The 72,089-nt window shown below is 42.3% G+C and overlaps 2 protein-coding genes across 2 annotated transcripts in view; both read left to right on the top strand.

Annotated features, from left to right (window-relative positions):
• Positions 1-20,427: 20,427 nt before the first annotated feature.
• Positions 20,428-37,036, top strand: ube2v1 (ubiquitin-conjugating enzyme E2 variant 1). Its single transcript, XM_034037085.3, has 4 exons — positions 20,428-20,552; positions 22,568-22,716; positions 27,184-27,309; positions 36,592-37,036. Exons 1-4 carry the CDS (start codon positions 20,531-20,533, stop codon positions 36,736-36,738), a joined length of 444 nt encoding a protein of 147 aa, XP_033892976.1. The 5' UTR covers positions 20,428-20,530; the 3' UTR covers positions 36,739-37,036.
• Positions 37,037-59,228: 22,192 nt separating this feature from the next.
• LOC117422231 (solute carrier family 52, riboflavin transporter, member 3-A) overlaps positions 59,229-72,089 on the top strand; it is a 20,570-nt gene continuing 7,709 nt past the window's right edge. The window contains 3 exon segments of the mRNA XM_058991225.1: positions 59,229-59,685; positions 59,687-59,863; positions 63,697-63,820. Coding sequence (XP_058847208.1) covers positions 59,330-59,685; positions 59,687-59,863; positions 63,697-63,820 — 657 coding nt within the window. The 5' untranslated portion in view covers positions 59,229-59,329.

Below are 72,089 nucleotides of genomic sequence, written 5' to 3'. Positions count from 1 at the left end.
CAACCAAATTAGTTCTGCCAGGCAAGTCAGAAAAAACATCGCTGAATTCCTCAATAAGCTTACGCAGCTCCCGTTGCTGGCCTGGAACCAATTGTTCCCCCATCTGAATGATTTTTGTGCTAGGAGTCTCTGGACAGGGGCCTAAATCATCCTCTATGTTGCCTGGGGCTATAAACAAGACCTCCCTTGCCTGCTAGGGCTTTAATAAATTGACATGATAAATTTCACGTTCATTACGGCGACCGGGCTGTCTAATCTTGACTGATCATGGAACCAATTTTCTGTCTAACACGTTACAGCAGGTATATAAAATATTAAAAATACGTCCCATCAGGACATCTGTTTATCATCCACAGACGGATGGTTTGGTGGAACGTTTTAATCAGACCTTGAAGCCGATGCTGAGACGGTTTGTAACGCAAGAGCAAAAACATTGGGCAACGCACCTTCCCTACCTCCTTTTTGCAGTGACAGAGGTGCCGCAGAGTTCGACAGGGTTCTCCCCCTTCGAGCTCTTGTACGGCCGACAGCCTCGCGGCATTCTCGATCTGTTGAGAGAGGGGTGGGAAGAGCACAAAGGCTCGTCCAAAAATGTAGTGAAGCATGTGCTCCTACTAAGAGATCATCTAGATTTGGTCGGTCGTTTGGCCCAGGACAACCTCAGATCGGCTCAGCACCGACAACAGCAGCATTACAACAAAAATGCACTAATTCGAACCTTTCGACCAGGAGACAAGGTAATGCTGCTGCTTCCCTCCTCAGAATCCAAGTTATGTGCTAAATGGCAGGGGCCATATGAAGTGATTCGGGCTATAGGAAAGGTGAATTATGAAATTAAGAACATAAGAACATAAGAAAGTTTACAAACGAGAGGAGGCCATTCAGCCCATCTTGCTCGTTTGGTTGTTAGTAGCTTATTGATCCCAGAATCTCATCAAGCAGCTTCTTGAAGGATCCCAGGGTGTCAGCTTCAACAACATTACTGGGGAGTTGGTTCCAGACCCTCACAATTCTCTGTGTAAAAAAGTGCCTCCTATTTTCTGTTCTGAATGCCCCTTTATCTAATCTCCATTTATGACCCCTGGTCCTTTTTTCTTTTTTCAAGTCAAAGAAGTCCCCCGGATTGACATTGTCAATACCTTTTAGGATTTTGAATGTTTGAATCAGATCACCGCGTAGTCTTCTTTGTTCAAGACTGAATAGATTCAATTCTTTTAGCCTGTCTGCATATGACATGCCTTTTAAACCTGGGATAATTCTGGTTGCTCTTCTTTGCACTCTTTCTAGAGCAGCAATATCCTTTTTGTAACGAGGTGACCAGAACTGAACACAATATTCTAGGTGAGGTCTTACTAATGCATTGCAGAGTTTTAACATTACTTCCCTTGATTTAAATTCAACACTTCTCACAATATATCCGAGCATCTTGTTGGCCTTTTTTATAGCTTCCCCACATTGTCTAGATGAAGACATTTCTGAGTCAACATAAACTCCTAGGTCTTTTTCATAGTTCCCTTCTTCAATTTCACTATCTCCCATATGATGTCGTGGCGGCCACAAGGTCAGGTGGCCATCTCCTGTATCCATGGAGACACGGCGGCATACCCCACACTAAAAGTATATTTATCGGTAGGACAGATAAAACGTCACCTGGTAGTAGGAGTGGCGGAAAGGTTGCCACATCCAGTTATTCTGGGCCGAGACTGGCCAAAATTTAAAGAATTAATGCAAATAATGGCAGTCTCAGCCGCACACGTAAACGTGGCAGGGCAGCAATGTGGAGTAGTGGTTAGGGCTCTGGACTCTTGACCGGAGGGTTGTGGGTTCAATCCCCAGTGGGGGACACTGCTGTTGTACCCTTGAGCAAGGTACTTTACCTAGATTGCTCCCGTAAAAACCCAACTGTATAAATGGGTAATTGTATGTAAAATAATGTGATATCTGTATAATGTGAAATAATGTATAATGTGATATCTTGTAATAATTGTAAGTCGCCCTGGATAAGGGCGTCTGCTACGAAATAAAAAATTCATAATCTGTACTAACTCGGTGGCTATTGCAGCAGCACTAGTGGACCCCAATGGAACTGCCTCTGGATATCGTGTTGCATAATCTACCACTACTAATATATGCGTATACCCAGAGTCAGAAGGTAGCAGAGGGCCCACTATGTCCATTGCCATGCTTTCAAAAGGAATGGAAATAATCGGCAGTGGAACCAAAGGGGCGGGGCGCACTCGACCCGGCGCTACTCGCTGGCAGTCTGGACATGTGGCTACATATTTCGACACATCAGTATGAAGACCTACCCAATAGAATCGAGCCAATATCTGCTCCCTTGTCTTGTCAGCTCCGAGCTGCCCTGCAAAAGGGATATCATGCGCCAGCCTCATGACCTCGGTCCGACAAGACGGGGGAACCAATAATTGTGTTACAGGCTGTCCTGTGCCCGCGGCTAGATTTACCCTATATAGTAATCACCCCTTGATACTGAAGTGTGGATATACTAGTGCCCCAGCGCCATCAACATCCTTACCTTCAATGGACCGGACCTGCCCCCAAGCGTGCACTAGTGACGGGTCATTATGTTGGCCCCATACTATGTCTGCGCTTGAGTACCACATGTCCGGTATATTGAGAGGGGCCGGAGTTGCATCTGCTCTGGATGGCCCAGTAACCTCGCCCTCTCGGTCACACTGCGTTCCGACTCCCTTTGACTGGCGTTTGTTACCATTCAAGCACTCTCCCACCAGACCCCAGCCTTGTCTCAGTGATGCTCCCTCCCATTTTGCGGTCCTTCTCTCTTTATTAGTTTTTCTAGGACGGAATATGGGAGAAAACATTTCGGCTTGAAAAGGAAACACATCACCAATTTGTTCCTTTTTCTTTTTCCCTGCCACGTTTACGTGTGCGGCTGAGACTGCCATTATTTGCATTAATTCTTTAAATTTTGGCCAGTCTCGGCCCAGAATAACTGGATGTGGCAACCTTTCCACCACCCCTTCTACCAGGTGACGTTAAATATACTTTTAGTGTGGGGTATGCCGCCGTGTCTCCATGGATACAGGAGATGGCCACCTGACCTTGTGGCCGCCACGACACACCACCCAAGAGAGCTGTTCTAATTAAGGTTTGCTCACATCCTGTGTCCACTAATGCGTGGTGTGATGGGGTGCTAGCTCGCCCCTATAAATATGTGTTTGTTATTGTTGTTAGTTTTACTGTTTTCATTATGTTTTTTTTGTGATTCTTGTTTTGGTTTGGATCAGCAGGGAGGGGGTTAAGTTCCTCCCTGTGAAAATACATGTGAGAATGTGGCTGGAGCCTGAAGTGCTTAATTGTTAATTATTAGTTAATTGGGCTCCAGCCACAGGGGATAAAAGCCAGGGGAGAGGCCCTGCCTAGAAGGAGAGTTCTAGAAGAAGAAGCGTTTTTTCTGTGTGTGCTGTTCTGTTAGTTTTGAAACCAGTGAAGGCAATGCCCAGCCTGGGAGCTGTATTTATTTTGTAACTTTTGTTTTGTGTCTATTTTGTGTTTTGAAACCTTTGTTTGGCCCTTGTGCCTATTTATTTGATTATTTTTGTTTATTAAAAAGCTTTATTTTGAACTTCAAACTGTCTCTGAGCCTCAACCTCTGCCAATCCTGTCACAGTTGGTGTCAGAGTGGGATAGCGCCACCTAGAGGCTCAGAGCAGTATTTTTTTTTAATTTTGAATTTTTTTTTAATTTTGAATTTTTTTTTAATTTTTGGATTTTTGGAGGTTTTTTTTTTTTTTTTTTTTTGGCGGAGCGCGGAATGGGAAAAAAACAAAGGCAGCGAAGAAAGCAGCAGCAGCGGCCGCCACCACCAACCCAAACCCTGTGGGAGTACCCAGCGAGCTTGTTCCTATGGTGCTCCTGGTCCGGGAAGGAGGACCACCGGTGGAGGTTCTGTCCGGATGGGCCACCAGCTGACTGGTGTGGGTGCTGTGAGCTGGATGGCCACAGCTGGGCAGGGTGCCCCCACAACCCGGACCAGGAGCAGCTACCAACCCCGTCCTCGGCAGCCACCCCACCAACACCGCCTTCACCACCATCACAGGAGATCTGGGAGTGGTTGGTGCACCCCGAAGCGGACCTCTTCCACGACCTCCCCACAGCCATCAACGCGCTGTGGCATCGAGATGGGGAGAGGTGGGAGGAGTGGGAGAGAGAGCACCACCCGTGGTCCCTCCAGGAGATAGCCGTCATGGTCCTGGCATACCTGGCGATAGACATGGGGGAGATCCCCCTCCTTGAAGAAAAGGGGGTGGAGCCGCTGCCGTCGCCCAGAGAGGGGGAGCCGCTGCCGTCGCCCAGAGAGGGGGAGCCGCTGCCGTCGCCCAGAGAGGGGGAGCCGCTGCCGTCGCCCAGAGAGGGGGAGCCGCTGCCGTCGCCCAGAGAGGGGGAGCCGCTGCCGTCGCCCAAAGAAGGGGAGCCGCTGCCGTCGCCCGAGAGGGAGCCCGAACGTCCACAGCCCGAGAGGGAGGAGCCCGAACGTCCACAGCCCGAGGGGGAGGAGCCCGAGCGGGAGGAGTCGGTGCGTCCACGGCCCGAGCGGGAGGAGTCGGTGCGTCCACGGCCCGAGCGGGAGGAGTCGGTGCGTCCACGGCCCGAGCGGGAGGAGTCGGTGCGTCCACGGCCTGAGCGGGAACAGTGGGCGCTGTCTCTCCCTCCACCGCCAGCAGAGGGGGAACAGCGGGCGCTGTCTCTCCCTCCACCGCCAGCAGAGGGGGAACAGCGGGCGCTGTCTCTCCCTCCACCGCCAGCAGAGGGGGAACAGCGGGCGCTGTCTCTCCCTCCACCGCCAGCAGAAGATGCTGGAGGTCCCTCCCAGCCTCTGTACCGGCTGCTGAAGGGAGCGCGGGGACAAGCTGCCCGGCGGCTAAGAGGCACAGCACCGCCCAAGGATGCCGGCCTGTCCGCATCGCCTGGGGTTGCCTGCCTGCCCGCATCGTCTAGAGAAACTCTCAGTGTGCTTTCTCCTAGGGAGGCTGGTCCGCCGTCGCCTGGGTTGGAGCTACTGTCCCGAGCGCCAGAGGGTCCAGAGGGTCCCACGCCGCCAGGGGGTCCAGATTCACCAGAGGGGCCAGGGGGTCCCGCGTCGCCAGGGGGTCCAGAGGGTCCAGCGTCGCCGGAAGGACCAGCGTCGCCGTTCCCGCCTCCCCCACCAGAGGGAGACGAGCTGCTGTTCTCGCCTCCGCCACCAGAGGGAGACGATCTGCTGTTCCCGCCTCCGCCATCAGAGGGAGACGAGCTGCTGTTCCCGCGTCCGCCACCAGAGGAGCTGGAGCGGGCTCTACCTCCTGCTGCCAACAGGGAAGAGGAACTCTTGTTTATTAAAAAGCTTTATTTTGAACTTCAAACTGTCTCTGAGCCTCAGCCTCTGCCAATCCTGTCACACGTGGGTTTTCACATTGCCTAAAACCACATCAATCATACAAGGCCCCTCCCGACCATTTTCCCCGCGCTTACCTATCTCAGATGCCCAATTACACGAGACCACGTCACACTCCATGGCCGCGGGGCATGACCTGGCCAGATGTCCCTGTTGGTTGCACCTAAAACAAGTTGGGGGGACAGAGGGAACAATGGTTAAATCTTTGTCCCGTTGCTGGTATGACAACGGGGCAGGGGCAACATTTCTACCCCAGCTGGGGGCCAACCTTGATCTCCATGAAGAGGGGGCAAGGTTGCCCATAGGGGCCGGAGATCTAGGAGGTCTCGGTCCTGGTGCTGTAGATGGAGGAGAGAGAGGAGGTGGTGTGCAGCTGCTCCGGTGGACGGGAGCTGTGGCCAGGTTGGGGTGGGCTGAGACCAGGGAGTCCTCAAAATCCAGCTTTATTGCTGCCTCCAGGGTGGCGGGGTTGTGGCGCCGTATCCATACATGGGTTTCGGCGCCGACCACATGGCAGAATTGCTCCATTGCTATAGCTTTGCCCATTTGCAAACTTAGCCAGTGCACCATGTGGTCATACAACTGCTGCGCAACCACCCTGGGGCGTGTATCTGGGGATCTTCGGTACTCCCGGAATCGTACCCTGTGCGTTTCCCCCGTGATGTTGAGCCAGCGTAGGATGACTCGCTTTACCAGGTCGTAGTCGGCGGCTTCAGTGTCCGTCATGGTCTGATACGCTGCCTGAGCCTCCCCGATCAGGCAGGATCCCAGCTGGCTTGCCCAGTACATCCTGGGCCATGACGCGGTGGTAGCCAGCCGCTCGAAAGCGACCAGGTAAGCCTCAGTGTCGTCCTCCGCCGTCATTTTCAGTGCCCTTGCCATCGGGGCCATCATCACGGGTGCCGTTGGTACTGTGGTCTGGATCGCCAGACTGATTTTCTCCACCAACGCTGTGTACCGCTCCTCTCTCTGTAGCCTCGCGTCTGCTGTCCAGTGCTTCCAGCAGTGCTGTAAGTGCTGCGTGATCCATAATCCCGTGTTCTGACACCACGTGTGGCAAAGTGGCTGCTGATTAAGACCAGATGCAGAGGTGATGCAGTGCAGAAACAATCACACGTGAAAACTGTAATCCAATTTGGAAAATGTTCTTTTTATTTTAACAGAAATCCTGGTCTGACGACCAAACAATAATCCTCCGGCAATACACCCCTGGAAAATAATAACGATTTGTAAACACAAACAAATAATAACACGTTATCCGATTATGTGAGTATGCATGACCCCTGGTACCTCGTTTACCTTCCAGGTCAATACATTCTCGCACTGGAGTCTCGTCTTTTTCCAGGCTGATTGACTTCCCGACCCAGGGAATGAACTGTCAGGACAACCTGTCCAAAGCCTTTCCCTTTCGCTACTTTGTATCCTCACAGGTCGAGAGGGAGATTTACAACCAGAACTCATGATATTTCCGTCACAGGGGCACACCACTAGATTTATTTTTTCACCTTTCCCCTTTTATGATGTTTGAAATTATCTTGAGTTGTTCTAGGTCATGTTATCATTTTTCTCAATATTTTGTCTTTTCTTGTCTGTGGGCTTGTCTGGAGAATCTTAACTGCCGAGGACTGAAAGACAAAATGCCCTTTGAGCTTGGTGGGTCCCACCTGCTCCCCTTTCTGTATGTAGAGTAAGGAAGCAGAGCCCTTTGAGCTGGGTGGGTCCCACCTGCTCCCCCTTTCTGTATGTAGAGTAGAGAAGCAGAGCCCTATGAGCTTGGTGGGTCCCACCTGCTCACCCTTTCTGTATGATAGTAGGGAAGCAGAGCCCTTTGAGCTGGGTGAATCCCACCTGCTCCCCCTTTCTGTATGTAGAGTAGAGAAGCAGAGCCCTATGAGCTTGGTGGGTCCCACCTGCTCCTCCTTTCTGTATGATAGTAGGGAAGCAGAGCCCTTTTAGCTTGGTGGGTCCCACCTGCTCCCCTTTTGGTATGATAGTAGGGAAGCAGAGTGCAAAGGGCGCATTGTCACCTGGCTTGAATGCAATGAGGAAGCCTGCTTAGTGATACCCTTATAAAAGTGTCCCATAGGGAAAGCATGGTAAAGCATAGGACGCATTGTAATTTATAGCGAGGTATGGTAAAGCATGTTAATAAACATGGCACACTAGGGTAAACTGTGGTAAATGCATAGTGTAATGAGCAAAAGCACAGGAAACTGCAAAAATACCATGGTGAACTTTTCTAGGGGTTGGCAGCTAGGATTCTTCAGACAAGCTCAGAGAAAGTTCAAAGCCAGGCAAAGCTAGAGAAGAATGAGAACAATATTGGAGCAACAGAACCCAAAACCAAAACCCATTGAAACACCATCCAACAATGAACAGTGAAATCCATGACATCCATTGTGAATGATTGAAACACCATCCAGCAATGAAAGGTGAAATCCATGACAGCCATTGTGAATGATTGAAACACCATCCAACAATGAAAGGTGAAATCCATCTATTTTCTTATTAATAACATGCTTCTATTCGGGTGATGTGGGAATATACTTGTCTAGTTTGTGTTGTAATTGTGAATATTGGAATTGGATGAGGAAGATACAGAGGGTGAGTAGGAGATGGTTCTGTCATGCTTTGTATTATTCTATCCATGCTTTGTTTTTTTCTATCCATGCTTTCCTGATACAGCCTGTTTGCAGAAGCACATGATCAATGGAGATCCCTTTCCTTGCACTGGAGATGTGCACATTCTTTTCTGTGTCTGTCACGCATCACTTCCTGTGCTGTGGATCAGATTTACCCCAGTGGTCTGACTGAAATCTGGTCATGTGACCTACAGCACAGCATGTGATTAAGTATCAGGAATTTCAAATCTACATATCCTTAGACACAACAAACAGTATCATCTTTTAATATTTATCACATCTAATACTGAACAAACCGTATCATCTTTTAATATTGATCACGTCTCCTAACACTGAAGAACACTCTGAAGCTGTTTAAAGATGGCTCTGACAAACAAAATGGATGCAGGAAAAATGTCCATGTGCACAAGGGTCCCAACAGGCTTCGATGCACACAGGGTCACCATGAGAACGAGGCGACAGACAAGCCCTGCAGATATAGCCTGTGGGAGTTAAACAACTTCCAGAGGAAATGTTTAATTTCAGGCCTCACTTGCAGCACATTTCCCATATTCTAGACCACTTGTGACCAATACTACACACTGGGAGAGGACTGCAATGCCTCACCTATATCACAATCTGTGTTTTAGTGCAGGTAACTCGAGAATACTATTGAGATGGGCAGAGTATGTCAATAGCTTTTCAAACAGCCTTCATTAATCACCTCAGTGCTCTTCAACATGAGCAGAAACACAACAATGTGTCAACAAACCAGAGGCCTTTCTATATCACTCAATCATTTCTATTGGGTTTGTTGAAACATGCGAGTGTGGTTTGTACAAAAGGATTCAAATGTTACAAAAGCGTTTGGAATTCCTACCTTAGAAACTGTTTCCCAAAATAAAAAAAGCATTGCCAGTCGTTTTTTAAAAGGTGGGGTCTCTTCATGATGGTTGGATTTCTGTACATATCAATAACTTCTTAAATATGTTTTCTTTTAATCTGGAAAAAATGTGTGACGTGTACATATTGTATTCCTCTGTAAAAATAAAGCTCTGTATACTGTTGGCTATGTGTTCTTGTGTTGTTTTTATTTTGCATTCCTCTGAAGGGTTAAGATGAACCCTACCTGGCCGCTCTGACCTTGAGTGGGTGGCAATCTGCTTGCACCTCACACAGAACCCTATACGATATTCTGTATAATATACACTGGAGCTTATATCGATGTGATAGTGCCATCTGCAATGTCTTTAAATGATTTCCATTACACGAGAGTAGATGTTAAAACTTCATGCTGATTTGAACTCGGCTCTCGCCAAGATAAGCACCAACTAAGACGTAGCTTTACAGTAAACTAATGTGATCCATATGCGTCTCCATCCATTTGCGTTTCCTTCCATATGATGATGTAGATATCCTTCTGTCTGGTGTTAATGGCTGAAGTGTAATGCTGGCTCCAGGGATCAGCTTATTTTGCCTCCCTGGCGCATCAGCACACACAACGGCTGCGATGCTGGCTCCGGGGATCAACCAAAGTGCGGCCTCCCCAGCGCATCAGCATGACAACCGTCTGGATTGAGCTAAGTAGGGTACATCTCTGGGGTTTTCAAGTGGGCACCTTCCATCCTCAGTGTTTCGTCGACTAGCCCACGACACCTCAAGAGGGCTCGACGGTGATTCTGGCGTCCCAGCATCACCCCCCTCCGTCCCCCACTCAACTCAGCCCAGCTTACTTACCTGTCCCCAGCCAGAATCTTTCCGTCTCAACCACAGCCAGTTGCTGCTCCTCTCTGCTGCTTCAGATAAGTTCTTCACTGTGCGACGCAACTCTTGGCCACTGAATCCGACGTCTCTGAGAAACCGGGTTGTAGAGTGTGCCACAAATCCTCGACAACCCACTTCCACTGGGTAAACCCGAACTCTCCATCCTCGCTGTTCCGCTTCAGTGGCTAGTTGAGCATACCGCAGTTTCTTCCTCTCATGCGCCTCATCTACAGCGTCCTCCCATGGCACTGTTAACTCTACCAGGTGAACAAGGCGTGCTGATCCAGACCACAAGACAATATCTGGTCGAAGGTTAGTGGTGGCAATCTCAGGTGGAAAAATAAGCCGTTGACCAACATCTGCTAGCATATTCCAGTCTCTAGCAGCTTCCAGTTGTCCTGGGCGAGGATTGGTTTTAACACCTTTTCTTGGTGGTTGCTCTCCTGGGCGGAGGAATGTTGTCTTTTGTGTGTAATGTTTTGATGGAACAGGTGGCAACTTATTGGTCATGTTACGCTTGTCTTCCAATGCTAAGGCCAAACATCGCAGCACCTGGTCATGGCGCCAAGTAAACCGTCCTTGGCTAAGAGCCACCTTACATCCTGTCAAAATGTGCCTTAATGTTGCAGGTGATGAACACAAAGGACATGAGGGATCCTCTCCTACCCAGAGGTTTAGGTTCTGTGGTGATGGGAGAACATCATATGTTGACCTGATGAGGAAACTGATCCTGCTCTGTTCCATTGACCATAGGTCTTGCCAGCCAATCTTGCGTTGTTCCACACTCTCCCATCTCATCCATTCTCCCTGTTTGGCCTGGGAAATGGCCTTTATACACCTCATCCTCTCCTCCTGCTTTTGCACCTCGTTGACTACCAGCTTCCTTCTTTGAGCTGGGGCCGCCTTGTGCCATGTAGGAGGAGTTGAACTGAAACCAAGACCCCCTCTTCCATGCTGAACTTGCCCCATGATATCACCAATTCGAAGGGCAGCCTTTGCATCTTCCACAGCTTTCTTTGCCGCCCACTTTCTTCCAGTTTTCAACACAGGTGCTGCCTCCCTTACGCATTTATCGCGTGACTCTACTAATGTCATTTCCAGTCTGACCTTGGCGCACTTAAACTCCTCGGTTAGAGCAGAGACTGGTAGCTGCAGTATTCCTTTACCATAAAGTCCCACTCTGCTGAGGCAGCGTGGAACTCCCAACCATTTCCTGATGTATGAACTGATTAAAGCTTCCAGCTTCTCTACTGTTGTCAAAGAAACCTCGTACACAGTCAGTGGCCACAGCAACCTCGGCAGTAGACCAAACTGAAAGCACCAGAGTTTTAGTTTACCTGGTAGAGCGCAGCTGTCTATGCTCTTCAACCCTTCCACTGCTTGTTGTCTAACTTCTCCCACACGAACTGTGTCCTTTAGATCCCTGTCGTACCATCTCCCAAGACTCTTCACTGGCTTCTCAGACACTGTTGGTATTGCCTCACCATTAATGAAGAATGTTTTATCTACTACTTTGCCTTTAATTATAGAGATGCTCCTTGATTTAGTGGGCTTGAATTGCATTCGTGCCCATTCAATGTTATTGGTTAATTTGCCCAATAATCGATTAGTGCAGGCTACTGTTGTAGTCATGGTTGTCATGTCATCCATGTATGCTCGAATTGGTGGTAGTCGCATTCCAGAAGCCAAGCGCTCTCCTCCTACTACCCATTTTGATGCCCTAATGATTACTTCCATTGCCATGGTAAAAGCCAGTGGAGAAATGGTGCATCCTGCCATTATTCCAACCTCTAGGCATTGCCATGTAGTGCTGAATTCTGAAGTTGAAAAACTGAATTGCAAATCTCCAAAATAGGCTTTCACTAAATTTGTTATTGTCATCGGTACACTGAAAAAATCAAATGCTGCCCAAAGTAGTTCATGTGGCACTGAACCATATGCATTAGCCAAATCCAGGAATGTCACATGGAGCTCCTTCCTCTCCTTTTTAGCTGATTGAATTTGTTGCCAGATCACATTGATGTGTTCTAAGCAACCTGGGAAACCTGGAATGCCCGCTTTTTGTATTGAAGTGTCAATGAAGCAGTTCTTTAATAGGTAAGCTGACAATCTCTGAGCAATAATGCTGAAGAAAATCTTGCCTTCTACGTTTAATAGGGAAATGGGACGAAACTGACTGATGCTTGTAGAATCTTTTTCTTTAGGTATAAAGACTCCACCTGCTCGGCGCCATGCTCTTGGTACAACCTGTTTTTCCCATGCCACTTTCATCAATTTCCACAGAATTCGTAGAACTCCTGAAGCACTCTTGTACACTCTGTACGGAACTCCATTAGGCCCTGGAGATGATGAAGCCCTTGCTTTTTTCACAGCTTGCTCTATTTCTTTCCACTTAGGTGCACAGTCCTCCATTTGGTATTCTGGTGGATTGATAGGTGGGATGTCTGACGGAATTGACATGGGCTCCTGCCTTTTTGAATCTGTATGTGTTTCCTCCAAATATCTCTCCAGCTCAACCTTAGATGCTTTTAGTGTGCCATTCTTCTCACTGGTGAATAACTTCTTTACAAATTTGAATGGGTCTTTATAAAAGTTCGCTCTCGCACGCTCCTTCTTTTTGTAGCGTTTCCGTAGGCGCTCAGCTCTGCGCAATGTTGCAAGCTTATCTTTTATGACCCTTTGTAAGAGATTGAGTCCCTCCTTCTGACTTTGTTCTGCTCTTCTCCATTGGTTCCTCAGCTGTCTCCTTTCTCTAACTAAGCGTTCAATCTCCTGCTGCCGTCTAGACTTTCCAGGAATAGTTTGTACTTTTTCCTTCCTTTTTTCAACTCCAAACCTCTCACTTCCATATGCGTAGATGATGTCCCCAAATTTATCCAGCTTCTTTTCAATTGTTCCACTTAATCTTTCCAATGCAACGCAGAGATCTGTGTTTACTGTGTCCCATGCAGTTTTCTCACAAGCTCTTGGCCATTTAACTCCAGGCTTGTGCCCGTTGAGGTTCTTTTCTCTCTTATGCTGGTTTGTCTGACCGGGTTCACAAGGATCATTAGGTTCATCACTAACTGTGTCCATGCAAGTCCTCCTCACATCTATGACAGGGGTGCTGATATCCTGCGAACTGTGGTTTGCTTCCTGTCGCTGGATTTCATTCGACTGACTTGACTGACTTCGTAAGAAGTACTGATCAATGCGAGGCCCTTGTCCCTTCTCCCTCAAGCATTTCATTCTCCCTTGATGAATCTTCAAACCCCTGACCGTTGTCGCCTTGCTCCAGCCGCAGACACAAACCTGGAGTTCCATGTCTTTGTTAACTGCAGATCTTGAACTAGTCTTTTGTGAAGTACTCTCCATACTCATATCCGTTTCCGTTCCTAAGTCGTTAACCGTGTTGTCCAACGTTGAGTCATCTTCCGCCCCCGCTCTCGCAGACTCTAGGGGTATTTTTCTCTTTAATTTCTTAGAAGCCTTGGGCGGGTGTCTCCAGCATCCTGTAAACACAGAGCTGGATACTGCCGACAAGGGTAGCTAACCCTTACCAGCCCCAATGGGGTCTCTTTCCTCCTGTCAGCTGTCTCTCCAGGCTGTCACAAGGTCTTTCCCTTGTTGCCAGCTGCACTATTCACAGCAGTCACTGGACGTATCCAGATCTTCATGATTTCCATTACACGAGAGTAGATGTTAAAACTTCATGCTGATTTGAACTCGGCTCTCGCCAAGATAAGCACCAACTAAGACGTAGCTTTACAGTAAACTAATGTGATCCATATGCGTCTCCATCCATTTGCGTTTCCTTCCATATGATGATGTAGATATCCTTCTGTCTGGTGTTAATGGCTGAAGTGTAATGCTGGCTCCAGGGATCAGCTTATTTTGCCTCCCTGGCGCATCAGCACACACAACGGCTGCGATGCTGGCTCCGGGGATCAACCAAAGTGCGGCCTCCCCAGCGCATCAGCATGACAACCGTCTGGATTGAGCTAAGTAGGGTACATCTCTGGGGTTTTCAAGTGGGCACCTTCCATCCTCAGTGTTTCGTCGACTAGCCCACGACACCTCAAGAGGGCTCGACGGTGATTCTGGCGTCCCAGCATCACCCCCCTCCGTCCCCCACTCAACTCAGCCCAGCTTACTTACCTGTCCCCAGCCAGAATCTTTCCGTCTCAACCACAGCCAGTTGCTGCTCCTCTCTGCTGCTTCAGATAAGTTCTTCACTGTGCGACGCAACTCTTGGCCACTGAATCCGACGTCTCTGAGAAACCGGGTTGTAGAGTGTGCCACAAATCCTCGACAACCCACTTCCACTGGGTAAACCCGAACTCTCCATCCTCGCTGTTCCGCTTCAGTGGCTAGTTGAGCATACCGCAGTTTCTTCCTCTCATGCGCCTCATCTACAGCGTCCTCCCATGGCACTGTTAACTCTACCAGGTGAACAAGGCGTGCTGATCCAGACCACAAGACAATATCTGGTCGAAGGTTAGTGGTGGCAATCTCAGGTGGAAAAATAAGCCGTTGACCAACATCTGCTAGCATATTCCAGTCTCTAGCAGCTTCCAGTTGTCCTGGGCGAGGATTGGTTTTAACACCTTTTCTTGGTGGTTGCTCTCCTGGGCGGAGGAATGTTGTCTTTTGTGTGTAATGTTTTGATGGAACAGGTGGCAACTTATTGGTCATGTTACGCTTGTCTTCCAATGCTAAGGCCAAACATCGCAGCACCTGGTCATGGCGCCAAGTAAACCGTCCTTGGCTAAGAGCCACCTTACATCCTGTCAAAATGTGCCTTAATGTTGCAGGTGATGAACACAAAGGACATGAGGGATCCTCTCCTACCCAGAGGTTTAGGTTCTGTGGTGATGGGAGAACATCATATGTTGACCTGATGAGGAAACTGATCCTGCTCTGTTCCATTGACCATAGGTCTTGCCAGCCAATCTTGCGTTGTTCCACACTCTCCCATCTCATCCATTCTCCCTGTTTGGCCTGGGAAATGGCCTTTATACACCTCATCCTGCTTTTGCACCTCGTTGACTACCAGCTTCCTTCTTTGAGCTGGGGCCGCCTTGTGCCATGTAGGAGGAGTTGAACTGAAACCAAGACCCCCTCTTCCATGCTGAACTTGCCCCATGATATCACCAATTCGAAGGGCAGCCTTTGCATCTTCCACAGCTTTCTTTGCCGCCCACTTTCTTCCAGTTTTCAACACAGGTGCTGCCTCCCTTACGCATTTATTATAGCATAACTGAAAAAGAAAAAAACAACCTAAAAGATTTATACCATGGTCAGCTGAGGACCGAATAAATCTACACAACGAAAATACAAACACTGTGATACATGAACAACGAAAATACAAACACTGAGATACATGAACAACGAAAATACAAACACTGCGATCGAACAACGAAAACACAAACACTGCGACACATGAACAATGAAAATACAAACACTGCCACACATGAACAACGAAAATACAAATACTGCGATACGTGAGCAACGAAAATACAAACACTGCGATAGAACAACGAAAATACAAACACTGCGATACATGAACAACGAAAATACAAACACTGCGACACGTGAACAACGAAAATACAAACACTGCGACACGTGAACAACGAAAATACAAATACTGCGACACGTGAACAACGAAAATACAAACACTGCGACACGTGAACAACGAAAATACAAACACTGCGACACGTGAACAACGAAAATACAAACACTGGACACATGAACAAGGAAAATACAAACACTGCGATACGTGAACAACGAAAATACAAACACTGCGACACGTGAACAACGAAAATACAAACACTGCGATACGTGAACAACGAAAATACAAACACTGCGACACATGAACAATGAAAATACAAACACTGCGACACGTGAACAACGAAAATACAAACACTGCGACACATGAACAAGGAAAATACAAACACTGCGACACATGAACAAGGAAAATACAAACACTGCGACACATGAACAAGGAAAATACAAACACTGCGATCGAACAACGAAAATACAAACACTGGGACACATGAACAATGAAAATACAAACACTGCGATACATGAACAACGAAAATACAAACACTGCGATACATGAACAACGAAAACACAAACACTGCGACACATGAACAATGAAAATACAAACACTGCGACACATGAACAAGGAAAATACAAACACTGCGATCGAACAACGAAAATACAAACACTGGGACACATGAACAATGAAAATACAAACACTGCGATACATGAACAACGAAAATACAAACACTGCGACACATGAACAATGAAAATACAAACACTGCGACACGTGAACAACGAAAATACAAACACTGCGACACGTGAACAACAAAAATACAAACACTGCGATACTTGAACAACGAAAACACAAACACTGCGACACATGAACAATGAAAATACAAACACTGCGACACATGAACAACGAAAATACAAACACTGCGATCGAACAACGAAAATACAAACACTGGGACACATGAACAATGAAAATACAAACACTGCGATACATGAACAACAAAAATAAAAACACTGCGATACATGAACAAGGAAAATACAAACACTGCGACACATGAACAACGAAAATACAAACACTGCGACACATGAACAATGAAAGTACAAACACTGCGACACACGAACAAGGACAATACAAACACTGCGACACATGAACAACGAAAATACAAACACTGCGATCGAACAACGAAAATACAAACACTGGGACACATGAACAACAAAAATACAAACACTGCGATCGAACAACGAAAACACAAACACTGCGACACATGAACAATGAAAATACAAACACTGCCACACATGAACAACGAAAATACAAATACTGCGATACGTGAGCAACGAAAATACAAACACTGCGATAGAACAACGAAAATACAAACACTGCGATACATGAACAACGAAAATACAAACACTGCGACACGTGAACAACGAAAATACAAACACTGCGACACGTGAACAACGAAAATACAAATACTGCGACACGTGAACAACGAAAATACAAACACTGCGACACGTGAACAACGAAAATACAAACACTGCGACACGTGAACAACGAAAATACAAACACTGGACACATGAACAAGGAAAATACAAACACTGCGATACGTGAACAACGAAAATACAAACACTGCGACACGTGAACAACGAAAATACAAACACTGCGATCGAACAACGAAAATACAAACACTGCGATCGAACAACGAAAATACAAACACTGCGATACGTGAACAACGAAAATACAAACACTGCGACACATGAACAATGAAAATACAAACACTGCGACACGTGAACAACGAAAATACAAACACTGCGATACGTGAACAAGGAAAATACAAACACTGCGATCGAACAACGAAAACACAAACACTGCGACACATGAACAAGGAAAATACAAACACTGCGATACATGAACAACGAAAATACAAACACTGCGACACGTGAACAACGAAAATACAAACACTGCGATCGAACAACGAAAATACAAACACTGCGATACATGAACAACGAAAACACAAACACTGCGACACATGAACAATGAAAATACAAACACTGCGACACGTGAACAACAAAAATACAAACACTGCGATACATGAACAACGAAAACACAAACACTGCGACACATGAACAATGAAAATACAAACACTGCGACACGTGAACAACGAAAATAAAAACACTGCGATACATGAACAACGAAAACACAAACACTGCGACACATGAACAACGAAAATACAAACACTGCGACACATGAACAATGAAAGTACAAACACTGCGACACACGAACAAGGACAATACAAACACTGCGACACGTGAACAACAAAAATACAAACACTGGGATACCTGAACAAGGAAAATACAAACACTGCGTGGAAAACCTGTCCCTGCCCCTCCTTGATCTCCACAGTCCAGCACACTCCTCTTCTGTCCCTGACCCCCACACAGTCCAGCACACTCCTCTTCTGTCCCTGACCCCCACAGTCCAGCACACTCCTCTTCTGTCCCTGACCCCCACAGTCCAGCACACTCCTCTTCTGTCCCTGACCCCCACAGTCCAGCACACTCCTCTTCTGTCCCTGACCCCCACACAGTCCAGCACACTCCTCTTCTGTCCCTGACCCCCACACAGTCCAGCACACTCCTCTTCTGTCCCTGACCCCCACACAGTCCAGCACACTCCTCTTCTGTCCCTGACCCCCACACAGTCCAGCACACTCCTCTTCAGTCCCTGACCCCCACAGTCCAGCACACTCCTCTTCTGTCCCTGACCCCCACACAGTCCAGCACACTCCTCTTCAGTCCCTGACCCCCACAGTCCAGCACACTCCTCTTCTGTCCCTAACCCCCACAGTCCAGCACACTCCTCTTCTGTCCCTGACCCCCACAGTCCAGCACACTCCTCTTCTGTCCCTGACCCCCACAGTCCAGCACACTCCTCTTCTGTCCCTAACCCCCACAGTCCAGCACACTCCTCTTCTGTCCCTGACTCCCACACAGTCCAGAACACTCCAGCACACTCCTCTTCTGTCCCTAACCCCCACAGTCCAGCACACTCCTCTTCTGTCCCTGACCCCCACACAGTCCAGCACACTCCAGCACACTCCTCTTCTGTCCCTGACCCCCACAGTCCAGCACACTCCTCTTCTGTCCCTGACCCCCACAGTTCAGCACACTCCTCTTCTGTCCCTGACCCCCACAGTCCAGCACACTCCTCTTCTGTCCCTGACCCCCACACAGTCCAGCACACTCCTCTTCTGTCCCTGACCCCCACAGTACAGCACACTCCTCTTCTGTCCCTGCCCCTCCTCTGAGGAGCAGCAATCTGCCCCATCTCCCTGCAGGGGTGTTGCAGCAGCACTCGCATCCAGTCCTGCAGCGCAGAAGCGTGTGGCCAGCACTGCACTCCTCTCCTCGGCGCTCCTGTTCATGGTCCCAGCCTGGCTCCTCTATAGAGCTACTTTGTTACAAAGCACTGGAATTGAAAATTCATTGATTGTGTGACTAGTAGCCATGAAAACTCGGTTTAATTCTTGAGCTGTGTTAAATAATATAATTTGTATATTACCGGTGTTATTTTTTGTTGCTGCTGCATGTAACACATGCTGTGCTTCATTAGGACTGCAGGGTGGTGGGAGAGCGGATTGGGGAGCCGAATACCAGCAGACACACTCCAAAGTGTAGAGTAGTGGTTAGGGCTCTGTACTCTTGAGCAGAAGGTCCTGGGTTCAATCCCTGGTTGGGGACACTGCTGCTGTACTCTTGAGCAAGGTACTTTACCTAGATTGCTCCAGTAAAAACCCAACTGTATAAATGGGTAATTGTATGTAAAAAATAATGTGATATCTTGTAACAATTGTAAGTCACACTGGATAAGGGCGTCTGCTAAGAAATAAATAATAATAATAAAGTGAACAAAGAACAGCCTTTACAAAGTGAAGAACAGCCTTTATAAGTGAAGACAATGAAAAGTATGCAATGATGAACGGAGCAGTAAAACAGTATCAACGCTAATCTGGAATAGGATTTATATTGATCACATGACCGGGGCGTTGACTTTATACTGATCACATGACCGAGGTGTTGACTTTATACTAATCACATGACCTGTGCTTTGGTCTTTGGTTTTAAAGTGCCACTTCCACTCTGTTTTTAAAGTATGTTCTGAAATGCATTAGTAAGACCTCACCTAGAATATTGTGTTCAGTTCTGGTCACCTCGTTACAAAAAGGATATTGCTGCTCTAGAAAGAGTGCAAAGAAGAGCAACCAGAATTATCCCAGGTTTAAAAGGCATGTCGTATGCAGACAGGCTAAAAGAATTGAATCTATTCAGTCTTGAACAAAGAAGACTACGCGGTGATCTGATTCAAGCATTCAAAATCCTAAAAGGTATAGACAATGTCGACCCAGGGGACTTTTTTGACCTGAAAAAAGAAACAAGGACCAGGAGTCACAAATGGAGATTAGATAAAGGGGCATTCAGAACAGAAAATAGAAGGCACTTTTTTACACAGAGAATTGTGAGGGTATGGAACCAACTCCCCAGTAATGTTGTTGAAGCTGACACCCTGGGATCCTTCAAGAAGCTGCTTGATGAGATTCTGGGATCAATAAGCTACGAACGCCAAACGAGCAAGATGGGCTGAATGCCCTCCTTTTGTTTGTAAACTTTCTTATGTTCTTATGTTCTTAAATAGCCAATAATACAGCACCCTAGATTTGCCAAGGAGACACAGTAGTTGTTATTCATTCAGCATGTATCCCAACATTCAGTCTGGATTGGCATCGCCTCGTTCCTCACAAACTCATTTCCATCTTTGCAGTATTGCTTTGCTATATACCACTCATATTCTCTCATATGAAAGTAGACTGTTTTGTCTGGCCAGTTTGTTTATATTTTCAAAAATAAGTTTAATTGCCAGGGCACATGAGTATAATTCTATACAGATAAAGGGTAGGGTAAGAATGTCATTTTCCTAAAAACAAACGTATTGGACACCACTACCTTTAAACGCTATTTAGAACTGACCACATCGGTGCCCGTACTTTCAAGTCGCGCTCCGCCTTCTCTGCTGCGTTTCACGGGCGCGCTCTGTGCAAGCCTGTGCCGAGCGTATGCGCGTGCCTGAGTCGGGGCGCTGCGAACTTTTATAAAGCACAGCAAGGGGCGCATTGCTGCGTGCGCGTACCCGCGAAGCAACGAGAAGATGGCGGGCGCCGCCGGATCTGGTGAGGCAATCCGCAAATCGGATATTAAATTAAAAATAAAAAAGGAACTTAAAAAAAACACCCGGCTTATTATGGGGTGCATTGGCTCATGTCGGGCGAGTTCTCGTCTGTTTATATTTCTAAAAATAAATGTTTAATGCTGTGTACTTAGCGTTGCAGTTACCGGTGTTGAACTGCTTAAGTAGCTGAGAAATGGTGCACGATAAACCAACAGAATCGTGTAAATAAATAGCCGGGTGTCCGGGCTCACTGCGTATCAAGTAATAACAAAAAGGGGGATTGGTCTTAAAAGAAAAAATACGGGACAGCTTAGCCAAACTTACGAGTTGAAAAATGTTTTTCAGACTGCAGTATGTCGTTCGAGCTGCATCAGCTCTTAACATTTTAACTTTAAATTGAGCGATTAACATATTGCTAAACCAAACACCTACATTACATAATTCTGTACTGCGTTGTATTATTATAATGTGCCTTTTCATTCATTTGTCGTGTGTGTGTATCTGTACATATATATATATATATATATCTATCTATATCTCCACACTTGTGTGTGTGCATTACATATACAGGTCCACATCCTGTTTAATTTTATAAAGAAATGTAATTGCGTTATTTCGATTCTCGACACGCTAGTTCATTTGTAGCTGTTAGAAAAACAGACTTGACTGACACTTCAATTGGTTTATATTCCTTACATGCAGTTTTTTGTAGGGGCACATACAACCTCCTTTGAGTGCTAGTGCAAACTGGTAGGAGGAATCCTCCAGCAATTGTACGCAGCAGTTTTGTCAATCCCAGTGAAGGCCAGGAAGTAAAACATAAATTTAAAAAGGGGAAATATTTTTAGCCTTATTTATTAAATTAAACAGGAAGAACCATTATAGCTTATAGTTTCGGTATGGACTTCTAAAAACAACCATCTTAGACATATGAAAACTAGATTGAGCAGTAAACCTGTATGTATAAGTCTGGGCCTTAATCATATTGCTGAAAACCTGCCAGACCTATCATTTAAACCCCGCCCATAAATGTGTTGTATATGCAACCAGCAACATAACCTTATGATCTGAACACAATGATCTGTGCTTCTTACTAAGCTGTTTAACAGCAGAAAGTATGCAGGTTAGAATGTGATTTCCACCTTCTGTCTGCTAAAGAGACACTTCTAAGGGTAATGTAATGATAGTTTGAAGTAAGCTCAGTTTGCCTTATTCTTGAAACAAAAATGCACTTTATAAAGGTTATCTGCCTAAAAATATTAAACTACAAATGGCCAATCATTTAAAAAACTTAAAGTAGGGATGCGCTGTAGTAATTGTCTCTTCTGATATAGGTAAAGGTGTGACATGTATCTGTATCAGATCTATAGGTTGTTTATAAAGGCACACAGCATACCCTTTATACATGCTGCCCCCCCCCCCCCCCCCCCCCCCCCGCAGTGTTACAGGACACACGGTACTGTGCCTTTGCTGTGTCCTGTGTAATCCATTACAGACCCCCCCCTGCAGCGTTACAGGACACACGGTACTGTGCCTTTGCTGTGTCCCATGAATCTATATCACAGCAATACATTTTTCAACATACTCCTGATTGTGAGTATTAGAGAAGCACTTATTTTAAATCTTTACCTGGGAATGTTCGCCAGGAGAAATCGACAGTGATGTATATTTTCCTTTACAGCTGCATGAACAACTCTTATTAGTAAACCTTCAGGTTTGATATGTGGGATCAGTTCAGAGCAGATTTAACAGAGACCATATTGTTCAAACTCTTTTGAAGAGGTGAATTTTAATAATAAACCAGAACAAGGCATGTTATGAGATCTAGGACTAGGTGCAGGGCTAGAGCCAGTTCCAAGTCCTGATCACATGATGCCAGTAAACTAGTCTTTTGATATGAGAGAAGTAGCTGAGTTGGAGGCATTAGTAGCCCCTGTGGTCTCGCTTGGCTAGGACTGCAGAGTGTGTGTATACAGTTGATCCTGTTCCTGCAGTAACCTGTGTGTGTGTGCGCAGGCGTGAAGGTTCCGCGGAATTTCCGACTGCTTGAAGAGCTTGAGGAGGGTCAGAAGGGTGTTGGGGATGGGACGGTGAGCTGGGGACTGGAGGATGATGAAGACATGACCCTCACCCACTGGAGAGGCATGATCATCGGACCTCCCAGGGTGAGTACTGGCCTGCTGCTGTACTGTCACAGGGACAGGGAGCTTGTTTTTACCTGCAGAATAGGAGGAGGAGGAGGTAGAGAGGGATGGGGGGGGGGGTCTGTGTATTTAAATAATGAGATAGCAGTCTGAGAGGGGTTAACAGCTATGGAGTAGAGGAGGCTAGGAATCTGATGCCATTGTGGCTCCAACAGTCTGCATAGTGAACTGAAATAGCAGGGCCAGAGCCAACATAGGCAGCAGTGTGGAGTAGTGGTTAGGGCTGTGGACTCTTGACCGGAGGGTCGTGGGTTGAATCCCAGCTGGGGGACACTGCTGCTGTACCCTTGAGCAAGGTACTTTACCTAGATTGCTCCAGTAAAAACCCAACTGTATGTAAAAATAATGTGATATCTTGTAACAATTGTAAGTCACCCTGGATAAGGGCGTCTGTGCTAAGAAATAAATAATAATAATAACATGGCCAACACAGGGACTGAGTTTCACTTTTAACCCTTTGAATGCGAGACACATACTTGTTAATTCAGTAGGTAATGTTTGTAACATTTAAATGAATGTATTTGAGTGACTTTGCAATAGGCAGGCCTGTTCACCAGTATGGTATTGCATACCCGTTAAATTTGCAGACGACACAAAAATAGGAGGCGTGGCAAACACTGTTGCAGCAGCAAAGGTCATTCAAAATGATCTAGACAGCATTTAGAACTGGGCAGCCACATGGCAAATTAAGTTTAATAGAGAAAAGTGTAAAGTATTGCATGCAGGCAATAAAAATGTGCATTATAAATATCATATGGGAGATACTGAAATTGAAGAAGGGAACTATGAAAAAGACCTAGGAGTTTATGTTGACTCAGAAATGTCTTCCTCTAGACAATGTGGGGAAGCTATAAAAAAGGCCAACAAGATGCTCGGATATATTGTGAGGAGTGTTGAATTTAAATCAAGGGAAGTAATGTTAAAACTTTACAATACATTAGTAAGACCTCACCTAGAATATTGTGTTCATTTCTGGTCACCTCGTTACAAAAAGGATATTGCTGCTTTAGAAAGAGTGTAAAGAAGAGCAACCAGAATTATCCTGGGTTTAAAAGGTATGTCGTATGCAGACAGGCTAAAAGAATTGAATCTGTTCAGTCTTGAACAAAGAAGACTACGCGGCGATCTGATTCAAACATTAAAAATCCTAAAGGTATAGACAATGTCGAGCCAGGGGACTTCTTTGACCTGAAAAAAGAAACAAGGACCAGGGGTCACAAATGGAGATTAGATAAAGGGGCATTCAGAACAGAAAATAGGAGGCAGTTTTTTACATAGAGAATTGTGAGGGTCTGGAACCAACTCCCCAGTAATGTTGTTGAAGCTGACACCCTGGGATCCTTCAAGAAGCTGCTTGATGAGATTCTGGGATCAATAAGCTACTAACAACCAAACGAGCAAGATGGGCTGAATGGCCTCCTCTCGTTTGTGAACTTTCTTATGTTCTTAGTATGATAGTACACGTACAGTGGCACGTGTTACTGAAACTTTCAGTTGTGTGTTTGATTGCTGAATTGTACACTTTTCCTTTAATAAAATATCAATTTTGAAGGTAAGAGTATATATTTTTTACATATATGCCAGTGGGTTTGTACTCTATTTAATTGTGAAGATTAATAGAATATTATTGTGGTACATTACTCCTGATTGCACTAGGAGAGCTCTTATTCTGCAGAGCATGGCTCACATTACACTCCAGTTGTTCAAAAACAGAAATATCAGGTTGACCATATGCTCCCATAAAACAGTGCTTTGACATGTTTCTTATCCCATGCATATATCTAGAGAAACACTGACCCAATTCTTTAGCATAAATTATTGAGTGGATCATATTCTGGGGATACAAGGAGACGACCTGTCTTCATGTACATTTTTACACTTACATTTGTACATATATCTTTAGCACTATCCCATTGTGAAACTTGATAAGGACATTCTTAGCAAAAATGATTGAATATCAAAATCAAGGAATATACAGTGCCTTGCGAAAGTATTCGGCCCCCTTGAACTTTGCGACCTTTTGCCACATTTCAGGCTTCAAACATAAAGATATGAAACTGTAATTTTTTGTGAAGAATCAACAACAAGTGGGACACAATCATGAAGTGGAACGAAATTTATTGGATATTTCAAACTTTTTTAACAAATAAAAAACTGAAAAATTGGGCGTGCAAAATTATTCAGCCCCCTTAAGTTAATACTTTGTAGCGCCACCTTTTGCTGCGATTACAGCTGTAAGTCGCTTGGGGTATGTCTCTATCAGTTTTGCACATCGAGAGACTGAAATCTTTGCCCATTCCTCCTTGCAAAACAGCTCGAGCTCAGTGAGGTTGGATGGAGAGCATTTGTGAACAGCAGTTTTCAGTTCTTTCCACAGATTCTCGATTGGATTCAGGTCTGGACTTTGACTTGGCCATTCTAACACCTGGATATGTTTATTTGTGAACCATTCCATTGTAGATTTTGCTTTATGTTTTGGATCATTGTCTTGTTGGAAGACAAATCTCCGTCCCAGTCTCAGGTCTTTTGCAGACTCCATCAGGTTTTCTTCCAGAATGGTCCTGTATTTGGCTCCATCCATCTTCCCATCAATTTTAACCATCTTCCCTGTCCCTGCTGAAGAAAAGCAGGCCCAAACCATGATGCTGCCACCACCATGTTTGACAGTGGGGATGGTGTGTTCAGGGTGATGAGCTGTGTTGCTTTTACGCCAAACATAACGTTTTGCATTGTTGCCAAAAAGTTCGATTTTGGTTTCATCTGACCAGAGCACCTTCTTCCACATGTTTGGTGTGTCTCCCAGGTGGCTTGTGGCAAACTGTAAACGACACTTTTTATGGATATCTTTAAGAAATGGCTTTCTTCTTGCCACTCTTCCATAAAGGCCAGATTTGTGCAGTATACGACTGATTGTTGTCCTATGGACAGAGTCTCCCACCTCAGCTGTAGATCTCTGCAGTTCTTCCAGAGTGATCATGGGCCTCTTGGCTGCATCTCTGATCAGTCTTCTCCTTGTATGAGCTGAAAGTGTAGAGGGACGGCCAGGTCTTGGTAGATTTGCAGTGGTCTGATACTCCTTCCATTTCAATATTATCGCTTGCACAGTGCTCCTTGGGATGTTTAAAGCTTGGGAAATCTTTTTGTATCCAAATCCGGCTTTAAACTTCTCCACAACAGTATCTCGGACCTGCCTGGTGTGTTCCTTGTTCTTCATGATGCTCTCTGCGCTTTAAACGGACCTCTGAGACTATCACAGTGCAGGTGCATTTATACGGAGACTTGATTACACACAGGTGGATTCTATTTATCATCATTAGTCATTTAGGTCAACATTGGATCATTCAGAGATCCTCACTGAACTTCTGGAGAGAGTTTGCTGCACTGAAAGTAAAGGGGCTGAATAATTTTGCACGCCCAATTTTTCAGTTTTTTATTTGTTAAAAAAGTTTGAAATATCCAATAAATTTCGTTCCACTTCATGATTGTGTCCCACTTGTTGATTCTTCACAAAAAATTACAGTTTCATATCTTTGTTTGAAGCCTGAAATGTGGCAAAAGGTCGCAAAGTTCAAGGGGGCCGAATACTTTCGCAAGGCACTGTATGGAGAAACATGTACAGACTCCAATATATTCTATTGTAGGATGTAAATGCCTTACCAGTTACCTTTAGATTTGTGTAGTCCTTCATGTACAAGCATCCAAAATAATCTGTATTGAATGTGATGTAAACATAACTCTTATGAAGAAGATAAGACTAGCTTTTAACCCTCCATGGTATAATTTATATTTAGACATTCATTCAACAGACCTGAGGATGACAGGTTTATTTTATACACAGTGAATTACTTCTGCTGTGAAACAGTCTGCAAAGCAATGTAGCTTGACTTATGGAAGCAGGGCAGCATGATTTTAGCTAGTGTGTGCTGCACCCCTGCTCATTGACTTTTAAAAAGCACATGGAGATGGTCAAAACGGTGTCTGCACTTCACTGACTTGGAGCTAGTCCATTATAGGGCTGATTTGAAAACGCCACTATTGAACTGAAAGGTTTTATTATGGCTGTGATTCTTTCACCTTACTTACCCTGGTATCGTCCTACACTAGCTGCAGTCAGACCATGTGACTAAGGATATTACATTGTGTTTAATTTCCTAAGCGTTTAAACTTGAACATACTGGGAATCTTTGCAAGAATCATTCCCATGTTATGTTATTTAAACTCCCAAGATAACTATGCATGAACCTGCATGTGTACAGCACCTGTGTACATGAAAAAATACAAATGAATATTTGACATGCATATCTTTGACAATGGTTCTACGTTTAGGAGAAATGAAATGGTTAACACTTGGAAAATGTTCTTATTTAAGCTATGTACAACCCTCCATGCCATACTCCCTCTGTCTCTCTTGCTTTCTTCTTTTTTCAGACAATCTATGAGAACAGGATTTACAGCCTTAAGGTGGAGTGTGGGCCCAAATACCCTGAGATGCCTCCCTGTGTCAGATTTGTTACGAAGATCAATTTGAATGGCGTGCACAACTCAAATGGGGTGGTGAGTAACACAGCCAGCAGCGTGTAGAGCTGCGGAAAGACCTAGAGGGCTGCGTGGGGCTTGCAGTTACAACCAAAAAATGTTGTATAAAACAAAAACAAAAAAAAATAAGAATGTACACTTTCGTTTTTGCTTCTCATCCCATATCTAGTCAGGATCGACAAGCTTTCATTTTATGTACAGTTTTGGAAGATGTAAAAATGTTTTTAAAAGAGCAAGAAAATAAAAATACAAGAAAAACACTTACTCGCATAAACCTCACAAAGTTGTACTTGCGTTCAGTGGGAGAAACGAGAGAATTTCACCAGATACCTGAAAAAGACCTGGACAGACACCTTTTGAATTTCACCTTGTCGTAAAATGGGGATGATTGAACCAAGTTCTCTCCGAAGCATTCTCAGCAGCGTCGCGCGGACAGAACTATGAATACAGCATTTTCTACAGTAGCACGTTGCAGTTTACACAAACAAAATGAAACTATCACTAACAGACAAAACAGGACACGGCACTTTAAGCCAAAATAAATAGACAGAAAAAACGAACTAACACTTAACAAACGGTGCACGGAGACAAACACGGTGAGAACAAACACTTTACGTTTTTATTTCGCTTTTCTTTCTCCTCTCTCTCTCCCGTTCTCCACTCTCGAACACCCAACCCCGACTGCAAGAAATGTGCGTCTATATATACTATTGTGCTGGGATTCAATTACTAATTAATTATTCACTTGAATCCCAGCACGTGAATTAATTACGTGCAACCCCGTGCTCACATAATACATTTAACCAGCACGTGAAGTGATTTGTGCTCTCCTCGTGCCTAAATACAAATCTACACTTTTTAAATACACGTGAAACACAGACCCGTTTATATCCCGTGTACCAATGACTATACACCAACATTAACACACGCACGCAACAACACATAACACACAAATGCACACAGGGGCGGGGCGCATTGCCACAGTCTGTCATTTGTGTTTAAGGTTTTTCTTCAACATTGTATCAATGTGCGACATAAGTAGGCAGTAAAAGTGATACGACAGAGACGGTTCAAAAGGCGACAAGTTTTCAATATAGGAGAAAAAATATGTTCAGTCAATGCCTTACAACAACGTTTCCCCTGCACAGTGAAATGTCAAGGTTTGCAAACTACCTGCAACCACATCTTTAACAAAGCATTCTTCAGACGTATTCTCCCCTAACTAAAACATGTAATCAAATATAGATTGGAAACTAGTGTTTCTGCTAGTTCTCTATCAAGAAATTGTCCGGTTTTGTTATGTTACATTGTCTGAGGATTTTTCTTCTTTGCAATGCTTTTGTATAATTGCAACACACAGCAATACAATGTAGCAATTATGCAAAAATACCGTAGTTGAAAATTGCAGCTTTGTATATAACTGTGTACCAAACCAGACTTGAACAAACAGCATATACATGCATCCATTTTACAATCTGCTTGGACTGCTTTAAAATCTGTATGCTTAAAAACCCAATTCAAAATAATAATACAAAATGTGAAATGAAGGACTGGGTCTACTATTAGCATCAAACTTGTTACCAAATGACTCTGTAGAACAGATCTGATTTCAGAGCTAGCAGAAACTTCACAGTGTATGAAGACTATAGTGTTTAGATAAATATGATCATACCTGCTGTGTGAGCCCTGGGCTGGTGTGATTACAAACGATCCGCCCCCAGACAGGTTAGCATTCACACAGGGCAACAGCATTAGATCATTAGATCTGCACCAGGGTCGATTGCCCCAACGAGCCGAGAGCACCTGTTACAAAGAGCACTTACTTCATACTGCACCCTTGTAACCCTTGTACATTGTGTTAATGATTATTATTAACAGGCATTTAATCTGCAGCAGATTCCGCCATCCTAATACTGGAGTTTTGCGAGACATATCAAAGCATTGACTCTATACGTGCCCACACAAAGTGGAGTGTAGCCCCGCTCCCTCACCGGGGAGAGCCTGGCGCCGCCACTGTTAATAGCTTCACATCAGTCACAAAATGTATTAATCATAGGCAGCAATTGGATTTTTAAATTAATGTTATCAAGTACAAAAGTACGAAATGTTTCTATACATGTCAAAACCCAGCCCACAGTACAAATGCATTCCTTACAACTCATAAGAGAAAACATCCTTCTATGAACAAACTTTAACAAAGTAATATCCCAAAAGCATGTCTATTTTTTTAATACTGAATTTTGACCATCCGTTAGTAATATTTAGAGTCGATGGAATTTTGAGAAGCAGGAAGACTCCGACACTTTCCGCTTGTTCGATGTGGAACATAAACAGATTTTAGCCTTTTGGCTGACAGCAATTTGGGGATGCTGTTTGTGCATTGACAAAAAGTTCCAAGCAGTAGTTACATCATATGTAGGGGTCTACCTAAATCGCGATTTCGTGAAAATTGAGAGGTCACCGCGAAATTCACCTCTTAGGGGCCAATGCTTACAAACAAGTACAGAGAGGAAAAAAAAACCTTGTTTAAATCAACTACTGCACAACGCAAGCGATGCAAACTACATATCTTCCTTGTTTAGATAGCCCTTTTTGATTCCTTCGCTGTCCTGTGTGCATTGCACTTAAGCAAAAAACAAACAAAAAACGTCCACAAATAACATTTACAAAATTCTCCAAAGCGCTTAACGTTCTTGTTTACTATTCAAATGACAAAGTTTTAATCAGCCTATCAGTGCGTCTGTACTGCGTTTCTGTGACCTGTACTGTGCAGTAGGGGATGGGACAAAGTTGGTGCTGCATTGTTTTGATTTAGGTTGCTAAAATCTAGTTTTCAGCATTGGAGGTAAAATAGTAGAAATGGACGACAAAGAAAGCAAAGTATATTTCGGCTGATGATCGTTTCAAGATATTTCCCAAATAAACTACATGCAGACTGAGGTAATTGTTTTCCATATCTTAATGTGTCTTTGGAGAAAATACGATCGATCGCTATTTAGCTTCAGAATCACACATTAAACAAAAGGCTACTACAGAGGCTGCTGAACAGAACGTAAAATAAACAGCTTTCAGAAACCAAACTGGAAAATCAGCCCAGACAAAAAGTATTCCTGTCTGCAAGTTAAATCAGTACTGAAACGATCCAGCACAGCCACCTCGCTTCAACCTGCTGCTTACTTTTTTGCAGTTGGAATTTTAGACCCGAATAGCCACGTTCTCTGTGGGACAAATAATATGACAACGAACGTGCTGCATACATTGCCTTTATTAAAGTATGCCAGATGCCCTTGTGTAACCGAGTTTTTGGGCTGTTTCTAATCGATTTCCAAATCTTTTAACTTGGCAAAGCTTCCAACCAATTCAGTGGATGCAGAACGTGCAGTCTCAATAGTATGGGCAGGTCAACTGCTGGGGGATGCTGCATGCTTGCCTTTAACAAATGACAGCACTCTGTTTTAGTAAGGAAGCAAGTACCACTATTTTTAGGCTTATAGTGTTCTGAAATACTATCTACTTAGGTTTATTTAATGTTTAAACAGGTCTGCGGAATGTCCGTGAAATCCTAATTTTATTCCGCAAATACCCGTGAAAAATACGTAAATTTACCGCGATTTAAGTAGACCCCTAATCATATGTAATATAACATTAATGTTATGGGTCAAATATATAAACACATCTCGCTGTACAGTACAGACCATCGTAAATCGAGGCTGTGTTTATTGTGTTTTGCCAGTATTGCATGTACAGTTGTAATGTATCTCTTAGAATACAGTGAATTAATCAGCAGTACAGCTATGGCCAAAAGTTTTGCATTTCCCTATATAATTAAATAATTTTTCTTCACGGAGTCGAATGAAGCCTGTGTAATAATGTTACATTAACATACCACATTACATACCGCTTTGTAGTTTTCCATACTTAATGAAAAACTGTGACAAATATAAATGTGACATTTTGAAATCCAGCATGCCTTAAATACTACTGCACATCTATTGTGGCTTCCGGTAGACCTTTGCGATAGGGTTAGACGATAATGACATTTTCAGCTATCAGTTGTCATCTGTAAATTATTATGAAAATTGTGATTAGCAGCGGAATAAATAAAATATTTAAAAAAATGTTATCAAATTTATATAAAAATACACCTATTGTAATTTGTATATTAATAAATGATGTAGTTTTCCTATAAAGTAATACATATATTTCTAATTTAAACATTTATGTTAACTTGAGAACGTTTACTTTCATAAAAAAAGTGCCACCAAATGTATTAATATAGCGAAAAAAATTGCTAACGTTACCCGGAAGCATTTGTTTTCGTTACTTGTGTGGTGAATCTTCCATTTAAGAGAATGGAACTAGGTTTGTGTGTGTGTGTGTGTGTGTGTGCGCGCGCGTGTCTCTGTATATAGAGTTGTATATACTATTAGGAACGTACTGAGTTTTGCACATGGCTGCTTGTATGCAGACAGTTTAATAAAATAAACTGCCTATCCTTCCATTAAAAGTTAACTCTCTTCTATTTATGCAACTACACTTTTGTACAATAGCAACGCCATGGGAACAGATATATATATACACTAGGGTGCTGAGCGCCTGCTTATTTTTGCCCATGCGGTGCATAGGCTGCAGTATAGTACTCATGTCTTTACTGTAGTTTAAAGAAGCAACACGTTGTTCAGGATATATTAAGTGTTTTTTGTTTTTGTTTTGCAATTACATTCAATTTACGTTAAGAAGAAAAACATCCTGTGTCAAAATGTTGAATAGTCAAAACTTTAACTTTTCTGCAGTAATTTTACAGTGAGCTAGCGTTTTTGGTTTTATTTTAAATTTTTTATGTCAAAAAACCAGTCCTGCTTTGCAGGATTACAACTTATTATTAAAATGAAACCATGATGTAAGTTAAAAGCCTAAGCCTAAGTGTTATCATTCTGTAGTTTCTTTGATTACATGATGTTAAATAAAACATCAAAATTATGTTGTGGCCATAGCTGTACCATCTCTCGGCAAAAAAATATGTAAAAACGTAGGCCTAATAGTTGATAGTTTTCAAGTGAGGACGTTTAAGTTTACTATAACCATTAAAATATTTAATATATAAAATGTAATAAACTGTAGCATTTTAAATGTTCGCACTCATGAACAAAAAACAATAAATTGTGTAAGTATAAAGGTATAATTAATATGATAAAAAAAGTTTTCGGCAGTTTTCGATGCACTGATCTTTGGCGTGCTAGGTGAACACGCTAACCTCTACAGATTGAAGCTTCATGCCAGACCCTTATTATTAGCCAAGGACCTGGCGGCTGTTAATGGTTGTTATTTCGGTTTTCACTGGAAACAAACCAGTATCCAATTTTCCAGTAGAGTGAGAGCAGAGGAACAGAATGATGGGTCTCTTGTATTTCTAATTCGAACAGAGGCTGAGATATCAGCAATTCAAATGTAAGGGAGGTACCTCGCACTGCTGCCCCGGGAAGTGCTCTCTGTCTCGGGCAAACCTCTCCCGAGGACTCAGCAGTGGCTGTCCACAATCTTTTTTCGCCAAAATACATCTTTTTTTGTGAGAACAAAAGAACCTCACGAAAGAACACCCCCCTCACGACAAAAGAAATGACATTCTAAAGGGCTATTCACACTATAGCGTTTATTCGTTGCGTTTTTTAGGTTAAAAAATTGAACCTATGGAATTGAATACTACCTTTCACACTTGAGCGTGATTGCTGTGAGAAAAAATGCGAAATTTGCTGCAGAAATTTTTTTTAAAAAGATTCAATTTTCGGATGAAAAATGCCACGATCACCATCTATCTGACTAATGTAATGTTAACAGCAGCAGTTAACTCTTAAGTGGTGATTGTATTATTGCTGATAAAGTGCCCCAGTCTCTGCAGAAGCACATTGGATTGGATTGATCTTCAAGAGGGTGTTGAACTTGTCCTGTAATAGTTACTTTCTTGTTACAATAAGAGTGGGATAAATACACAAACTACAAAACAGTAGGCAAGCCTATAGTAAAGATGCATCCGTCGTGTGCCAGCATCTGCCACCACGCAAATGCAGTTATAATTGCTTAAAACTTTTTTTTATTCTCGATAATTAAAAGGCAATGACAACGTATGCCTATAATTAACTAAAAAATACATTAAAAAAAAAAAAAAAACACTCTGGCAAGTCATTGCACACAGCCTGCTTGATGACTTGCTGTACTCCTGTAGGAAGTGCATCTTTACCTCAAGAATAACTGAGCATGGAACGTGCATATTTTAAACTGCCCTGACTTGCAGTACTAGACAGTTCAAGCCTCTGTTATATTTTATATTCCGTTACCAAACAACTGCTGCTAAACTTACCCAATCCCAACAAACAATGGGTAGCTGTTCTTCTCTAATTTAAAGGTGTGAACACACACAGTGTAAGCAATACAAATGACTTAATTTCTTACAAACTATGGATTTCTGGTTGCTGCTTCATTTTTCTAACCTTGCTATTTTTAAAAGATTTGATGCATGAATGATTCTGTAAGCACTTCCATTCCAAGAAGAAAGAATGGCTTGAGCAGAGCAAGAACAACTATGAGCAAGAACAACTATGTGAATGTGCTGACGTTTTAAAAGCGTGTGCCCTCTGGAGTCTTATTGGCTGACTCCCAGTGTGTGAATGTGCTGACGTTTTAAAAGTGTGCGCTCTCTGGAGTCTTATTGGCTGACTCCCAGTGTGTGTGTGTGAATGTGCTGATGTTTTAAAAGCGTGTGCTCTCTGGAGTCTTATTGGCTGACTCCCAGTGTGTGTGTGTGAATGTGCTGACGTTTTAAAAGTGTGCGCTCTCTGGAGTCTTATTGGCTGACTCCCGGTGTGTGTGTGTGAATGTGCTGACGTTTTAAAAGCGTGTGCCCTCTGGAGTCTTACTGGCTGACTCCCGGTGTGTGTGTGTGAATGTGCTGATGTTTTAAAAGCGTGCACTCTCTGGAGTCTTATTGGCTGACTCCCAGCATCAATGTGTTTGTCTGAGGTCCAATATCATCTGTGTGAATGGAAATGAAAAAGCAGGGCCAGGGACATTGTTATACCTGTTGTTTGTATGTATTTTTTTTTTTTTTTTAATGTGTGCCTTCATTTTTTAAATTGGCTGCACATGTGCAAAACTTAGCAACAAGAGCCCAACTGCAGCTTCATAAGCATTACTGCATTAAATGATAGCTTCAAAACACTATCATTACTCTTAATATATAGTAAAACCTGATATTGATGTGATGCAGCTGTCTGAAATGTTTGTATCAAATGACATCACATTAAGTTTACCTATACTGTTAAATTATTCCCATGTAACTATAATGTACAGTAGACCTTGGTATTGATTTGAAACAGCCATCTGCAATGTCTTTGAATCTGGTGAAAATGATGTCACAATAAAACCAGCTAGTCTAAGGAAATTCTATGAATGCATGTATTATAAAAGACATAGCGAGTGTAGGGTGCTGTGAGATAAAAGTTGATTTTCAAAGCAGCCAGTAAGCCTGCTTGTGGTTAGCCACTAGTGGATATCAGCTTGTATCATAGAGCACCCTATGTGATATTCTGTGTAGATTATTTTAACCCACAAGGATGGTCATGATGTTCTGCATTGCTAGAATCCATATTTTTCACGGGTATTTGCGGAATAAAATTAGGATTTCACGGACATGTTTAAACATTAAATAAACCTAAGTAGACAGTATTTCAAAACACTATAAAGCCTAAAAATAGTGGTACTTGCTTCCTTACTAAAACAGAGTGCTGGCATTTGTTAGAGGCGAGTATGCAGCATCCCCCTGCAGTTGACTTGCCCATACATTGAGACTGCACGTCTGCATCCACTGAATTGGTTGGAAGTTAAGGCAAAGCTTTGCCAAGTTATACAGATGTGGAAATCGATTAGAAACAGCCCAAAAACTCGGTTACACAAGGGCGGGCATCTAGCATACTTTAATAAAGGCAATGTATGCAGCACGTTCGTTGTCATGTTATTTGTACCATCCAATAATTTATTTTATTAGTACCGAGTCAAAACAAAGAAGACTTGGCTATTCGGGTCTAAAATTCCAACTGTAACTGCAGGTTGAAGCAAGGTGGCTGTGCTGGATCGTTTTAGTACTGATTTAACTTGCAGACAGGAATACTTTTTGTCTGGGCTGACTTTCCAGTTTGTTTTCTGAAAGCTGTTTATTTTATGTTCTGTTCAGCAGCCTCTGTAGTAGCCTTTTGTTTAATGTGTGATTCTGAAGCTAAATAGTGATCGATCGTATTTTCTCCAAAGACACATTAAGATATACAAAACAATTACCTCAGTCTGCATGTAGTTTATTTGGGAAATATCTTGAAACGATCATCAGCCGAAATATACTTTGCTTTCTTTGTCGTCCATTTCTACTATTTTACCTCCAATGTTGAAAACTAGATTTTAGCAACCTAAATCAAAACAATGCAGCACCAACTTTGTCCCGCCCCCTCCTGCACAGTACAGGTCACATAAAAGCAGGAAAGACGCACTGATAGGCTGATTAAAACTTTGTCATTTGAATAGTAAACAAGAACGTTAACTGCTTTGGAGAATTTATTTTGTAAATGTTACTTGTGGACATTTTTTGTTTGTTTGTTTTTTGCTTAAGTGCAATGCACACAGGACGGCGAAGGAATCAAAAAGGGCTATCTACAGAAGGAAGATACGTAGTTTGCGTCACTTGGGTTGTGCAGTAGTTCATTTAAACACGTTTTTTTTTTTTTCCTCTCCGTACTTGTTTGTATGCATTGGCCCCTAAGAGGTGAATTTCGCGGTGACCCCTCAATTTCACGATTTCCGCGAAATCGCGATTTAGGTAGGTCCCTATCTATCAGGGATAGGTAAATGTTTAGTAAACGGAAGCTCTAAAAGGACTTCATGTCATTGAATGTCAACTGTGTTTTTTAGGGTAGGATTAAGTACAAATGCCCCAGCCCAATTCTGCATTTATTCATCTGTCCCAATACTTGTTGTATAAGGTACATTTTGATTACTGTCCATCAGGAATACCACAGTTACACTTACATATACAGTATCTAGACATCCACTTGCTTATAGAGAATATCAGAATCGGGATATGAGGAGGTGTCTGCCAGCCTGTCTTTACTATACATTGCACCATATATAGCTATAGAAGAGCTGATCTAATAATGATTGTAAAAAAACTGTTGCATCTTGAATGTGCTTGCAGTGTTTGAATGCTGCGCAGATAGAGAGCCGTGGTGTGGGTGGAAGTCACTAACACGCTTGTCTTCTCAGGTGGACACTCGAGCAGTGTCGGCCCTGGCCAAGTGGCAGAACTCCTTCAGCATCAGGGTGGTTCTGCACGAGTTACGACGGCTCATGATGTGTAAGGAAAACATGAAACTCCCCCAGCCCCCTGAAGGACAGAGCTACAGCAACTGATCCCAGACTTCTCCTCTACCTTCCCTTTACCGTTCTGTTCATCCTTCCTTCAACCCATCCACTGGCAAATAGCAGCCCTTTTCCAGCCTTCTGTGAGGCTTCGACTGCCCTTCCTCCCTGAAGACACCCCACTGGACAGAGAGAGAGAGAGAGGGATCTGAGGCTCTGCAGTATAGACCACACCATTAAAATACTGTACATGCTACTAATCTTTTTTTTTTTTTTAATTATTATTATTATTATTTGTTATGAATACAAGTTGTACAATAACATAAATCTTGTTGTTATTGAGTGTAAACGGTGTGTGAACTCCATTTCTATTGTCCTCTGGGAACGGGGGCTGGGGCGGGTGAATCAGTTTTTCTTGAGGACGCAGCAGAGTTGTGCAGAATCTGTTTGAGATGATGTAACTAGTTGTGTGACTACAAACTGTGGAGGCATTGTCACTCAATCTGAAGAATTGTGTTTGATAATGAGAAAAGCCTTGCAAGTGCTTCATTTAGTGCCTCTTCTTTCTGAAACAAATTGCAATGCTTTTTAAATGACAGGAGGTTTTGGTATGTGAGAACAAATCATTTAAAGAGTGTTAGCCTAGGATTTCAACCCATTCCTCTCCTGAATTACCTTTAGCAGCAGCATCGGCAGCCTCCCATTCTTCTGTTAAAGATCTTTTCGTTCTTTGCTTGTATTTTACATTTGAATTTGAACATGCAGCTGTTTCATAGACAATGCTATAGAAGTGTCCTGGCTTGAAATCACTTTTTTTCTGAAGCTTTGTTTCAGTCCAGTGGACTAACTACATTCAGATCTACTGCACAATTGGAAAATCAAACAAGCAAAGAACAAAATTCCTGAATCCATTTTTACAACCCAGTTTTCAGTTCTTAGTCAAGCAGCATATTGTTTCAGTTGCATAGATGACTGTCCAGCTGTAACACTGAAATGTGTTTGGTTGTATCAAATGGAAAATAAATCACATTAAGATTACCTATACTGTTAAGTTATATTAGAGCCTGGTATTGATTTGAAACGGCCATTTGAAATGTCTTTGAATCAGGTGCAAATGATGTCACAATAAAAACGTCCAGCTACAACGCCCTTGGAGTGTATACAGTGCACTCAGATCTGTCCACTAAAGGTGATAGGAACTTGTAGTGTATGCAAATTTCATACAAACTAAAAGCATTTTTAAACAACTTTATATAGCTCCAAGTTCATCTACTAAATCACTTCTCAACCTAATCAAAAAAAAAAAAAAAAGTTTTAGAACTAAGGATTTAGTATCTTCACAGTGTTAATACACATGAGGCAATATAACATGTTTATGGGACAAAAAACAAACAAACAAAAAACAAAAACTACACACTAGAGATGGGGGTTATGAAGTTGTGTTCTGTATGATGTATACCACTGTGGAAGCATCAGCTTTCACTGTCCTATAGGTTACCATTGTTTTATGTGCAACCCAAGCCCACTTTCTCACTATAAAAGTTTGCAAAGATAACAAAACCATTGAGCACTGATCTACTTTGCCAATGTGGCTAACCCACAAGCTATTGGCAGACACCTCTGCATGTAAGCTGATCTATGTTCCACAGTATCGTCTCAAGCTTGGTCTACACTGAACTGATTCGACCCAACTTTTTTGGTGAAATATGTTGGGAGCAGAAGACTGATAACTATGCCCACACAACCAAAATATTGCCCACCATGTGTTAGTTTTCAGTTTTTTTTTTTTTTTTTTGAAGAACACAAGAAAGTTACAAATGAGAGGAGGCCATTCGGCTCATCTAAGATCCTTCATTTCCTAGTATCTGATTGATCTCAAAACTTTGTCAAGTTGGGTCGTAAGGATCCCAATGATTCAGCATCAACATGGTAACCCATTCCATCCCCTCATCACTCTGAAAAAGTGTCTCCTACTCTACTTATTTTCCGACTGTCACCTTTGGTCCTGGTTTCTGTGCTTAAAGTATTGATTGGCGTTAACTTCGTCAACTCCTTTTAAGATTTTAAAGACTTAAATCAAGTCCCTGTTCAGACACCACAATTCTTTTTTCTAGGCCAAAAAGATTCAGGCCCTTCAACTTCTCTTCATAGCTCATTCCTTTAAGACCTGGTGTTACTCTGGTTGCTCTTCATTGCACTCCTGGTGTTACTCTGGTCTTCGTTGCACTCCTGGTGTTACTCTGGTCTTCGTTGCACTCCTGGTGTTACTCTGGTCTTCGTTGCACTCCTGGTGTTACTCTGGTTGCGCTTCATTGCACCCCTGGTGTTACTCTGGTTGCTCTTCTTTGCACTCCTGGTGTTACTCTGGTCTTCGTTGCACTCCTGGTGTTACTCTGGTTGCTCTTCATTGCACTCCTGGTGTTACTCTGGTTGCTCTTTGCACTCCTGGTGTTACCCTGGTCTTCGTTGCACTCCTGGTGTTACTCTGGTCTTCGTTGCACTCCTGGTGTTACTCTGGTTGCGCTTCATTGCACTCCTGGTGTTACTCTGGTTGCTCTTCGTTGCACTCCTGGTGTTACTCTGGTCTTCGTTGCACTCCTGGTGTTACTCTGGTCTTCGTTGCACTCCTGGTGTTACTCTGGTTGCGCTTCATTGCACTCCTGGTGTTACTGTGGTTGCTCTTCTTTGCACTCCTGGTGTTACTCTGGTCTTCGTTGCACTCTTGGTGTTACTCTGGTCTTCGTTGCACTCCTGGTGTTACTCTGGTTGTTCTTCGTTGCACTCCTGGTGTTACTCTGGTCTTCGTTGCACGCCTGGTGTTACTCTGGTTGCTCTTCGTTGCACTCCTGGTGTTACTCTGGTCTTCGTTGCACTCCTGGTGTTACTCTGGTTGTTCTTCGTTGCACTCCTGGTGTTACTCTGGTCTTCGTTGCACTCCTAGTGTTACTCTGGTTGCTCTTCGTTGCACTCCTGGTGTTACTCTGGTCTTCGTTGCACTCCTGGTGTTACTCTGGTCTTCGTTGCACTCCTGGTGTTACTCTTCGTTGGACTCTCCAGGGTCACCATAATCATCTTCATCTTCCTTCTATCGAACTGTCATGAAAGATATACTGTGGCTCTCAAAAGTATTCACCCCCCTTAGACTTTTCCACATTTTATTGTGTTACAACATGGAATCAAAATGGATTTAATTAGGAGTTTTTGCCACTGATCAACACAAAAAGTCCATAATGTCAAAGTGAAAAATAAAATCTACAAATTGTTCTAAATTAATTACAAATATAAAACAGAAAATAATTGATTGCATAAGTATTCACCCTTTTTGCTATGACTCACCTAAATAAGCTCTGGTGCAACCAATTGTCTTTAGAAGTCACATAATTAGTTGAATGGAGTCCATCTGTGTGCAATTAAGGTGTTTCACATGATTTCAGGTTAAATACACCTGTCTCTGGGAGGTCCCACAGTTGGTTAGTACATTTCCTAACAACAAAGCAAATCCGGAATAAGGTTCTTCAAAAACACCAATCGGGTAGGATACAAGAACATTTCCAAGGCATTGAATATCCCCCGGAGCACAGTAAAGTCCATTATTAAGAAATGGAGAGAATATGGCACAACGGTGAATCTGTCTAGAACAAGCCGTCCTCAAAAACTGAGTATCTGGGCGAGAAGGGCACTAGTCAGGGAGGCCACCAAGAGGCCTATGGCAACTCTAAAGGAGTTACAGTGTTCCACGGCTGAGCTGGGAGACACTGTGCATATGGCAACAATAGTCCGGGTGCTTCACAAAACTGGCCTTTATGGGAGAGTGGCAAAAAGAAAGCCGTTGTTGAAAAAAACTCACATCAAATCTCGGCTAGAGTTTGCCAGAAGGCATGTGGGAGACCGAGACCAAGTGGAAGAAGAGTCTATGGTCTGATGAGACCAAAATAGAGCTTTTTGGCCTCAATGCTTACCGCTATGTTTGGCACAAGCCTAACACCGCACATCATCCTGAGAACACCATCCCTACTGTGAAGCATGGTGGTGGCAGCATCATGCTATGGGGATGCTTCTCTGCGTCAGGGCCTGGAAAGCTTGTGAAGATAGAGGGCAAAATGGATGCAGCAAAGTACATAGAAATCCTGGAGGAAAACCTACTGAAGTCTGCAAGAGACCTGGGACTTGGGAGAAGATTCATCTTCCAGCAGGACAATGACCCCAAACATACAGCCAAAGCCACACTGGAGTGAGTGGTTTAAAAACAAAAAGGTCAATGTCCTGGAGTGGCCCAGTCAAAGCCCGGACCTCAATCCAATTGAGAATATGTGGAAAGAGTTGAAAATTGCTGTTCTCCAAAGGTCCCCATCCAACTTGACAGAGCTTGAGCAATTTTGCAAAGAAGAATGGGCAAAAATTGCAGTGTCCAGATGTGCAAAGCTGGTAGAGACTTATCCAAATAGACTCATGGCTGTAATTGCTGCCAAAGGTGCCTCTACCAAATATTGACTCAAGGGGGTGAATACTTATGCAATCAATTATTTTCTGTTTTGTATTTGTAATTAATTTAGAACAATTTGTAGATTTTATTTTTCACTTTGACATTATGGACTTTTTTGTGTTGATCAGTGACAAAAACTCCTAATTAAATCCATTTTGATTCCATGTTGTAACACAATAAAATGTGGAAAAGTCCAAGGGGGGTGAATACTTTTGAGAACCACTGTATTATTATTATTATTTGTTTATTTAGCAGACGCCTTTATCCAAGGCGACTTACAGAGACTAGGGTGTGTGAACTCTGCATCAGCTGCAGAGTCACTTACAATTACATCTCACCCGAAAGACGGAGCACAAGGAGGTTAAGGGACTTGCTCAGGGTCACACAATGAGTCAGTGGCTGAGGTGGGATTTGAACCGGGGACCTCCTGGTTACAAGCCCTTTTCTTTAACCACTGGACCACACAGCCTCCTTAGTATATAATGTTCTGATAGAAAAGACTGAAAGCATGGTTTGCAAACAGATTTCTGCCTACATGCAGTGAGTACCAGATATCAGGTTTTAAAATATATAAAATAGATTGTCATTGAATTTCTGAAGTGTCTTTCAGCATTGCTAAATTCAGCACTATGGAGTGTTTCATGGTAATGGGGGCCAGGTATTTTATTCTACAGTGTAGCTGTGCTGTATCACTGTGTAAAGTGTTATTGAGTTTTATTCTACAGTGCAGCTGTGCTGTATCACTGTGTAAAGTGTTATTGGGTTTTATTCTACAGTGTAGCTGTGCTGTATCACTGTGTAAAGTGTTATTGAGTTTTATTCTACAGTGTAGCTGTGCTGTATCACTGTGTAAAGTGTTATTGAGTTTTATTCTACAGTGTAGCTGTGCTGTATCACTGTGTAAAGTGTTATTGAGTTTTATTCTACAGTGTAGTTGTGCTGTATCACTGTGTAAAGTGTTATTGAGTTTTATTCTACAGTGTAGTTGTGCTGTATCACTGTGTAAAGTGTTACTGAGTTTTATTCTACAGTGTAGCTGTGCTGTATCACTGTGTAAAGTGTTATTGAGTTTTATTCTACAGTGTAGCTGTGCTGTATCACTGTGTAAAGTGTTATTGAGTTTTATTCTACAGTGTAGTTGTGCTGTATCACTGTGTAAAGTGTTATTGAGTTTTATTCTACAGTGTAGTTGTGCTGTATCACTGTGTAAAGTGTTACTGAGTTTTATTCTACAGTGTAGCTGTGCTGTATCAGTGTGTGAAGTGTTATTGGGTTTTATTCTACAGTGTAGCTGTGCTGTATCAGTGTGTAAAGTGTTATTGGGGTTGATTATACTAGAGGAAGTGGAGGAGGGATGTGTTACTTTGATCATTAACCACAGCAGGTGCAGAAGGCCACACTCCAATAGTCACAGCCCACAAAACATTGACATAATTATTAGTATTATTTTAGTTTCTAGAAACTATAGCTGTCTGAATATTTCAGAGTCAAACTCAAGTTCTTCCAGCTGAAGTACTGTGCCCCTGGAGTGGAGTGTTCAACGTGAAGGTGGTTCTTTGTACCTGCTGTGTACCTCCATTCGTTATGTAGGTCCCAACGTTTTCAAAGAAACACGTTATAGTAAACACATTTTTATTGTGAAACATGATATTTGACACTACACTTGGTTTAAGACATCACTGTTTGCAAGCCATGCTTTCAGATAGTGTTGCACTTGCTTTGTCACTTGGAGGGTGAAATTGTCCCCACACTCACTAAGGCTTCTTTCCTGTCATTAACCAACCAGCTGTTTCCTCTATTGACTGGCATGCTTTCAGCCAGTAACATGACCCACAAGACACTACTGAGGTGAAATGACCCAGAAAGTGTAACACATATCTAAGAATAAGGCGTAGAAACTGAGAGCTTCCTTTAGCCTGACACAGTACCAGGTGTTTCACAATGACAATCCATGTGCACTATAACACGTGGTTCTTTCGAAACTGCACTTTGAGACCCATGCAGCCAATGGAAGTGCAGCACAGGTAAGATTGATGGAATTGTTTGTTAGCTTGTTAACATTACTTTAAGTTTGATATAGCACGTATTTTGAAGAATGATTTGTCTTGACCATTGTAGAGAAAGGCGATGGTCATGTAAACCACGTGCACCAGCCACTGGAGTGAGAGGGTTTTATAGCTCTGAGTGGAGAATAATTAGGAGTACGTGGGAGTTTGAATTATGGGCTCAGTGAACTATATAAAAAGTAAAAATGTCCAGTGGAAATCAGTGTACGAAAGATTCAAAGGTTCAAAGACATGTATTATATCAGGTTTTGGCAAGAGTATGTATATATATATATATATATATATATATATATATATATATATATATATATATATACTGCCCTATATTTAATCTATGGTATATATATTGTAAGATGATGGCTGGGAGAGAAGCATGATGGCCTGTTTGATAGAAATCTGTTTATGACAGTTTATTAAGAACAGATAAAAGGAAATAGTTCAGGGCCACCATCTTATTTTAAACAATAAGTTTTCAGTATAAATTGAAGTGTAGTTATGAGACACCTTGAGACGATTCAAACGCCTCCAGATCTCCTCTCCACCCTTGAAGGAGTCCCATCCGAGACCATTCAAACCCCTCCAGATCTCCTCTCCACCCCTGAAGGAGTCCCATACTGAGACGATTCAAACCCCTCCAGATCTCCTCTCCACCCCTGAAGGAGTCCCATACTGAGACGATTCAAACGCCTCCAGATCTCCTCTCCACCCCTGAAGGAGTCCCATACTGAGACGATTCAAACCCCTCCAGATCTCCTCTCCACCCCTGAAGGAGTCCCATACTGAGACGATTCAAACCCCTCCAGATCTCCTCTCCACCCCTGAAGGAGTCCCATACCGAGACGATTCAAACCCCTCCAGATCTCCTCTCCACCCCTGAAGGAGTCCCATACCGAGACGATTCAAACCCCTCCAGATCTCCTCTCCACCCCTGAAGGAGTGGGCAGAGTCTGTGTGTAACAATGGAGTGGGTAGAGTCTGTGTGTAACAATGGAGTGCTCAGTGTCAGCAGATCGATAGGGCACCATGTGTCAGCTCAGTCAGGCGCACCTGCTGTATCTACAGAGAGAGCATGCAGGGCTTCAGATCGATGGGGCACACTGTCACATGCTATGAATGGCACGAGGAAGGGTGTTCAGTGCAAGGCAGTTCGGATTCTCCAGACAATCTTAAAGCAGGTTGCATGCTGGCTTTAGAAAGCTCTGCCGTTTATATTGAAACGCAAGGACATATTTAGATTTTTTTTTTAAATGATTGCTCTCAATGCTGTAGCAACACACCCCAGAACCACTCTGAATGATTGTAAACAGCATGAAACAGTAAGAAGAGGAAAAAGAAAAGCAATGGAAATGACTTGTACTCTTTACATGTGCTAGGATTTATTTAGGATTTACTCAGTGCCTATTGAGACAGCAGGTGAAAGGTATAATTAAGAAGAACATAAATAAATACTAACACAAGGCTAGACTGATATATTTAGTTCGGGAACATTCTGTGAATAGTTAGATAAAGATTGGAGGGGACAGGGGAAAGGGGAGGGGGTGCAGTATATGTAAGCATAGAGCAGCAGTGTGGAGTAGTGGTTAGGGCTCTGGACTCTTGACTGGAGGGTCGTGGGTTCAATCCCAGGTGGGGGGCACTGCTGCTGTACTCTTGAGCAAGGTACTTTACCTAGATTGCTCCAGTAACCCAACTGTATAAATGGGTAATTGTATGTAAAAATAATGTGATATCTTGTAGAAATTGTAAGTCGCCCTGGATAAGGGTGTCTGCTAAGAAATACATAATAATAATAATAAATCCAGTTACTCTTCCAAGAATCTGCTAAGAAGAATGTGGGACTCCTGGAGAGCAGTGGGAGTGACACAGCACCGACTCCATGACAGCAGGGCACCTGCAGTAAAGTCAGCACGCTGTTCTAATTTTGGTTTGAAATACTTTTCACCTATTTAGATTGCATTATCACATACAAGATAAATTACGATACAATTTTACAATAAGATTATGAACAAGTATTATACATTTTCTGCACTGATTGCTTATGTTTTTGTTTTGTTTTTTTTATTGTTTTCTGCACTAATATCTAATGTTTTTTTTGTTGTTTTTTTTCTAGGGAATATTTTTTAACCATTGTGTAGGCTGCTATTTCACGCACTTGGTACATCGGCTTGCTGCTTTTTCCCAGGCAGAGATCACACACTACAGCTGCTGCAACATACCCGAGGATTCCCTTCAATATTTCTTTTGGTGTCATAAAATTAAAGACTGTTTAGTGGGGAGACATTGGTTTAAAGTTCTTTAATTTAAAAACTACACAGTAAACATCCCAGAATGAACTATACATATAGTAAACATACCATTCTTTATTATACAACTTTAATATCCAGTGCACTTTTTAATAAACTTGAGATAAAAAAGTGTTTCAAAACTCTCCATATTGCATTTTCCCATTCTGACATGCGACTGCCAGCTGAACTTTGATCTTTAGGACTTTGATGCCCTCAGTGGCACTGTGTCCGAGCAGCTATTGAGTGGTGACGTCACGGACCTGGAAGTAAACAGAAACCAAACAATGGATGGAATGGCGGTGGTGAAGCTGAACGCAACGGCGCTCAGCGTTTTATTAAATAATAAAATAAAAACAAAAGATTTAAACAAACGACAAACAAAAAGGCGCGTTGGCCAAACAAATAAACAAATAAGTATCATGTTGATGTAAACCAGCGTGCTTAGCAGTTATTTTTAAGTTTCGTTTTCTCTCTCCTCGCTCTCTCCGCTCTCACTCCTAATACACTCTCCTCCTTGCGCAGACAGCTGGAGGCTTTTATATTCTGGTCGAGGGGTTAACTAGCTGTTAATTAATTATTACCCCTAGGCCACAGTCTGCACGAGTTTAGTAAGGATGCGCGAATGTCAGCTAGTTAAATAATCAGTAGCTGATCAGTCACGCATCCTCACGGGGTTTTTAAAATGCAAAAACAATAACAAAATAAGCGGCGCTTCGCCGTAATATAAACATAAATCATAAAATAAATAAATAATAAACAAAGGGGCGGGACACTCCGCCACAGGCACTTTGTCCAGTGATTGGTGAATTGGGGCGGTCCTTCCCCAGTTGTGGCGAATCAGGGAGAGGGTGTCTGCATACTACTGTTGGGCGCTCAGAAAACTAATTTCTTCTGTGGCCACAGTTCAGAAAACCAACTTCTGGTGCCACAGTTTTCAGAATGTTGAACATTTCTGCTGGAGATGCAAAGACTGCCCTCAGCAGTTCCCAGCTGGAGCACCAATGGAAAGGGTAGCCAGTGACATCCTGGGCCCCTTCCCCACCTTGGACCTTGGCAGTTGTTTTGTACTGGTCTCAATGGATAATTTTACAACATGGCATGGGATCTATGCACTCCCAAACCAGGAGGTAGATACAGTGGCTGAGGCCCTTGTGGAAGGGTACTATCCATTCGATAGTGCTGGAATTTCAAATCACTGTTGCAGCATTGTGCTGTGAGCTCGGAAGTAGGGAAACCTGCACAATGGACTCGTGGTGTCACAGATGGTTCTGGCACGCCCCTTTTGTGCTATAAGTCATTAGATCTTTTTACATGGAAGATCTTGGTTGCAAGGGTGTGCGGTTCTTTGATGGACCCAGATTCAGTTAAAATGTTTTTGCCCACTGATGATGGGAATGAGAATGTAGAGATGGAAGCTCTGCTAACAAGATTTTGCAGGTATCAGGCTTTTAAAGACACACCTGTGGTGGCTTTGACAGACTCACTGAGAGCAGAAACTGAACCAAGACTGTCACAGCTACTGGAAGCAGGCTGATCTTTGGGATACAAATTGACCATTTGTGAACCTGTATGTGTGTTAAAATGTTGTAAAAACTGTACTGTGTTTTAAACAATATAAAGCCAGCAGAAATATACACTGTTCATGCAAAAAGTTACAATATGCTATTAACCTATATTAACCTATAGTTATGCTAGAGCATTCTACATTTCTGTTTAGTCTATTATAACCTTGAGCAGAAAGGCCGACGCGAGCATCAAGTTTCTTATTCAGAGAAGTAAGCTAGATCTGAAAATAGTCTTTAAGCTAAACAAAGGTATTCTAGAATAATTAAAACAGAATAGAAGTCTAAATGTTTTATTTTAACAGAAGAACTGTTAAGTTTGGAACTAAGAGAATATAGTGCAGAAATTAACTTAAAGTAAAAACTTCAGTCAAAGCAGAATGGTACCAATCTGTGTCTAGCATACAGCAGGCTTGCTAAAGAGAAGGTAATTAATTTTGGTAACCCTTGCTTGTTTGCAGTACTAGGCGGAAAGTGATGTTTGGGGGTTTGGAATCCAAGGTTTATATAATGAGTGATCTATAAGAAATATCTCTTGGAACAAATGAGGGGGGCCATAGCATAGGACCATGGTATGCCATACATCTGAGAAGATGCTTACAAAAAAGTCTTCTATTAATGATGGATGACCTCGACAGAGAAGCAGGTGGTTCAGAACTTGCCTGAACAGGATTTTTGTAAGAGAAAAACAGAGAGAGGTCACGTTTAGTTTAAAGCACTGAATGGCTACAATGAGACTGTTATATTTTGATTATGTTCCAGATAGACTGAATTTAACCACTTCAACGCTATGACGTACGCACGTACGTCAAATGAAAACCCACTTACAGTAACATGCCGTACCTGTGTACGTCACGTTTCCCATTCTATTCAATGATCGGTTTCTCAGTCTAGAGTTTCAGGTTTCATTCTCTATGGCAGTGCTAGTACTGTGGAATGTGCAATGAAATTTGGGGAAGGGTCAGGTGACATTTGTATCCAATTGCGTGTCATGTAGCGATTCCTGTCTAGCTGTGGGCATTTAGAAGGCTGAGATATATTGCAGGAAGCCATTCAGCTTTTACAAGTATATATATATATATATATATATATATATATATATATATATATATATATATATATATATATAGTGTTTTAAATTATTATTATTTTTTATTTATTATTAGTTTTACTTGTTTAGTTATAAGAACATAAGAAAGAACATAAGAAAGTTTACAAACGAGTGGAGGCCATTCAGCCCATCTTGCTCGTTTGGTTGTTAGTAGCTTATTGATCCCAGAATCTCATCAAGCAGCTTCTTGAAGGATCCCAGGGTGTCAGCTTCAACAGCATTACTGGGGAGTTGGTTCCATACCCTCACAATTCTCTGTGTAAAAAACTGCCTCCTATTTTCTGTTCTGAATGCCCCTTTATCTAATCTCCATGTGTGACCCCTGGTCCTTGTTTCTTTTTTCAGGTCAAAAAAGTCCCCTGGGTCGACATTGTCTATACCTTTTAGGATTTTGAATGCTTGAATCAGATTGCCGCGTAGTCTTCTTTGTTCAAGACTGAATAGATTCAATTCTTTTAGCCTGACTGCATACGACATGCCTTTTAAACCTGGGATAATTCTGGTTGCTCTTCTTTGCACTCTTTCTAGAGCAGCAATATCCTTTTTGTAACGAGGTGACCAGAACTGAACACAATATTCTAGGTGAGGTCTTACTAATGCATTGCAGAGTTTTAACATTACTTCCCTTGATTTAAATTCAACACTTCTCACAATATATCCGAGCATCTTGTTGGCCTTTTTTATGGCTTCCCCACATTGTCTAGATGAAGACATTTCTGAGTCAACATAAACTCCTAGGTCTTTTTCATAGATCCCTTCTTCAATTTCAGTATCTCCCATATGATATTTATAATGCACATTTTTATTGCCTGTGTGCAATACTTTACACTTTTCTCTATTAAATGTCATTTGCCATGTGTCTGCCCAGTTCTGAATGCTGTCTATAATTTATATGGTTTTTAGTGAAAGCTAAACATGGCAACCTAAGTGGTCTTTCTATGAGCAACGGGATCAGAGGATTTCGATACCAGCAACAGTGATGCTAACTTATCACTCAGAGATTATGATGAAGAGGATGTGGAGCAAAGAACAGTACAAACTGTACAAACAGAAGAGCATGCAGCTACTTTACAGGTAAGCCAGATGCAAACGGGAAGCTGTTTGGTTTGAAATGGCAGTGCTGTGACGAAATACTATCAAAACACAGCACTGGGTACAGGCAATGCGGCAGCCAGATCCATCACAATGCCTGCGCAAAGTAGCTGTGTACACGCATTTGTGACTATCCCTCCAACACAAGGGAAGCAGACACTGTAAAAAAGGTACAGGGTCTGCTACAAAAATGAAAACAAAAGAAGAGACACAAGAAAAATGTGCAATGGTTGCGAATGCAACCCCGGGTTCTGTTGTATTGAACATTGCACAGAGCAAGTCGATAATGGCACACGTTTTGATGTTGTTTGATTTTTATTTGATAATTACTGTTTACTGATTATTATTGTTATTATCGTTATTACCAGCGTTTTTGTTTTCATTGAAAAAAAAACGTTTTTATCTCTATATTGAATATCTGTATGTAGTACACAGCAGCATAAAGGATTAATGAAAAACACAGTCATTTATTTGTGTTTTATTCATCATATGTTAACATTTTATAGCAATTACAGGTTTGAAAACATTATTATTATTATTTTCAAAATCTGGCACCTGGGAAGGGGTTTCATTTTTACATCTGGAGTTGAAGTGGTTAAGTGAGAATACTTGGATATATAGTTGCCTGCTTAAGAAGTTTGCTATGAGTCTTCTACCAGCCCCTATCCAATATATTTTAGTTAATCGTTAAACCACATCTATGCATGTAATGAAGCCAACCAAATAAGGAGAAGGTCCTTTCATGTTAAAAGGGACATATATATATATATATATATATATATATATATATATATATATATATATATATATATATATATATATATATATATATATATAGACTTATTATTGGGTTAATTACACCAGGATAGGTGTATATTAAAAAACACATCTTCCTATGTATTTTTATATACTTGAACTGTATTCACATGCATACTGTGTTCAGGAACTCCCTGGTACCAAGAAAGAATAACATTCAAAAGTTCACCTTACATATTTCGGAGATGTAGAAGATGTGGACTACGATAGCTAATTCATCTTATGAAGGGAGTTACCGGGTTTTTAAAAAATGTTATTCACTTGAAGGACATGAGCTGTTAAGGCTGATTAATGTTTATAACTTAATTGAGACTTCTGATGCAAGAAGCGAGGCAAAAACTATAAAAACCGAGGTAAAATCTTAGTCAAGTATCACCAACTTGCTAACTACAGGTTGTGTAGTCCATGCTCTGAATATCTCTGATCAAGCTGATTGCTGTCGTGTTCAGAAGTCTTTTCCTTTGATCATTATTATTATTTATTTATTTATTTCTTAGCAGACACCCTTATCCAGGGCGACTTACAATTGTTAGAAGATATCACATTATTTTTACATACAATTACATTATTTTTTACACATTATTTTTACATACAATTACCCATTTATACAGTTGGGTTTTTACTGGAGCAATCTAGGTAAAGTACCTTGCTCACGAGTACAGCAGCAGTGTCTCCCACCTAGAATTGAACCCACGACCCTCCGGTCAAGAGTCCGGAGCCCCAAACCACTATGCCACACTGCTGCTTTGAAGACAGTTCCTGTCCTTACCTTATACTCTACACTTCCATATATAATTTGGGAGGTCAGAACTATTGGGAATCTATATCTCTCTTATATTGATGCATTGCTATAAGGTATGTGACTTATGTTTTAGTCTATGAGAATGACATATTGGATGTTTTAGTCTATGAGAATGACATATTGGATGTTTTAGTCTATGAGAATGACATATTGGATGTTTTAGGACTAAGCGGTGGACATCTTTAGTTTTATACATGCATAGCCTTAGAGCAAAACATGTTGTAACCATAAATGTCTGAAGTTTTAATGCTAACTGTTAAGGCACTGGACCGCCCAGTTTGCCTGTCAGCTGGGATTCGACGTAGTCTGTAACTACTCAATCCATTTTTTAGCAGTTAATAAACCAAAGGGGTACTAATACTATTCTTATTCATTAAAACTTCAAATCGAATGAGTCTGTGTGAATTTCTTGATTATTAAAAGTCATCTGGATACGTTGCAAGCCCAGTGCACGAACAATCCACCTACAGGAGTCCGAAACATCTTAATGTCCTCTTGAATGTCTCCCCTGAGTTTAAGAGTGTGCTTAGAGTATGTATGTATGTGTATATATATATATATATATATATATATATATATATATATATATATATATATATATATATATATATATATTTTAGCTCAAAGAGCCAGCTGCCCAACGTTTCGATATGTTGTACATATCTTTCTCAAGGGAGCCTGTGTTTGAATCAAAACATTGGAGGTATTTATAGGTTTTTGATGGCATGACAACTACTTGTTGTTGTTTACATTCAAATTCATGATTTATTCTTACATGATGTAATGGTGTTCTATATATTGTGACATCATTTTTACTTCTATCTTTGAATCTGTATTAATTCTAATTAACACTACTTTATATAAACTTATATTTTTATTATATCATGCAATGCTGGCTCTGAGGATCAGTCTAGATTTGGCCTCATATATAATATAATAGACTAGATAAATCAATACCTACAGACAGGTACTGAACATGATCAACATAGTTTTAGAAAACAGTTATTTTACATTTGTTGATAAGAATTACAAACAAAACGATGGTACAGCAATAGGATCTAAATTAGGAATGCATTTTGCCAGTACATACATGGGGAAATGGGAAGAACAATTACTTAGAAAATCGGAAAGAGAACCTTTAGAATACATTCGGTTTGTAGATGATGTTTTTGGGGTTTGGACACATGGAGAAGAATCTCTTTTCCAGTTTCATAATATGGCAAATGAAATACACAGTAATATTAAGGTGGACCTTCGATGGACAAGGAAAGAAATAGAATTTTTAGATACCATAGTAAAACTTGAAGAAGGTTCAATTGAGACTGACCTCTTCTGTAAACCTACTGACATGCACCAGTATTTGCACATGTCCTCTGCACATCCGATACACACTAAAAGGGCAATCCCAAAGGGTCTAGGAATAAGAATACGAAGAATATGCTCAAAAGAAAGTGACTATGTAAAACAAAGAAATGTATTAAAAACAAATCTTAAAAAAAGAGGATACAAAGAAAGAATTATAGAGACGGAGTTAAGAAAAGTGGATAAACTAAAAAGAGATGATCTACTAGATTATAAAAATAGAGATAAAAAGGTCAAAAGAGTCCCATTAATAATGACTTACTCTAAAATAGTTTGGAAACACTTGCGGATTCTACATAATTCAGAAAAATTAAAAAAAGTATTTCTTAAGGCCCCAGTTGTAGCATTCAAAAGAGAAGCTAATTTAGGTGATATTTTAGTTCACAGTAAACATAAAAGAATAATTGACAAAATAGGTTCTACGAACATGTGCACTAGTAGGTGTAAAGTGTGTAAATACATAGACAAAAGTAAAAATATAATTAAACATAAGAACACCACATATCCACTAAAAACTAATACCTACTGTAAAAATAGCAATGTTGTTTATGGAATAGCCTGTGAAAAATGTGATGAAATCAAATATGTTGGAGAGACTGGAACTACTTTATATAAAATAATTCAGAACCACCTTTCATTAATTAGAAATAAAAAAATGAATGAACCAATAGTACAGCACTTCACCAGTCAGGGACATGATATAAATGATGTAAAGTTTGTAGTATTAGAACAGCTCAAATTAGACAATGCGACATACAGAAGAATAAAAGAAAGTAAATGGATAAATAGACTGAACACGATTATGCCAGCAGGACTCAACAGAAAAGAATGAACTAATTAACTTCAACAAATGTATAACATTTAAATAAATAAACAAAATTCATTCAAAAGTTGTGCATGCTGATGCGCTGGGGAGGCCAAATCTAGACTGATCCTCAGAGCCAGCATTGCATGATATAATAAAAATATAAGTTTATATAAAGTAGTGTTAATTAGAATTAATACAGATTCAAAGATAGAAGTAAAAATGATGTCACAATATATAGAACACCATTACATCATGTAAGAATAAATCATGGATTTGAATGTAAACAATAACAAGTAGTTGTCATGCCGTCAAAAACCTATAAATACCTCCAATGTTTTGATTCAAACACAGGCTGCCTTGAGAAAGATATGTACAACATATCGAAACGTTGGGCAGCTGGCTCTTTGAGCTAAATATATATATATATATATATATATATATATATATATATATATATATATATATATATATATATATATATATAAATAAAAAGAGTATGTGCAAACCTGACAGTGGAGATGTTCAATCGGACTCCTTCAAACCAGCTGGACATAGTAACCACCTTGGGACCTCAACCTGATCCCCCTTTATCACCCTTTCCTCAGCCCCACTGACCGCCAACCTCCCTTCTGTTATCAAGGACAGTCCTCCTCTTTCCTGGGCCAGAAAGTAACTTAGGGAGGGGCAATGTAAAGGAGGGTGATTGGGTTGACCTTTTCCCCAGTGCCCATGCTGAAGCTGTCATTCTTTGTCCAGGGATCCAATAAATGTATTTTAGGTAAATGTGTGCAGGACTGGGGTTCTGCAGAAATGCATGAAGCTGGTTGGGCTATCTGTGGTGCTGTAGCAGGTGCTGTCTGGAAAATGTGCAAAGGTTTGGTCTGCGTTCTCTAATAAAAAGTTTGGTTGTGTGTTCGGGTTCTGTGTTGTGTAACTGCAGAACTGAGTGTTTGCAATGGTTCAGCTCTCATGCCAGTCTTTTCTTTTATTCAATAAAACCTTTTAATTTTGTTTAACAAGTCTGTTTTTCCTGCCGTTTGTATTACTTATTCTAAGGACTGCCCCAATTCACCAGTCACTGGGCAAAGTGCCACTCAGGGCATCAAAGACCCAAAGATCAAAGTTCAGCTGGCAGTCGCATGTCAGAATGGGAAAATGCAATATGGAGCATTTTGAAACACTTTTTATCTCAAGTTTATTAAAAAGTGCATTGGATATTAAAGTTGTATGATAAAGAATGGTATGTTTACTATATGTATAGTTCATTTGGGGATGTTTACTGTGTAGTTTTGGAATTAAAGAACTTTAAATCAGCCACATCGCATCATTTGTCAGAATGGGAAAATGCAATAGGGAGTGTTTTGAAACACTTTTATCTCAGGTTTAATAAAAAGTGCGTTGGATATTCAAGATGTATGATAACACCGTGTAACAATTTTTTTTTTTTTTTTTTTGTTCCTGGGTAGTAAGTGTTATTTCCTAATTGCTTATGCCTCAAAAGTATAGAAAATGGCTATTATTCCCCACAAACTTTGCTTTTGTGACCAGGACAGTGATATTTTGAAATTTACCTATTTTCCAGAACATTCCAGATAGATTCAGTGCTGAGTAAACTTGGAGTAACTTCTAGAACTTTCTAGAACTTTCCAGTAATATAAATAGTAGTATAAATAAAGGGGCCTTAAGCCCACCAGTTCAGTTTAGTTCCAGCTGCCTAAGTGGATACATATCTGCATTTTTCTGAGATGGCATCAAGGTCATAGGAGACTTCAAAATGGTGGCATTCCTGATGGGTCTCCAAGGCGGTTTTACCAAGTTTCCCTGCTATCTTTGCCTTTGGGACAGCAGGGACACCAAGGCGCACTACCACAGGCGGGACTGGCCACAGCGGACCGAGTTCTCTGTGGGGAGGAACAACGTCAAGTGGGAGCCACTGGTGGACCCCCGGAAGGTGCTCATGCCACCACTGCACATCAAATTGGGCCTTATGAAACAATTTGTCAGAGCTCTAGATAAGGAGTCGGCAGCCTTCAAGTACCTTCAAGACTTCTTCCCTAAGCTGTCTGAGGCAAAGGTCAAAGCCGGTGTCTTCGTCGGAACACAGATAAAGAAGATCCTGGAGGGCATGAATTCCCCAAGAAGCTCACTAGTAAGGAGAAAGCGGCTTGGAACAGCTTTGTCGCAGTGGTTCGGGGCTTCCTGGGCAATCACAAGGCCGAAAACTATGTGGAGCTGGTTGAGACTCTGGTGAAGAACTACGGCACAATGGGCTGTAGGATGTCCCTCAAAGTCCATATCCTTGATGCTCATCTTGATAAATTCAAGGAGAACATGGGAGCGTACTCGGAGGAGCAAGGCGAGCGCTTCCACCAGGATATACTGGACTTTGAACGCCGCTACCAAGGACAGTATAACGAGAACATGATGGGAGACTACATTTGGGGGCTGATTTGTGAAAGTGATTTACAGTATAATCGTAAATCTCGAAAAACTACTCACTTCTAAATCTTTTGTAGTCATTTTTGTATTACTTTAGTATAAATACATGTTAAATTGGATTCATATGTTGTTTTTTTCTGACTTTATGTGAACGAAAAGACACAAATTCGCCCGTTTTCTCATTGGAAATAGGTAAATTTCAAAATATCACTGTCCTGGTCACAAAAGCAAAGTTTGTGGGGAATAATAGCCATTTTCTATACTTTTGAGGCATAAGCAATTAGGAAATAACACTTACTACCCAGGAACCAAAAAAAAAAAAAAATTGTTACATGGTGTTATTTGTATTTAACAATATATTCGCAGAGCTGTTATATTGGGTGCTGTGCAGATACAAACTGCGTTCCACCCTGTCCAAGTCAGAGCTGTGCGCTCCCGGAGTCTGGTATCCGGGTGTATTACAGTACTCTACATCTCACCAAGGGTATAGAGAGTCGTACCGGTATGTTAATGAATATTTGCAGGTGACACTGTCTTAAAAGCATCAATTCCCGAATTACTGAAACTCAGCTGAATGGTTCTTACAATATTACTGCATCACAAATAAATACGAAAAGCAATAACAACATGACTTTGTTTTACTAAAATAATACAAAAATGGCTACAAAAGATTTAGAAGTGAGTAGTTCTTCACCAGAGTCTCAACCAGCTCCACATAGTTTTCGGCCTTGTGATTGCCCAGGAAGCCCTGAACCACTGCGACAAAGCTGTTCCAAGCCACTTTCTCCTTACTAGTGAGCTTCTTGGGGAATTAATTGCACTCCAGGATCTTCTTTATCTGTGTTCCGAAGAAGACACCGGCTTTGACCTTTGCCTCAGACAGCTTAGGGAAGAAGTCTTGAAGGTACTTGAAGGCTGCCGACTCCTTATCTAGAACTCTGACAAATTGTTTCATAAGGCCCAATTTGATGTGCAGTGGTGGCATCAGCACCTTCCGGGGGTCCCAGCCGTACTCATCATACTTCAAGGCATCCAGCAAGGTCTTGATGCTGTTGTAATCCTCTTTGAGGTGCACAGAGTGAGCCAGGGGAAGAGACGGGTACTTGTTACCATTATGGAACAGCACGGCTTTGAGGATCCTGGATGAGCTGTCAATGAAGGACAGTATAACGAGAACATGATGGGAGACTACATTTGGGGGCTGATTCGTGAAAGTGATTTACAGTATAATCGTAAATCTTGAAAAACTACTCACTTCTAAATCTTTTGTAGTCATTTTTGTATTACTTTAGTATAAATACATGTTAAATTGGATTCATATGTTGTTTTTTTCTGACTTTATGTGACTGAAAAGACACAAATTCACCCATTTTCTCATTGGAAATAGGTAAATTTCAAAATATTACTCCTGGTCACAAAAGCAATGTTTGTGGGGAATAATAGCCATTTTCTATACTTTTGAGGCATAAGCAATTAGGAAATAACACTTACTACCCAGGAACAAAAATTGTGTTACATAGTGAATCATCGCTAACCGTAATGGCACATCATTTCAATCTCAGATAGCTGTGTCACATTAATATCAGAGTCTACTATTACATAGAGGATATCGTATAGGAATAAGCTGATCTCCACTGCACTAGAGGTCAGAGCAGCTTCCCAGGGTAGAGTCATTGGGTCGGGTACACGCGGGTCGGGTTCGGGTCGGTATGTGAACTTTTTCGCGGTTTGCGGTTCAGGTGCGGTTAAAAAAAAAAGTTAACTTTCGGGTCAGGCTCGGGTCTGAATTTGAATCACCAGAAAGGTTTTCTGTCCTTTCAGCGTACTCGTCTGTAACCCTTTCAAAAAACAACGTAGTAGCTGACAAAGCAGTGTTCTCGGTTTGTATTGCCGCTTGTTTGATACGTCTTAAGTTCATTTTATCACGTCTGCTTGGTGATATTAAACACGCCTGTGGACGAGGTGAAACAAAAGATAGCTCAGGGTTTATATCATGTAGGCTCGTGGATAACAGCCGATCTGATTAGAATCAGTCGATTCAATGGGATGTTATCAAGCATAATCATCCCATAGGAATGGGCCAGTAGGTACCTATCAGCCTCCTAACCCCTAAATCTACCCTCAACCCCTAAACCTAATGTCTAAACTAATCTCATCCCCTAAACCTAATCTCCACCCTAAACCTAACTGTGTTACTATTAAACTTATTTACTATTATTTCAACACCGTGTGTTTAGCGCCCTCTAGCGGCTACTACATCCAACGTCCATTAAAGCGCTTGACCCGGACCTACTCTACCTGTTGGGAGGCTACTAGGTACCTACTGGTGAGAGAGCTGGTCGACGAGGCAGTAGGTAAAGGACAAACACCTGCGGGTTAGGGTGGGTTGCAGGTATTATTAAAGCGGGTCGGGTCGGGTCATGGGTAAGAAGACGGTGCTGCGCAGGACTCTGACCCAGGCTGAGCTCCCTACCCGCTCCAGTGGTGGTATCTTGAACAGCATCTACAGTAGATGTTTTAATAATATACTCTGTAGTTAAACACTCGTAGCTCATTCTAATGTGACATCATTCCCATCTAATTCAAACTATTTGATGCAAGTACATGTGCAGATTGCTGTGTCACATGAATACCAATATAGCCTTTGCTGGGCCTAGTGTTGTCTGTATTGCAGTGTTAGATTTGTAAACATAGTGCAGATTCTTTAGAAATGTTCACCTGGGAAACAGATTTTTTCAACATTTACTTGGGATCGCAGTGCATGCGGGATGTTTGGAAGAAAAATCTTTCTCCTAGCGAAAGTTTCCAAGTAAAAATTGAAAAAAGTGATTTCTATTGTGAACAAAAAAATATCAGAACTATCAGAAAAATTGCTGCGATATGAGGAGCAATGGAAAGTAATGTGTCTCGAGTGAACACTGCAGGGTTCTGCAACACTTCAATAGCTGAGTCTTTCTCATATCACAATCTGTTACATGATTGAACCTAACAGTAATACACAGAACTGTGGAGACTGAACCACTGGGGAGGAATCCAAATTGTTTCAGTGTCACTGCACATTGCTAGAATGCTGCATTTAAGACAAATAAAGAACCACACAAAGCTTTTGAATATTGTTTACTCACCGCCTTGCTTTTTTTAGGTGTCTAAGTGCTTGCCATGGTTCTTGATATGCTTATCTAAGTGTAAATGAATAACGCAGAATATACACTAAGGAGATTAACACTTCAACAACAGGACAGATTCAACCAACTGGCTTATTTTTCAAATCAGTAGGATTCACCACCAGTATTACTTGCTCCATTTGTCTTATCTATTGTGTTCCTATGATTTACTGTTTAAAGAAGCTATTGAAAAGAATTGTACTTTTTATTGTAAAGGGACAAGGTTCATTCACTGGCCCCTTATGCCTTTCATTTCTTGAGCATTTAAATTGTGGAATATAGATTTTTGCCTTTAACAGTAAGATGCCGGTCAAACTATAAAATATTAAACACAGTACAGCTACATGGACACAGATGTTTATAGTTGATATCATTTTTTAGTATCTCTGCATATTGATGTCTGACACAAAAACTATGGTAGACTTAAGTCTTAAAAGACTGCAAACACCTGTGCAGGTTTAGTTTATTTCAGATGAAATGTATTGCGTGACTCATACATTTAATAACACTGCTATATTTTCATCTCCAGGAAAAAGGGAAGATGACTCTCTAGTGAAGGCTTAATGGTAACAGAGGAAGAAGCTGCCCATTTCTACTGACTCTAAAACCACCTGGCTAGCGAGTGACCACAATACAGGCAGTACTGACCACCATGTCTCTGCTCGTCCACTTGCTAGCCTGCGCTTTCGGGACAGGCTCCTGGGTAGCCGTAAATGGTCTGTGGGTGGAACTGCCTCTCATCGTGAATGAGCTCCCAGAGGGATGGTACCTGCCTTCTTACCTAACTGTCATCATCCAGCTCGCCAACGTAGGGCTTCTGCTGGTCACCCTCATGTACAAGTTCTGTCCTGGCCGACTGAAAGCAGTGGTTGTCATCAATATGATCCTGAGCATTGGGACAGTCTCATGCTTCCTGCTTGCTTTCTTCTGGAAAGAGACCACAGTGGTGACAATCTCTGTGAATCTTGAAAAAAAAAGAGGCAAGCACATTGCCCAGCAAAGCCAAGCAGTTTGCTTTCATGTACTTTCTTGTTGCTTGGGTCAATTCACTGACTAACGGTGTGTTGCCGTCTGTCCAGACGTACTCCTGTATGCCCTATGGGAACACGGTGTACCACCTGTCTGCTGCACTGGGCTCCATGGGCAATCTTATCGCATGCATTATTGCAATGTTCTTCCCAAACAGGTGAGTGGCTTTAAATACGGATGGTATTATCTCAGGCAGGTGATACAATCCCCAGTGACTGGGATGCAGTGCAGGCGTACGTACGTACACTTTACACTTTTCCATATTTGTGGCTGATTGCCATGAAACTTGGTATTAACACTGTTTAGTAGGGCTGTGTTCAAAGGTTCGTTCACTAGCTAGGAATTTGAATCACACATTAAATCACATTTTAAATCACACATTAAATCACACATTAAATGCCACTGACATGCAAAATGCAATCTTTTGATTTGTACAATGCCTATTACCTAAACTAGAGTTTATTGGAGCCGGGTATTAATGCCAAAGCACTGGGAGATACCACAGCGGCTGTATTGCTTCAACAAAATATGTACTGAATACCTAATACCCAGTGTGCAGCGCAGTGCCACCCAGGCTTTTTACACATCTCTCTTGGCATGGAGACAGAACCCCTATTTATATAATGTTGGCTTGTGTTCCTGTGTTTCAGCACAGAATGACAAAGTTCACTGTGCCGGCTGTCATCTGATTGCCAACTCCGGGAGTAATGAGATCAAAGGTAAAGAAAAAATAGTTTCCTACAAAAATGGGTCATTGATAAGGAAATACACTGGGTGGAAGTGCAATGTAAAAATTGTATTGATTTAGATTCTATGTTGCCATAGAATGTTGTATTGAAAAAATACATACCGTATTACTTTGAATTAACGTCGCCCTCGAATTAACGCCTCACTCAGATATCAGCTTTTTAATAGACTCCGCCCTCGAATAAACGCCTCACTCAGATATCAGCTTTTTAATAGACTCCGCCCTCGAATAAACGCCTCACTCAGATATCAGCTTTTTAATAGACTCCGCCCTCGAATTAACGCCTCACTCAGATATCAGCTTTTTAATAGACTCCGCCCTCGAATTAACGCCTCACTCAGATATCAGCTTTTTAATAGACTCCGCCCTCGAATAAACGCCTCACTCAGATATCAGCTTTTTAATAGACTCCGCCCTCGAATTAACGCCTCACTCAGATATCAGCTTTTTAATAGACTCCGCCCTCGAATTAACGCCTCACTCAGATATCAGCTTTTTAATAGACTCCGCCCTCGAATAAACGCCTCACTCAGATATCAGCTTTTTAATAGACTCCGCCCTCGAATTAACGCCTCACTCAGATATCAGCTTTTTAATAGACTCCGCCCTCGAATGAACGCCTCACTCAGATATCAGCTTTTTAATAGACTCCGCCCTCGAATAAACGCCTCACTCAGATATCAGCTTTTTAATAGACTCCGCCCTCGAATAAACGCCTCACTCAGATATCAGCTTTTTAATAGACTCCGCCCTCGAATTAACGCCTCACTCAGATATCAGCTTTTTAATAGACTCCGCCCTCGAATTAACGCCTCACTCAGATATCAGCTTTTTAATAGACTCCGCCCTCGAATTAACGCCTCACTCAGATATCAGCTTTTTAATAGACTCCGCCCTCGAATAAACACCTCACTCAGATATCAGCTTTTTAATAGACTCCGCCCTCGAATTAACGCCTCACTCAGATATCAGCTTTTTAATAGACTCCGCCCTCGAATTAACGCCTCACTCAGATATCAGCTTTTTAATAGACTCCGCCCTCGAATTAACGCCTCACTCAGATATCAGCTTTTTAATAGACTCCGCCCTCGAATAAACACCTCACTCAGATATCAGCTTTTTAATAGACTCCGCCCTCGAATAAACGCCGCTCTCAATAAAGAAACGTAAAGGTATTATTAATAAAGGCCGCCCTCGTATAATCACCGCCCTCGTTTAAGGGCCTCAGTCATTTTGATCAATTTATAATAAACGCTGTGGCGCCAAATTGAAGTAATACGGTACTTGTAGTTTTCCTGTACATAAAAAATATAGTCCTATAATATGATCCTATGTTATGACAAAATAATTGAAGGAGATAAAGGAGAAAGACAAAGGAGAATCAAGAGAACTTCACCATACACCTGAAACAGACTTGAACAAACACCTTTCAAACTGCATCTCGTCAGTAAAAAAGAAAACTAGGGAAGACTTTGAACAAGGTCTTTGTTTTAAATGGATTATTTCTGTAACGAGAGCAATAATGTTGGCATTTTGTTTTCAAATGTTATTCACTTCTGTATGCGTAAGAAGCATAGGGGTCATGTATCAAGCGTTAGTGAAGGCATTAAGGCCATAGAGTTTAAGCTGGTCTTAAAATTTCCCTGCATGTATCATGACACTGTTGGCAAGTTAAGGCCGTGTTAGCAGCGCCAAAATGCGCTCCGCCGCTCATTAGCCATGCATTTTAAGGTGTGTGAAGTCTTAATCATATGCATGGGCAAATTGTAGCTGGGGCTCATTTGTAAATTAAGTCTGTGATATTAAAATGAGATTCATGCAGCGGCAGAACAGCAGTGCCGGCCTAAAGGATCCATAAGTCTGATTTCAAACTGGTCTTATTTGATGCAAAGAAAATGTCAGAAAGCAGATTGGAAAGAGCATTATGGCAGCAGTCCTAACGTATTTCTTATGATGGGGAGTGCAGGCTCCCTTTCTTTTCTGATCTCCCTGAGGAGAAAATGATAGCTTGATACCGGCTACTTCATGATGTACAAACACTGTATTCATTGTATAATAAACTTGGCTCATTAAGTTATCCTTTTCATTATGTATATTTGGTGTTATCCGTCATAGATTAATAATATAATATAAAGTCAAGACACTTGACCTGTCACCACAGGTCATTTCTGCCTCTCCAGATGAGCTACCCAGACTTTAGTGGGTTAAAACCTATACATTTTATTTAAATCACAGGTTAGCCCATTTTGAATGGTAATTTCTGCCTCTCCAAATTACCTTCCTATTGTTCAATTGAGGTAGTCCATTTGGAGGGGAGGCGCTATTTTTCAGATTCATCTGTTAATCTGTGATACCGATAGCCTATTCTGAGCACCGGCGCAATGCATTTAAGCATTTCAATGTGGCAGCTTACGCCATGTCTGGCCATTTTGGCCAGTTAATACATTAGGGATGGGGTCAAATTTGTGCAGCGGCAGAGCGCTACTTTACACTCTGCCAATTTAGTGCTGCGTTAGTCAGTCTTGATACATGTACCCCATAGAATATAGAAAATAACATATGGGGCAGAAAATATTATCACACAATATATGGGCTGGTAATGCACGAGTGGTGCCCAAACTAACTGGAGACATGTTATTGTGTAAGAATACATTCTGACCCATACATTATTCTATTGATAACGATACGTGGATCCAGTGCAATGACTTAATTGTTTTAAAGAGTGAGTGAGAAAGTAAGAACTACTGGCAAGCGGGGAGATCATAGATAATTGTGTGAAAGATGGGAGATTATTGCATTCATTTTTAGCCAGTAATCGATAATGTCATTGTCATCCAGCCCCACCCTGGTTTATTGATGATGTCATTGTCATCCAGCCCTACCTGGTTTATTGATAATGTCATTGTCATCCAGTCCCACCCTGGTTTATTGATCATGGCATTGTCGTCCAGCCCTACCCTGGTTTATTGATAATGTCATTGTCATCCAGCACTACCCTGGTTTATTGATAATGTCATTGTCATCCAGTCCCACCCTGGTTTATTGATCATGGCATTGTCGTCCAGCCCTACCCTGGTTTATTGATAATGGCATTGTCGTCCAGCCCCACTCTGGGTCTCTGATGCCTGTGTTAAAGGGGGTTGTTGTAATGGCTTGTGTTTGATCTGATTCTCTCTCTGCTCCTGTCTCTGTCCCTGTTGTTGTAAGGGCTTGTGTTTGATCTGATTCTCTCTCCTGTCTAGGTCCCTGTTGTTGCTCGGGGGTCTCTCTCTGGCTGGGACTGGTTTCGGTGCTTATAACGTGGCCATGGCAGCTATGAGTACCTGCCCTCTGCTTCAGAACTCACTTGGTGGAGGAGTGCTTATTGTAAGTATGGCTTTAAATTTACTTATCAGACACCATTCAAGTAATTCCAGTAATTTCATACGTCCGTCATACACAACATTTTATCAGACTTACCTAATAGTCCCTTAACCACATGACGGCCACTGAATGTACCACATATGAAAGGAGATGTTCTCTCTCTCTTAAAATGTAATTATTTCCCTTGAATTAACTTTGATTGTTTTAATTAGCTTGTAAAGGCACTGGTAATGGTACGAGGGATTCCCCTGGGATTCCCCTGGGTGCTGCTCTCACTCCACTCAGCTCCATTCCTGGTAATGGTATGAGGGATTCCCCTGGGATTCCCCTGTGTTCTGCTCTCACTCCACTCAGCTCCATTCCTGGTAATGGTACAAGGGATTCCGCTGGGATTCCCCTGTGTTCTGCTCTCACTCCACTCAGCTCCATTCCTGGTAATGGTACGAGGGATTCCGCTGGGATTCCCCTGTGTTCTGCTCTCACTCCACTCAGCTCCATTCCTGGTAATGGTACAAGGGATTCCCCTGGGATTCCCATGTGTTCTGCTCTCACTCCACTCAGCTCCATTCCTGGTAATGGTACGAGGAATTCCGCTGGGATTCCCCTGTGTTCTGCTCTCACTCCACTCAGCTCCATTCCTGGTAATGGTACGAGGGATTCCGCTGGGATTCCCCTGTGTTCTGCTCTCACTCCACTCAGCTCCAGTCTAGTGTGGGCAGGGATGTTTTGTTACACATCTCTCATATTTTCATTGGTTGAATTAGCTGCTGATTCACAGTGCTGTGTCTACCAAATTTGGTTGACAGATGACATTACCAATCAAAGCTGTAATCAATGCGAGATGTGTACCAAAAGTATAAATGATCAGGAATTTTGCTGCTCTGTGGGTTTATTTAACTAGCTTGGTGAAGGCATTCTGCAATTCTTTTTATCCATAGCTGCTCCTGCTGGTACATACAGCAAGGGTAACGACAGTGATTATCTCTAGGAGACGGAGTACACAGGGTCATGACAGTGATTAGCTTCAGGAGATGGTGTACACAGGGTCATGACAGTGATTAGCTCCAGGAGACGCTGTACACAGGGTCACGACAGTGATTATCTCCAGGAAACGGTGTACACAGGGTCATGACAGTGATTATCTCCAGGAGACGGAGTACACAGGGTCATGACAGTGATTATCTCCAGGAGACGGAGTACACAGGGTCATCACAGTGATTATCTCCAGGAGACGGTGTACACAGGGCCATGACAGTGATTATCTCCAGGAGACGGTGTACACAGGGTCATGACAGTGATTATCTCCAGGAGATTGTGTACACAGGGCCATGACAGTGATTATCTCCAGGAGACGGTGTACACAGGGCCATGACAGTGATTATCTCCAGGAGACGGTGTACACAGGGTCATGACAGTGATTATCTCCAGGAGACGGTGTACACAGGGTCATGACAGTGATTATCCCCAGGAGATGGTGTACACAGGGTAACGATGCATTTTCTATGGCATGGATTGCAACTGCAGCCTCACTTCCGTCCATCCACAATTACTGTCCATTTCAATTCAAACAGCTGAATAAAATTACAATATTCACAAGATGTTACCGGCAGCAATTGGAGACTAAGAGACAGAAGCTGCAGTGAAGCGCTGCTGCACACATTTATTATTAGAGACTCAGAGACAAGCTGCAGTGAAGCACTGCTGCACACGTTTATTATTAGAGACTCAGAGACAGTAGCTGCAGTGAAGCGCTGCTGCACACGTTTATTATTAGAGACTCAGAGACAAGCTGCAGTGAAGCACTGCTGCACACGTTTATTATTAGAGACTCAGAGACAAGCTGCAGTGAAGCACTGCTGCACACGTTTATTATTAGAGACTCAGAGACAAGCTGCAGTGAAGCACTGCTGCACACGTTTATTATTAGAGACTCAGAGACAGTAGCTGCAGTGAAGCGCTGCTGCACACGTTTATTATTAGAGACTCAGAGACAAGCTGCAGTGAAGCGCTGCTGCACACGTTTATTATTAGAGACTCAGAGACAGTAGCTGCAGTGAAGCGCTGCTGCTCACATTTATTATTAGAGACTCAAAGACAGAAGCTGCAGTGAAGCGCTGCTGCTCACGTTTATTATTAGAGACAGAAGCTGCAGTGAAGCACTGCTGCAAACGTTTATTATTAGAGACTCAGAGACAGAAGCTGCAGTGAAGCGCTGCTGCACACGTTTATTATTAGACTCAGAGACAGTAGCTGCAGTGAAGCGCTGCTGCACACGTTTATTATTAGAGACTCAGAGACAGAAGCTGCAGTGAAGCACTGCTGTACATGTTTAACACACATAACTAACAGAACAAAACAAATAAACAGACACAAGGGCCAAAATAAAAGGGTTAACAAAACAAAAGAAAACAATATTCTGTATGCTGGGCATTCGCCTTCAATACAGTTACAACCACACAGGTCAAAAGCACTCCCCTAACTCCCTCTCCAAACAAAGGAGTTCTCTCTGCTTTTCTACAGCTGGCCATTCTCCAATCAGCACTCAATTACCTAATTGGAGAATGGCCACACCTGTGATTGATGGAGGGACAGAATTAACCCCATCCCTGCCAACATTACATTCCCACACACTATTTACACAAGCAGGGCTTGTGCTCTGCCATAGATAGGAATACTGGAATTATTGTTTTAGCTCTGTGTACTTTAATAGAATGATCTGATTTCTTCCATTTCATTCCATTGTTAACGATAACATTCCATTCCATTCCACGCCTCGGCTCGTGGAAACGGGGTAATGGAGTCAATGTTAAAGCCAGGCTGACTCGCTACTCAGAGTTGCTGTCAGAGAGTCACTGTGTTTATTTACCTGCTGAGGATCGTCAGCTAAACCAAACACACGTTTCACCTGCTGCTGTATCCCACAACAAACCCAATTCATGACATCAACCTGCTGCTGTATCCCACAGCAAACCCAATTAATGACCTCCTGCTGCTGTATCCCACAACAAACCCAATTCATGATATCAACCTGCTGCTGTATCCCACAGCAAACCCAATTCATGACCTCCTGCTGCTGTATCCCACAACAAACCCAATTCATGACCTCAACCTGCTGCTGTATTCCACAGCAAACCCAATTCATGATATCAACCTGCTGCTGTATCCCACAGCAAACCCAATTCATGACATCCACCTGCTGCTGTATCCCACAGCAAACCCAATTCATGACCTCCTGCTGCTGTATCCCACAACAAACCTAATTCATGATATCAACCCGCTGCTGTATCCCACAGCAAACCCAATTCATGACCTCCTGCTGCTGTAACCCACAACAAACCCAATTCATGGCATCAACCTGCTGCTGTATCCCACAGCAAACCCAATTCATGACCTCCTGCTGCTGTATCCCACAACAAACCCAATTCATGACATCAACCTGCTGCTGTATCCCACAGCAAACCCAATTCATGACATCCACCTGCTGCTGTATCCCACAACAAACCCAATTCATGACCTCAACCTGCTCCTGTATCCCACAGCAAACCCAATTCATGACATCACCCTGCTGCTGTATCCCACAACAAACCCAATTCATGACATCAACCTGCTGCTGTATCGCAGAGCAAACCCAATTCATGACATCAACCTGCTGCTGTATCCCACAGCAAACCCAATTCATGACATCAACCTGCTGCTGTATCCACAACAAACCCAATTCATGATATCAACGTGCTGCTGTATCCCACAACAAACCCAATTCATGACATCAACCTGCTGCTGTATCGCAGAGCAAACCCAATTCATGACCTCAACCTGCTCCTGTATCCCACAGCAAACCCAATTCATGACATCAACCTGCTGCTGTATCCCACAACAAACCCAATTCATGATATCAACGTGCTGCTGTATCCCACAACAAACCCAATTCATGACATCAACCTGCTGCTGTATCGCAGAGCAAACCCAATTCATGACCTCAACCTGCTCCTGTATCCCACAGCAAACCCAATTCATGACATCAACCTGCTGCTGTATCCCACAACAAACGCAATTCATGATATCAACGTGCTGCTGTATCCCACAACAAACCCAATTCATGACATCAACCTGCTGCTGTATTGCAGAGCAAACCCAATTCATGACATCAACCTGCTGCTGTATCCCACAGCAAACCCAATTCATGACATCAACCTGCTGCTGTATCGCACAGCAAACCCAATTCATGACCTCAACCTGCTGCTGTATCCCACAGCAAACCCAATTCATGACCTCCTGCTGCTGTATCCCACAACAAACCCAATTCATGATATCAACCTGCTGCTGTATCGCACAGCAAACCCAATTCATGACCTCAACCTGCTGCTGTATCCCACAGCAAACCCAATTCATGACCTCCTGCTGCTGTATCCCACAACAAACCCAATTCATGATATCAACCTGCTGCTGTATCCCACAGCAAACCCAATTCATGACCTCCTGCTGCTGTATCCCACAACAAACCCAATTCATGACCTCAACCTGCTGCTGTATCCCACAGCAAACCCAATTCATGATATCAACCTGCTGCTGTATCCCACAGCAAACCCAATTCATGACCTCCTGCTGCTGTATCCCACAACAAACCCAATTCATGACCTCAACCTGCTGCTGTATCCCACAGCAAACCCAATTCATGATATCAACCTGCTGCTGTATCCCACAGCAAACCCAATTCATGACATCCACCTGCTGCTGTATCCCACAGCAAACCCAATTCATGACCTCCTGCTGCTGTATCCCACAACAAACCTAATTCATGATATCAACCCGCTGCTGTATCCCACAGCAAACCCAATTCATGACCTCCTGCTGCTGTATCCCACAACAAACCTAATTCATGACATCCACCTGCTGCTGTATCCCACAACAAACCCAATTCATGATATCAACGTGCTGCTGTATCCCACAGCAAACCCAATTCATGACATCAACCTGCTGCTGTATCCCACAGCAAACCCAATTCATGACCTCAACCTGCTGCTGTATCCCACAGCAAACCCAATTCATGACCTCCTGCTGCTGTATCCCACAACAAACCCAATTCATGATATCAACCTGCTGCTGTATCGCACAGCAAACCCAATTCATGACCTCAACCTGCTGCTGTATCCCACAGCAAACCCAATTCATGACCTCCTGCTGCTGTATCCCACAACAAACCCAATTCATGATATCAACCTGCTGCTGTATCCCACAGCAAACCCAATTCATGACCTCCTGCTGCTGTATCCCACAACAAACCCAATTCATGACCTCAACCTGCTGCTGTATCCCACAGCAAACCCAATTCATGATATCAACCTGCTGCTGTATCCCACAGCAAACCCAATTCATGACCTCCTGCTGCTGTATCCCACAACAAACCCAATTCATGACCTCAACCTGCTGCTGTATCCCACAGCAAACCCAATTCATGATATCAACCTGCTGCTGTATCCCACAGCAAACCCAATTCATGACATCCACCTGCTGCTGTATCCCACAGCAAACCCAATTCATGACCTCCTGCTGCTGTATCCCACAACAAACCTAATTCATGATATCAACCCGCTGCTGTATCCCACAGCAAACCCAATTCATGACCTCCTGCTGCTGTATCCCACAACAAACCTAATTCATGACATCCACCTGCTGCTGTATCCCACAACAAACCCAATTCATGATATCAACGTGCTGCTGTATCCCACAGCAAACCCAATTCATGACATCAACCTGCTGCTGTATCCCACAGCAAACCCAATTCATGACCTCAACCTGCTGCTGTATCCCACAGCAAACCCAATTCATGACCTCCTGCTGCTGTATCCCACAACAAACCTAATTCATGATATCAACGTGCTGCTGTATCCCACAACAAACCCAATTCATGACATCAACCTGCTGCTGTATCGCAGAGCAAACCCAATTCATGACATCAACCTGCTGCTGTATCCCACAGCAAACCCAATTCATGATATCAACCTGCTGCTGTATCGCACAGCAAACCCAATTCATGACCTCAACCTGCTGCTGTATCCCACAGCAAACCCAATTCATGACATCAACCTGCTTTGAAAAACACATCATTCAACTGCAAAGTCAATTGAGAACGGTGGCATCAAAATCAGGCAGCTGCCTCAGCCACTTAACAGTATTCTCTTCAGCAATTCCACTCTTTCAAATGTATATAGGGAATTTAACTTGTTTATTACCAATAAAGCAGTTTCTAATAGTTATAGGACTGCGAGCCTCTGTGCATGGGTGTGACAGAGAGCGAATGAATCCGAGTCAACCATCTCCGTCCTGACCTGTGAGGGCACGGCATAACAGGAACAGTGCGCCCCGGACTGGATGGTTTGACAGTTCATTCCAGGGTCAGTTGGAAGTCAGCCATCCAAAAGGGTATAAAGCCACAATACTAGAAGTCAGCACCTTACTGCAGTAGGCAATGTGTCAGTCATGGATTGGAGGAGATGTGATTGCACTCCCTAACAAAGGGGGCGTGACTGAAGGTATATCAGGGTGTGTGGCCGAGCAATCTGTTCCTTTGTTATGGTTACGGACAGACATGTAAAAGTACAGAGATAAGATAACTGTGAGTGCTGTTTTTTGTAATTATTAGATGGCTAAACGGTACTCTTTTTATTTATATACAGACATGCTCAAATTTGTTGGTACCCCTCCACAAAAAACGAAGAATGCACAATTTTCTCTCAAATAACTTGAAACTGACAAAAGTACTTGGCATCCACCATTGTTTATTCCATATTTAATAGAAATCAGACTTTGCTTTTGATTTTTTATTCAACATAATATTGTAAATAATAAAACAAATGAAAATGGCATGGACAAAAATGATGGGACCCTTAACCTAATATTTTGTTGCACAACCTTTAGAGGCAATCACTGCAATCAAACGTTTTCTGTAGCTCTCAATGAGATTTCTGCACCTGTTAACAGGTAGTTTGATCCACTCTTCCTGAGCAAACTGCTCCAGCTGTCTCAGGTTTGATGGGTGCCTTCTCCAGACTGCAAGTTTCAGCTCTTTCCATAGATGTTCGATAGGATTCAGATCAGGACTCATAGAAGGCCACTTCAGAATAGTCCAATGTTTTGTTCTTATCCATTCTTGTGTGCTTTTAGCTGTGTGTTTTGGGTCATTATCCTGTTGGAGGACCCATGACCTGCAACTGAGACAGAGCTTTCTGACACTGGGCAGTACGTTTCGCTCCAGAATGCCTTGATAGTCTTGAGATTTCATTGTGCCCTGCACAGATTCAAGGCACCCTGTGCCAGGCTCAGCAAAGCAGCCCCAAAACATAACCGAGCCTCCTCCATGTTTCACTGTAGGTATGGTGTTCTTTTCTTTGAAAGCTTCATTTTTTCGTCTGTGAACATAGAGCTGATGTGACTTGCCAAAAAGCTCCAGTTTTGACTCATCTGTCCAAAGGACATTCTCCCAGAAGGATTGTGGCTTGTCAATATGCATTTTAGCAAATTCCAGTCTGGCTTTTTTATGTTTTTCTGTCAAAAGTGGAGTCCTCCTGGGTCTTCTTCCATGGAGCCCACTTTCGCTCAAAAAGCGACGGATGGTGCGATCAGAAACTGACGTACCTTCACCTTGGAGTTCAGCTTGTATCTCTTTGGCAGTTATCCTTGGTTCTTTTTCTACCATTCGCACTATCCTTCTGTTCAATCTGGGGTCGATTTTCCTCTTGCGGCCGCGCCCAGGGAGGTTGGCTACAGTTCCATGGACCTTAAACTTCTTAATAATATTTGCAACTGTTGTCACAGGAACATCAAGCTGCTTGGAGATGGTCTTGTAGCCTTTACCTTTACCATGCTTGTCTATTATTTTCTTTCTGATCTCCTCAGACAACTGTCTCCTTTGCTTTCTCTGGTCCATGTTCAGTGTGGTGCACACAATGATACCAAACAGCACAGTGACTACTTTTCTCCATTTAAATAGGCTGAATGACTGATTACAAGATTGGAGACATGTGTGATACTAATTAAATAAACTAATTAGTTTGAAATATCACTATAATCCAATTATTTATTATCTTTTCTAAGGGGTACTGTGGCAATGTGCCCCGCCCCTGTGTGCAATTGTGTGTTATGTGTTGTATGTTGCGTGCGTGTGTTAATGTTGGTGTATAGATTGGTACACGGGATATAAACGGGTCTGTGTTTCACGTGTATTTAAAAAGTGTAGATTTGTATTTAGGCACGAGGAGAGCACAAATCACTTCAC

The sequence above is a fragment of the Acipenser ruthenus genome, chromosome 18 (genome assembly GCF_902713425.1).
Source record: "Acipenser ruthenus chromosome 18, fAciRut3.2 maternal haplotype, whole genome shotgun sequence".
NCBI classification, from domain to species: Eukaryota; Metazoa; Chordata; class Actinopteri; order Acipenseriformes; family Acipenseridae; genus Acipenser; species Acipenser ruthenus.
Note: the sequence above shows the minus strand (reverse complement) of the source record. Positions and strands in the feature narration are given on the sequence as shown.

What these genes read in the sequence shown, in the direction of transcription:
- ube2v1 (XM_034037085.3), top strand. Translation starts at nt 20,531, where the DNA reads ATGGCGGGCGCCGCCGGATCTG. An exon ending in TGATCATCGGACCTCCCAGG is followed by an intron (nt 22,717 to 27,183) that starts GTGAGTACTGGC and finishes TTCTTTTTTCAG; the next exon opens with ACAATCTATGAGAACAGGAT. An exon ending in TGCACAACTCAAATGGGGTG is followed by an intron (nt 27,310 to 36,591) that starts GTGAGTAACACA and finishes TTGTCTTCTCAG; the next exon opens with GTGGACACTCGAGCAGTGTC.